General features: G+C 41.3%; 3 protein-coding genes across 5 annotated transcripts; 2 read left to right on the top strand and 1 right to left on the bottom strand.

Moving 5' to 3' along the window:
- Positions 1–14,647: 14,647 nt before the first annotated feature.
- LOC137273652 (sec1 family domain-containing protein 2-like) lies at positions 14,648–31,228 on the top strand. Of its 2 annotated transcripts, none has more exons than XM_067806441.1 (16): positions 14,648–14,786; positions 17,770–17,970; positions 19,297–19,533; positions 20,411–20,563; positions 21,930–22,007; positions 23,299–23,430; positions 23,893–24,065; positions 25,405–25,501; positions 26,134–26,261; positions 27,404–27,619; positions 28,029–28,119; positions 28,746–28,809; positions 28,943–29,045; positions 29,690–29,845; positions 30,395–30,527; positions 31,066–31,228. In XM_067806441.1, exons 2-16 carry the CDS (start codon positions 17,797–17,799, stop codon positions 31,156–31,158), a joined length of 2,028 nt encoding a protein of 675 aa, XP_067662542.1. In that variant the 5' UTR covers positions 14,648–14,786; positions 17,770–17,796; the 3' UTR covers positions 31,159–31,228. The 2 variants fall into 2 exon arrangements, with proteins under 2 accessions (XP_067662542.1, XP_067662541.1); XM_067806440.1 differs by having other exon boundaries at positions 14,649–14,727; positions 31,066–31,221.
- A 1,185-nt stretch (positions 31,229–32,413) lies between these two features.
- On the bottom strand, positions 32,414–42,482 carry LOC137272509 (uncharacterized). 2 transcript variants are annotated; one of them, XM_067804895.1, is made up of 11 exons: positions 42,288–42,482; positions 41,020–41,070; positions 39,262–39,486; positions 38,604–38,807; positions 38,003–38,194; positions 36,960–37,103; positions 35,971–36,465; positions 35,306–35,458; positions 34,014–34,060; positions 33,644–33,683; positions 32,414–32,481 (listed from the first exon to the last, which is right to left on the bottom strand). In XM_067804895.1, exons 1-10 carry the CDS (start codon positions 42,301–42,303, stop codon positions 33,651–33,653), a joined length of 1,560 nt encoding a protein of 519 aa, XP_067660996.1. In that variant the 5' UTR covers positions 42,304–42,482; the 3' UTR covers positions 32,414–32,481; positions 33,644–33,650. The 2 variants fall into 2 exon arrangements, with proteins under 2 accessions (XP_067660996.1, XP_067660997.1); XM_067804896.1 differs by having other exon boundaries at positions 39,262–39,477; positions 42,288–42,463.
- A 1,338-nt stretch (positions 42,483–43,820) lies between these two features.
- Positions 43,821–57,169, top strand: LOC137272508 (putative DBH-like monooxygenase protein 2). The gene is made up of 10 exons (XM_067804894.1): positions 43,821–43,910; positions 45,078–45,273; positions 49,107–49,236; positions 49,739–49,837; positions 50,951–51,130; positions 51,741–51,895; positions 53,173–53,416; positions 54,116–54,212; positions 54,871–55,156; positions 55,552–57,169. Exons 1-10 carry the CDS (start codon positions 43,894–43,896, stop codon positions 55,852–55,854), a joined length of 1,707 nt encoding a protein of 568 aa, XP_067660995.1. The 5' UTR covers positions 43,821–43,893; the 3' UTR covers positions 55,855–57,169.
- Positions 57,170–63,979: the final 6,810 nt, after the last annotated feature.

Raw genomic sequence — 63,979 nt, 5'->3', positions numbered from 1 at the left:
GTCTGCGTGATACTAACTTAAGCGCCAACCCTAACACCCCTGCCACCCCAGCTGTTATTTCAATACCTAGCACTATAGGTGCAGCCACGATGGTAGCTAACAACCCAACACCTGCCGCCCCTAGTCCCATGCTGGTTGCCATAAGGGTAGTGTCAGCCCCGTCCACGATATTGAAAGCTCTATGGTACTTTTTACATAGTGCTTTCCGCGTGTCACGGTCTTGTTCTAGTTGGCGTTTCACATCACATAACTGCCTCAAGCGGAACCCATCTACGGTTTCCAGCGTCTTCGCTACTTCCTCTACGACTGGGTACAGACCCATCCTATAATATATATTATGAAAGATATTTTAATTGGGTTTCAGTTAATAGTCTTTCAATGTATTTGAAGCTTACAAGGTGTAGATTATTATTCATGGTAATAGGTGAGAGGCTAATAGGATTTTTTGTTATAATAGAAACCCCACGGAGGCTTATTAAGTGGTTTATAGAACCCAGGGGGCTTATACCCGTGAGGGTTTTACGGGGGGGATTCCGTTGTATAACAATACGACAATATTTGCGTAAGTGTTCGGTTTGCCAGCGTATTGTCAACCCGGGTAAAATTTGGTGTCCTCTTGAGGTGTTTACCTTGTTGTCTGAATACGCAAAGAAGACTTCTATGATGAGTGTGGAGGGGGAGAATATTCCATTAAAATACCAAGGGGGCCAAATACCATTGTGGACAAATGTTAATTTATTGTCTACTTCAGATATTAAATTATTTTTTGCGATATAAAAACCTGTCTTGGCTGCTAATTTGTTTAGCTCCGGAATGAAATCCCCGACCCAGATACCGTTGTTCCTAATCTTAGAGATCCACGCATCTGCGTCCATTGTGATATAAGGTGAGGCGAGTGTTAAGTTGATCAGCCATTTGGGCTCTTTAAAATCTGATAACGACACCCGTCTGTACACGTTGTCTTTGAAGTGCAGGATATATAAGGTGTCTTCCTCACCAGGCTGATCGAATCCCTCCGTATCTCCTAGGTCGTTAAGCGTAGTGTTGGGACGATGACTGGTCATTGTTATACTATTACGATATAATTTCCAACTGGTTTTCTGATAATAGTTCAGGGGTCAACTTCATACCCATGAAGTGTATGTTGTCAGGCAGGAAGATATTGGTTAGTGATATCTTGTTTTCCACGATCACGTTGACCCCCTGCAGACTGGTGTTGGAGCTGACACCCACCCGCACGTAAACGTTGCAAACTTGATACTGGTGTCGTTTCCCCCTCCCGAGTTTGATCCCCTTCACGATCTCGACATCATTCCCCGATGGTTCCCCTAGGTAGACTTTGATGATCAGTGTTGAGTTTGCCGGTAGACTCTCTAGTATACTGACCACGCCTTCGAATTCAGACACCAACTGCAATTTCACGTTTTGTATGGCCGGTTTACTCGATAGCATGTGGGCTGCCATAGTGTCGAGTGGGCTGACGACTACGCTACGTCTCTGAGTTGGGACGTAAGCCACGAGCAGGGTTCCATTGTTCACGACTTTGTTTAGGTGGTTGTCTTTGTTATCCGTGAACACGTAGGGGGAGCCGAGCCTAATATTGAGAAACCAGTTGTTATCGGGTAACAACACCCACTTGTCATCTTCGGTGAAGACGAGCATATATGGCTTGTTTCGGGCGACGGTAGTGCTCTCAACATCGTCTAAGTCGAACAGTTTACCCCCGAACGATGGGTATATTATCCAGTTATTACCGGTGTTGACAAGGGCGTACTTAGTGTTGACTGTTGCTCTTGTGGTATCTACTATATCACTTAGGGCTCCACCGGAGGTGACTTCAACGCGTTTGTAAATGTTGTTTTTCAGTTGAAAGGGTGTACGATTTACCATCTACTCCGGGAGCGTCGAAACCGCGCGTGTCTCCGAGGTCGGAGATCCCGATATTGACGCATTTTTTCACTCCGGGCCCTTGTGCGCTGGTCATTTTACATGAAGCGTTAAGCTGAGGTATCCTATATTTACAGGATTATGATTTATATCTAACACCGATATTATCAGCTCAGGTATGTTGCCCTGGATTAATCTCTTATACTGCCGTGGTGAAAACGACTCGGTTCTACCGTCGTTGTATTTCTCAGTTTTCACCGGCACTGCTCTCAGTATAGTGGAAGGGTGACCTCCTTGAATGTTGTACGTTGTGCTCACCTGACCGAGATGAATGTACAGCTCTCGGTACGGTACTAGATCGGGTAACTTCGTGCCTGTGACGGTTGTTGTTGGTTTTATCTCGTCAGGAGACATACCGAGTATCCTCGCTAATGGTCGGCCGAGCCTCAAGGGGTTTCTTCCGTTGTTGATTAACACCACTGTACCGTTTGAGTCGTTCATCTTAAGTTCGGCTCCCAGGGGTTTGAAGACCTCGTCGTTTAGAGAGCACACGCTGTAGTAGCCGTCAGTTATCTGGCTGCGAGTTCCACTGACGAACAGCTTATTGTTGCTGGCGTTGATGTTAGTCCATTGCGGTAGGTAGGTGATATCGCAGAGTGCGACTTCTAGTTGGCCTGACGTGTTATCGATCGCGTGCGTCAGCTGAACGGCCTCACCGCTCGTTATTCCTGGAAGTGTTATGTACATATTATAATATATAAATTATATATTATAATATGGACTTAGCACACTTGAAAATCGTGGTGGTAGGTAGTATGGGGTTTAAAGCAACCTTTATTAATATCTTTGAAAACTATATCGTGACCGTTAATAACGCGCAGGCGGTGGTAAACTGGAATCAAAACCCAATGCAGTTTTGGCAGAACCAACTCAACTTTGCTGTGTGGTGTGCGACGACAGGGTCGGGTGTGACACCAGACTACGGTATAGACGAACTGAGTAAGGCAGTCATTTTGTTTCATATTTATTATCAAACGAGACGAATATTGAAGGAAATAAGTGCTCCTCTTCCCCAAGATAAAGCGTGGAGTATGACGAATAACCCCTATGATAAACGCGCTTATGAACGTGTTTGTGGGGAGTTTGAGATTCCAACGAATAAAGACTTTCGCCTTCCTGGTGTTAACCATGGTCTAGGTATAGTTTACGTGTACTTCTACAGGTCCGGAACATATATAGCCGGTTCTGCAGATGGTACATACAACCCAAACCGTCATACATTTACAGGCCCCACAACGAATGAAAAGATCCATGTCATCTACATAAAGCAAACCAATCCTGATGCAGCCACAGCCTGGACTAAAATGATGTCAAAAACATCGAAAGGATTCACTCGTGCTGGTACAATACGCTTGAACGACTCGATTCGAACGTACGTGTGGGCACTGTTGGGTGCGCAGTCGATGACGCGTTCCAACATCCTCGGTAAGGGAACTGCTTACGACGCTCAGAAACAGTTCGTTGCCAACGTTGAGGATGCTATCAATTCTCCAGTTGATCTCCCGCGGGCCATCGACCGCTACCAAAAAGTGTTAGAATACGCCAGATCGAAAGTCAACTACGTGTTCGGCATGGGGTTGTACATGGCTCCGAGTGATATGCAACTGAGAGTAAAAAAAGTGGTGGGTTATAACAACAAAATAGTCATAGCCACAGCGGATCAAAAGTTGGGTATCAACCCCGATATTAACACCCCCTATACCTCACACATCCCACCACGTGAAACGGGTATAGTGGTGCCGCCCCTGGAGTCTAAAGTTCAACCAACACCACAGGAGGTGGCCCCCCATATTCAGGAGCAGCATATTGATAGTAAAACGGCCCTGGTGGTTGGTGGGGTAGCTTTGGGGCTTATTTGGTTAAAAATTTCTTAGCCGCTACGTACACCAGACCCGCCACGGCGACGATGGCTGCCCACAGGTTTTGACTGAGCCACGTGGCAGTTTTAGCCAGAGCGCCCAACAACCACGAGACGATGCTACCCAGGATGCCGGGAAGGGCTTCGGCGGCTTTACCAGCCAGTTTAGCTAGGCCTTCCCCGAGTTTTTTTATCCAGTCTTTAACACCACCGCCGGGGGGGTGTGGGAGTTCCCCCCACAGGGGTACCCCCTGTCAGTGACACCACCAAGGTTGATATGATGAAACCCAATGCAGTCAGAATGCTGGCGATGGTGATCCCTTGCTCCCAGAACAATATCCGAATCCTGTCTGCTAACGTGGTGTCTCGGTAGAGGACTTGATTGATGGTTTCCCGCACACGGTTGGTCTGGGATCGAAGCTTTTCTTTGTAGCCGGACGCTGTCTCCAACCAGACCTGCCTTTCCTCTTCCAAATTACGTATTCGTTCCTCGATGGTGGCTTTCATAGACTCGTCCTCAGTTTCACCAAGTTTGCCCTTTTCATAGTTGATGTGGTCGTCTATCTCACTCACTTTGGCCATGCTTTTCCAGAGCTGACCACGAATGGTTTGCATCAACAGGTCCAACCCCCGCAGTTCCCGAAAGGTAAGTTCGAAACCCGGGAAGGGCTTGTTCTCGTAGTCGGCCAACACCTTTTTAATATCATAAGCTTGCAGATCTAGACGGACCTTCGGGGGAATCTTAGGTCGCGCGCCACCGTAATCTATGAAACCTAGTTCATCGCGGATCAAGTCACTCCCATGTCGACTGCCCAGTGTTGATAAAGCAAGCGGTTCTCTCGTGCGTTTATTCACGAGATCGATCTCCGGGTGAGCCTTCAAACGCAGCGTGCCATTGCTATCGAGGGTAAACCTGGAATAGTCCCTTCCCAACGGCTTGAGTTTGGATTTATTTTCAACTGCGTTGTAATAATCGTCGACGGCGCCCTCCATGAGTGCGTCACCTGAGAATGAGGTGTCCTGCTCGGCCCCTGTATCATCCATAGTATAATCCCACATCTCCCCCATAGGTATGTCTTCAGCCATTATTTAGTATTAAAAATATATTTCATTTATATATAACAATGTACGGCAGAAAATTAGATCCTTTCAGAAGATTGAGAGAGCCATTAGGAGGGAGCCAGAGCCGTGCGCCAGTCGGTGACCATCACCAACAATCCCAGCAAGATAGACCAGAATCAAACTCTGCTGGTTAGATTTCCAAACCTTGGTGAGAATGACCTCATTGTACCAGGCACTGTTCGACTGGCGTTCAATATCACGTTGACCTCCGACAACGACAAACGCGAGCTAGTGCGGAACGTGGGTCGAGCTATCATCAAGAAAACGACCGTCAAGATCAGCGGTAACGAGGTGCTGAGCATCGATGACAGCGACGTGTTTCACTGCTACGGGGATCTCTGGAAAAGCGAGGGAGAACGAGTCAATGATGTGTACCAGGGCATCAGCAAATCAACCCGGTCGCGCATAGGGTATGCCTTCACGCCAGACCAGCTAGACAAGCTATCGGACGGTGAAAAGGCCATCGCTCGAGCATACGGGAATCGATTCTGCGTGCCGCTCGACTTCGAGTTGCTCACGGGACACGCGCCGTTTTACCAGGCCGCGCTGGGTGATAGGCTCGAATACGAGCTCACGTTTAACGTCTATAGCAAAGTAGTGCGTACGCCGAACGGTGATGAGGCCAGTTATGCCATAGACAACATCTCTCTGGAGTTCGACATGGTCACTAGCCCGGAGCTGGCCAGGCAGGTTCGAAGCCAGTACTCTGGGAAGATGGCTATCCTGTACGATCGCGTACTGAGGCATAGATCAGTCGTGCGAGATAAGAGCGACACTGTGTGGAATATCAACCTGAACGTGCCGGCGCGATCGATGAAAGGTATCCTGGTCGTCCCCGTGGAGGATTACGAGCCATTCCGGAGGGACAGCGAGAAGTTTTTCAACCCCGAGATTGAAAAGGTGGAAGTGACCATCGAGGGCATGCCCAACCAGCTGTTCAGTCATGGTATGAGACCACACCAGCAGTGGGATGAGATAAAAAAGCTACCAGTGGGGGATTACATAACAAAGGACCTGGACCTCGGCTCCGTGCAGATCGGTGAATACCTGACCACCAAGTACGCCCTATGGTTGGACATGCGATCCACGGATGATGATAAACTGCACGGTAGCGGGCGCCGTATAGACAACGGCAGCGAAGGGACAACCATCCAGATTACTAAGAAGGCTCAACCCGCTGGTAAGTTGAAATTATATCTGTACGTTATTATGGACGCGCAACTTAATATAGACAATGGGAGATTCGTGCAAGCCATCTACTGACCTCCACCTCCCCACTGACCCACACTGCGCCATAGTGTGCGGGCAGACTGGCTGTGGGAAGACCGTTTTCGTGTTGGATATGTTGGAGGGTTACTACAAGGATGTGTTCGATAACATCGTTATCATGTGCCCTACTCTGAGCATGAATAAAACGTACGCGCGACCTTGGGTGATGACGGACCCGGACGTACACAAAATCGACCCTGGAACACGCCTGCAGGACTGGTTGAAAGCTCTTCACGAGAAATTTAAAGGGGAACCGACGCTGTTCATACTGGACGACTGCAGCGCTAATCGCGAGATAACAAAAAAGAGAGACATGCTATCGTACCTGGCCTTCTCCGGCCGGCATGCAAATCACAGCGTCTGGGTGCTAACGCAGAAGTTCAACTCGGTGTTGAAAGACCTCAGGGAGCAGACGCGATGGGTGGCCTTATTTCACTGCAAGGACAGGGATTCGTTCGAGGAGTGTTTGAGAGAGAACGATGTGATGAGCAAATTAGAACGGGAACGGGTGAAGAAACAGCTCGCTGAAACTAAACACGCTAAGCTCGTGCTCAAGACCGACCAACCAGTAGCTTATAGAGTGTGCTAAAGCTAAGCAAAGCTAAGCTAAAGCTAAGCAAATGCTAAGTATAGCTATGATATTTGAAGTGTTTGACGTGTGCAACTTAACCTTCATTTCTCTGTGTTTTGTCTGCATCGGGTATTATATAGTTAAAACTAAATCTTACTTGTTATATTATAAGATGGAGTGTGAGGAATTACTCGAACAGTTGGTAGTGGATGATGACAAGCGAGAGAAACTGGTGGCGTTGGCTGTTGGCGGCAAAGCCAAACATTACTTTGGAGACTACACTCCGGATAAAATTCACAAAATGTCAGCCGAAGAAATCGATAAGCTGTACGCTAGATACGAGTCCCGGCTCGGAGCAGAAATGACAAAGACAATAGGATCGGCTATGACCCAGATATACACCGGTATTGTGTCATACTTCCTTCCCATTCCACCAGAGCGCCGACTTTACCTGTGGGAGGACCTCGAGAAAGACCCTTTTATCGAACACGCCGTGAGCTCTATCAGCTGCGAGCTGTACCACAAATATGGCATGTTGTTGGCTCCAGTGACGGCGGCAATTATCACGGCAAAGCATTGTCAATTTGAGAGAAAAAATAATAATAATAGTATAGATGGATGCTGCTCCCGAGGTGACGGTGGAGACCCCTCCCGAGGTGACGGTGGAGACCAGGGAACCAGTGGGGGAAGTGACCCCAACAGTAACCAGGCAGAAGAATCCTAAGAGAGTAGCTGCCGGTAAAAAACGGTGGTGTAACCAACATAAATTTATCAACCCCCGACTGTTGTTGGCTGTAGGCGCTGCCGTGGTTATAACATGGTTATACGTGGGGGTACCCTCCCACAGTGAGCCCCCCAACAGTGAGGTGGTACCCCCCACTGTCGACCCGCATATCATGTTATAATTTAAATATTTTTATATCATATACATAATGTCTGAGGGGAAAACGTTCGTCAACGACACATACCACGCCACAGTGGTCGCCAGTCTAGCCGTAGGGTACGCTCGGTTGACTAAAATGGTGCTTAAACAACCAACTATCAAGCTAGATTTCAACCTGCAGGATATGGGTATGCTCATAATGAACCTTGGTATGGTGATGGCCACAAAAGACATCCTAGTAAAACAAGGGATAATACCTGAAAATATAATGAAATAAATATAGGAAGGCCACGATAGCTATGATGGTCGGTGGGGCGTTAGTGAATGCCCTGGCATTTTCCGGGAGTAATTTCCTCTTCTCGAAACTACGAGATGACCACGCGGCTGAAATACAGGAAGAAAGGAAGCGGCACGATCTCGCTACTGAGAAATTACAAAAGGCACAGGCCGAGTACGCTAAAAAACGCCTCCAGAGGATCGATTTTATTAACGAACAACTCCAGCGTGAAAACCATGCCGTTCAAACATTCAACGATGTCGATGAAGCAATGAAAGAATACTACCTACTAACTGGTAAACGATTGGAACCGCTCAATAAACCCACACTAGCTCAGTACTACACACCATCCAAGGGACAAATGAATCGTGAACTGGGCTTCATAGTGTTGGGTATAGCAGCTACTGAGTTGGTTGCGAAGCAATTAAATTAAATACCTATATAAGTAAACATGAGACCCGCTCCATACCGATGCGAATACATACTTATGGGGAAGACCGAGGCCTGTGGTAGGAAATGCAGGACTAGGTTCTGTTGTTTCCATATGGGAAGTCCTAACTACACGTGTTCTGTGTGTGGTATCGGGGTTAAAGGGCACTACTGTCTATGTAAAGCTCACGGAGCGAACGTAGTCAGACATCAACTCATCTACGAGAATAAAAAGGGCTACATAAAAGAACGTAGGCGACTGCTCAAGATAGACTCCAATTAGACATTGGTTATGTTAGGTGTAAACACTATGACTACTGTACGCGAGCTTAAGCGGGTCGCAAAACAGAGAGGTGTGATCGGGTATTCTCGAATGCGGAAGTCAGCATTGTTGAGATTACTAGGTTTAGAAGCCCCTACGGTAAAACAATTAAAAGCTCAAGCAAAACAGCTTGGATACACGGGTTATTCAAAATTGGGGAGAGCCGGGTTAGTCGAATTGTTATCACATCCCCCCGTAGCACGTCCCACTGTAAAACAACTGAAAGCCGAGGCACACGATTTGGGTTTAGGCGGGTATTCCCGTATGAGGAAACCACAACTTTTAGAATTATTATGACAGAATAGAGCTATTGACCTACAGTTCGTGCGCACTGAGCGCGCTGTAGGCAACTATTTGAGAGGTTGGCACATGCACGTTGATAGAAACATAGACATTACAGATATCAAGCCTCTGATAGCTGATAAGGTCAACCAGGAACTAAATAACCTAGGAAGTATCAAGTTTCAGATCACAGTGAAAATGTCGCTCGATAAGCAGGTTGGGGACCTCACTGAGTATGTTCAGCCTTACTTCCGAGGTAAACAAGAGGTCGTCACACATACAGAGACCATTGACACATCAATCGATACCAGTTTTCAGCAGATACGAGAATACCTAGAACGCTACACACACTTGGGGTCCGGGTGGGCTGTAGATAAAATCGATAATGTCTATCTAGACATAGCTAACTACGTGCCGTTCAGAGGCGGGTCATACCTAGCCTTGCCTCCCTACTATAGGAACAAACATGCCATAGTAAACGTTAAGAATAGAGGAAACGATTGCCTGAGGTTAGCTATCAGGTCAGCCTTATTTCCAGCTGACACTCATTCAGATAGGCTTTCTAGCTATCCCCAAGACGATGGGCTCAACTGGGATGGTATAGATGAACCCACCCCCATATCCCAGATCACTAAAGTAGAAAAACAGAATAATCTGGCTATAAATATCTTTGGGCACGAAGGTAACACAACAATAGTACACAGGGTCAGCGGGGTGAAGGATCGCCAAGTTATCAATATATTCATGATCCAACGAGGTGACAAGTATCACTACACATGGATAAAACACTTTAGCAGGCTGTTGTATGACCAATCGGCACACAGAGGAAAGACCCACTTCTGTGAACGATGCCTACATGGCTTCACACGAGCTGATTTATTAGAATCCCACCGGGAGGATTGTCAAGGTGTGGGGCAGACGGCCATACGAGTTGACATGCCTAAGGAAGGTGATAATATCCTAAAATTCGGTAACCACAAGAACCAAATGTCTGTGCCTTATATCATATACGCCGACTTCGAAGCCTTGGTTGTGGGGGAATCCCCCACACCCCCTAGTGGTGAGAGCTTCACCCACAAAACACAAGAGCATAAAGCCTGTGGGTTTGGATACATTGTCGTCCGTTGTGACGGGGAAACGAAAGCTCCGGTAGTGTATAGGGGCCCTGACGCGGCTGAAAGGTTTCTAAAGTGTTTGCAGGAGGAAGAAAAAATTATTAGGAATGCATTGTATAGAATCGCTCCCATGCGTATGACCCGAGTCGACAGGCTAGCTCACGCTAGTAGCACTAACTGTCACGTGTGTGACTCACCACTTAACGGTGATTCGGTGAGAGATCACTGCCACATAACTGGTAAGTATAGAGGCGCCGCTCACAGCGCGTGCAACCTCAAGCTTAAAATCAACCCTAAGACAATAAACATCCCCGTTGTCTTTCACAACTTGAGAGGGTACGACTCACACTTGATCATGCAGGCCATCGCGAAAATCGATGGTAATATAACGTGCATCCCCAACAACATGGAGAGATACATCTCCTTCAGCTTAAAAGGACTTAGGTTCATTGACTCGTTTCAGTTCCTCCTGTTGTCACTCGACAGTCTGGTCAAGGCCAACAATACCTTCCCTATCACCGATCGATACACAGACGCCGAGACTAGACCCCTGCTTATGAGGAAGGGTGTGTACCCCTATGAGTACATGGATAGTTGGGTCAAGTTCACCGAGACCAGACTACCCCCTATTAACTGCTTTTATAGCAAGCTGAATGAGGCGTCCGTCTCACGAGATGATTACTCGCACGCGACTAACGTATGGAATAAACTGGGTTGTAAGAACCTGGGTGATTATCACGACCTGTACTTGAGGACAGATGTACTGCTGTTAGCCGACGTGTTTGAGACGTTTAGGCGGACGTGTTTCAAGCAGTATAAACTCGACCCCGCATGGTATTACACCAGCCCAGGTCTGTCGTGGGACGCCTTGCTTAAAAAGACCGGAGTTAATTTGGAATTGCTCACAGATTACGACATGCACCTATTCATTGAGAAAGGCTTGCGAGGTGGGATTTCCATGGCATCCAAACGATACGCGAAAGCAAATAATCAATACGTGAAAGGTTACGATCCTAACAAGCCAACCAATCACATTCTCTACCTCGACGCAAACAACCTGTACGGCTGGGCCATGAGCCAGTATCTACCTACAGGGGGATTCGAATGTGTACCCCACGTTGATGTTATCGGGGTTGCACCAGATTCGAACAAAGGGTATATCCTCGAGGTTGACTTAGAGTATACCAAGGAATTACACACATCGCACAACAGCTACCCCCTGGCCCCCGAACGTATGAGGGTTAACCCAGACTGGATGTCTGAGTACCAACATAACTTGTTAGGTGGGCGTGTGACAGACGTTGAAAAACTCGTTCCTAACTTAATGAATAAGACCAAGTACATCGTTCACTATCGCAACCTACAGCTGTACCTGTCGTTGGGTATGAGGCTGACCAAAATACACAGGGTGCTCATGTTCGACCAGAGCCCATGGATGGAGCCCTACATCAGAATGAACACAGACCTACGAAAAAAAGCCACCAGTGATTTTGAGAAAAATCTCTACAAGCTCATGAACAACTCGGTGTTTGGTAAGACTATGGAGAACCTGAGGAAACGCGTGACCGTGAAGCTGGTTCCGTCGAGTGAGGAAGACAAGCTCAGGAGATTGATAGTCAGTCCGGCATTCAACCGTAGTAAGATATTCACAGACAACCTGGTTGCCCTACACATGAAGAAAAGCCACATAAAATTCAACCGGCCTGTTTACGTGGGGATGAGCATCCTCGATTTATCCAAACACCTGATGTACGACTTTTACTACAACGAGCTCAAGAAACAGTACGGCGACAGGTGTGAAGTGCTGTACACTGACACGGATTCCCTGCTGTTAGAAATTCGAACCGAGGACGTGTACGAGGACATGAAAAAACACCTCGATTTATACGACACCAGCGACTACCCTAAGACCCATACCATACACAGTACGGTAAATAAAAAGGTCCTAGGTAAGATGAAGGACGAGTGTGCTGGCACGCCCATAGCCGAGTACATAGGTTTGAGACCTAAGATGTACTCCATACTGAAAGCCGACAATAGTGAGATCCGGAAGGCTAAGGGGGTTAAGAAGTATGTGGTGAAACAACACATCAAACATGCCAGATTCAAGGAAGCCCTGTTCAAGACCCGTACCTTTAGGCATAAAATGAACACACTTAGAAGTGATGGACATAAGATATACGGACTGACTATAAACAAGACGTCCCTGTCGCCTATGGACACTAAACGTTGGATAGCTATTGATGGGATAAACACATACGCGTATGGACATGAAAAAATTTGAGGCTATTTACTACAGCCCACGTGGGTACTGGAAAGGAGCTAGCGCAGTAGATAAGCTAGCTAAAATAGCGCGAGTACCCCCGGAGGAAGCCAAAGCGTGGCTTGAAAAACAAGCCCTGTGGCAGATCTATTTGCCGGCACCACGCTACGTGCCTAGAAGGAGGTTCAGTATTAACATACCTAATAGCGTTCACCAGGCAGACCTACTGTTCCTACCCCACGACAAGAGGTACAAGTATGCCTTAACCGTAGTGGACGTAGCCAGTCGTTACAAGGAAGCCGAACCCTTGACCATGAAAGATTCGGCCCAGGTAGCCAGAGGATTCGAACGCATATACAAACGCAGACGTGGCCAACAGAGCTGCAAGTTGACCCCGGACGGGAGTTCATGGGTGCCGTGTCACAACTGCTAGCCAAACACGATACAAAGGTCAGGCGTGGCACGGCCGGAGCCCATCGCAGCCAAGCCATAGTTGAGAGATTTAATAAGACTTTGGCTGAGCGCTTGTTCGGCCATCAGTATGCTAGGGAGATGGCCACCCCTGGAAAACGATCGACTGAATGGGTCACGAGGTTACCCAAGGTGGTGTCGGCAATCAACCATGAAGTCACCCGTCTCACCGGTAAGAAACCGGCAGACGCTATCAAACTAAAATCAATAGTTGCAGAGTCGGCCGCTCCATTGCGTGGGAAGGAGAAACAGATACCAGATAGGGCCCTAGTGAGGTATCTATACCAGCCGGGGGAACACGAGGGTGATAGCCGTAAGCGAGCCACCGATCCTATATGGTCAGTCAAAACTTACAACATAGATAAAGTGGATATGAAAGCCGACGAACCTAACTTATACTACTTGAGGGATGGGCCGGGTAGGGGGTTTGTAAGAGAAGAATTATTGATCGTACCGTACGGCACAGTGTTACCTCCTACCAACACACTGTAGTAGGGGTAATAGTAGCAAGAGCTAAGGGCCCAACCAACGCCTTATTTACTAAATAAGGCGTTGTAGAGACTTTTTTTGAAAGTGGTCCAGAACCCCCATTCCCTATACTACTGGTTTCGCTTTCGTGGGACTGGTCAAGCTACAGTGAACACAGGATTTCGCGTACCGGGACTCTCAATGTCAATGGTTCTAGAAAGAGGCGACTAACCTGATCGTGTGCTCAGGCACGCTGACTTGGTTGACACATGTCATCGTATCCAAATTGCGTAGATCGGTGTTCATCCTTTTGATCCCTGGATTGCCTGGTCCACACTCGATTATTTACTGACCGCCACTATACAGCTGAAATATTGCTAAGTGAGGCGTAAAACTAAACTCCGTTTCCCGAAAGCGTTCAGTGTACATCAAACTAGCGTTAGACCAAAGGATTCATTATTTTCTATAATCTGACATCATGGCTCCTGCATGCATCCATTACGACAGTCTGTCATAATGCTTACCTATATAAACCTTAATCTGCAATAGCCAGCAAAAAGTGTAATTTCTTTCTTATGAAGCAATCATATTTTGTTCAAGTTATAATGTCGCCACGAATATCTTCAGTTTCCGAAACGCAATAAGTATTTTGTTTTTCACAGATTGCGAAATATAACTCAATAGAAAACATTTCCATTGTATCGTTCCTTATTTTTTGCAAGGTCGGTTAATATTACATCATGAAACATGTAGTGCCATTAAATGGTCCGAAAGGGTGACCTTCCGATCTGTTCGAGACAATTTTACACGGGTGTTGTGTGAACTGAGTTTTAGCAACGATCCTTATATCTTACAGAAACCTGTACCAATGTGAGGTTATATAACACAGCACTGAGCAATATTCCAGCTATATGGCGTTGCCTGTAAATAATCGTGTCTGGATCAGACAATCCACTGATCAACAGTATATGAGCATCGATCTGCGCAAATGGAAACAGATGACATGTGCCAACCAAGTCAGCGAGCCTGACCACCCGATCCCGTCAGTCACCACTTACGACAAGTATAGGTTACTGAAACCCATTATACCAACCCGTTTCATGGGTCGATGGCACCAGGGACCATTGTATGGTCTTAGATGGTACGTATACATTTCGGACACTCTTATGGTATTAATCTACAGGTTATCGTAACTCCCATGAATTCGTATAGACGCACGACATTCAAAAAGTATAAATGATCTCAGGAAAATCTGGCATTAGTTTTATCCCCGCGGAGAAATCGTGACGTGAAGGTTTTCGCTCAATATTCGCGCTTAAACAAATAACACGCCGAAAGTTACCGAGAAAACCCGATATTTTCCGAGTGTGCACAGATAGGGGCAGGTAACTCTACTTTCAATACTTACTGTAGATGTGTAAAGTTCGGAGATTCGTCTGTTTTGATCAAGGTATTAACCGTTATAAGCAGACGATGTATTTGTGTTTCCAGATTTGAAGCCCGCCAGTGGTAGGAATGTTTCGCATTGTATTTTTCTGTAGAACACGCATTACTGTGAAACTGCCAGCAAGATGATTCAGTCCGCGTTACTGAACAGGTTCTTCAACTTCTTCAGTTCTTGTCATTTGGATTTAAACATTTGAACTATCTGGTTGGATTTAGACTATTTATGCTATACCATATGTCTGTCTCATTGCATAACATACTATCATTGGATCTGACATCTGTTATAACTTGGGTTGTTCTGATTATGTCAACAGCTGAAATGAATTGCTCTGAAATGCAGAGTCGTTTGTTACAGCGATTGACTATCATTGAGTTTTGCATGAAGAGTACATTGCATGATAACAACATCTTCAACTTTATGAGCTCATGTTATAATGCCAGCATCTGCTCATCTTGATCAATGTCCGAATTTGATATTCAGAACAATAGAACTAACAGTGTTTATCGTTGTTCGTCGTTTGTATGGAGCCAGTAAAGCACATGATGTACTCCCCCAGGCAGCAAAAGATGGAAAGGCTTTCCCCAAACCAATCCTTAACTCTAACTCTAACTCTAAACCTGAAACCCTCAGCTAACCCAGTGTATTAAAGGGGCACTAATGCGGAGCAATTTCCGTGGACTGGTGTAAACTTTTGTTATTGTTTTTCTCCCGTGAGTACCCGGATGATATCCCAGAATTCATGACTGGTTCGTGACCTCTGCTGCTCCGTAGGCGCAACTGATAGTTTAATTATAGACAGATCAACTGTCTTTTTTTACTTCATTACAAATGTATTATGAAAACAAATGAAACACTTTGAAGGTTAATCATCTGCCAGTGGTAGAAATGGTAAAAAACTATTAGGACGGAAAAATAACGAAGCCAATGTACGTCTCTATATTTTGCCTCATAACCCTAATTAGTTTATTGTCATATTTGTATGATTCTGAAAATTAATAAAAGAACACACGATCTGCTTATACTCATAGTAAATTTCTAACATAACAGCAACATTTATACATTGTATAGATTGCCAATGTGGACCCTATTTCACACACATGCGCGATCTAGTGTCTGTTTTCTGTCATACAGATTCTGCTGAATGCTACAACAAATAAATTAAAACAAAATGCAAATAATAAATGTAAAACAGACTAATTTTATAGCAACAATGTCAGGCTACTACCTTGTTCAGGAGTGTATCCATCAACATCCACGTAAAAGAAATCGTATTCCATTCATCTGCAGCTGGTAAATAATCCTGCTCTGTGTCGCGTGTCTTACAACTGTCTCATTTGCGAAAAAGTAACACATCGTTTCACGTCTTTCACATTGGTGAAAACCAGATAAACCTCTCATTGGTCTCCCAAGATAGCACACCTGGCAACTAATTGTATGATGTCCACTATTCTAAGTAATTTAGTTAACCAATAATGAGCAATCAATCAATCAACGCAAGGGTGGTTAATTCTTTGAAGGGGGGATTTTGTTTTTGCACTCACACTTTACGACAGGGTGTTGTCATCTACACACTCTGCCTTTTGACAAATCCACTAGAAGATAAAACTAATTAATCAATCAGTGTGTTATCGGTTAATCCTTTGATTGATGTTTGCTTTTGTAACTCAGCTGATAAAACCTCTTGCATCACTTACATGCACATATTACATAACATACAATACATTTGCCATTACAGACCTTAATTTATAATGTTGACTATTTACTCCAGACAGGAGAAATGCCAAATGGGAACCTTTGTTGAGTAACCGAAGTGGTGTTACTACTAATTATACCTGTTAGAAAATCATTAATTGACCATCCAGAGAATGATGACAAATAACACGTGTATTTACACCATCAAGCGAGAGTTACAGCAAGGAAGATGTAATCTCTGTGTCGCATGCAGCCTGAAAACACTTATGGGCCGAAACTGTTTTGAGGATACCAACGGAATTTCGTTACATAAGGAATACACACTAGCATTTGCTGTGTACTTTGGTAAATAGGTGAAATAAGGGGTTTTTTACGTAAGAAAATTTTCAGATTTCTCTACCAAAGGCAAAGTCATCGTTTTTTGTTTACGAATTCAAATAAATCAACTGTGTGTTTTTATTATCATAAATAAGAAACCATTGTAGCTACCATAGCTACCAAAATTTACGTATGATATTTGCTATCACAGCTCAACCAACACTCAAAACTACCTAAATATAAAGCTTTGCAATCTTCCGTACTGAAACAAATGGCTTGCTGGGTGCCTGTAGACATCATATTTTCATGTAACATGATTAAATATCGAGGTTAAAAACGCAGAAATAGGATCAAATTGGATCAGTAACTATACCATCCAAGCATCCGAAAAGTACTACACTGCTGGGATATTTGGTTACGATCGGACAAGGAATACCATGGATATTTTTAAACAAATGGCATATGATGGGCATCCGGCCTCCTGACTGTTTAGGTGAAAAAATTCTGGTAATATGGACAGGAGCCCAGTTCCTTCGTCCGTCACGGTCGAAGGAGCGGGCGCTGACCAAATTGCGGTTTGGTTTCGTAATTAGACCGTTGGCGAGAAACATTATTCGCTCCGCATCAGTGCCCCTTTAAGGAAAGCATTATTGGTAAACATGATAATATAGTCACAAAATGTGTAGGTAAACATACTCTGTAATCACACCATCTTTTCATTTTCTCATTAATGTGTCTTGCATATTTGCTTGACCAACTCTCCACTAATGTGCTTGGTAACTCTTCTACATGACTAATTTACCTAAGATACTTTGGACACAGGTCAGAAATGGACTAAAACAGCCCATTCTTGTTGGAAGGAGTGAGTGACGAGACTGGGCAAACAGACTTGCTTAGTGTATGTCTTCGGTTTCATCATATCCTAGTTGTGTATATTGATGTTCAGAATTGAAACTAATCACTGGATTGTCTGGTCATAATATAAATAGCCAAACAAACGTACAATTGAACATCATGATTGCATCTGTGTTGTAGGTATGAGTGACTGAACATTTGATAAAGATGAAGTCAACGTGGCAGTGCTCCAAGGCATTATGGGAGGATGTAGTCTTAAAGGTGAACAGGGCAGTGGTGTACGTTGATGACCCATGTGCCGAGCTGCTACACTGGCAGGGGGGAATGGCTCGACTCCTGGAGGCTGGAGCTGTGGATGTGCGAGAGTTCTCTTCCTTTGAGGTAATTCCTGTGTCAAGCTTTGAAGTATTTATGTTGTGCAGTTCAGTTTTAGAAACACTCAACCTTTTTTTTTCTAGCTTAGGGTTTCAGCATTTGATCCAGGTCATAAGACCATGTGGTGTGAACCAATCTTCATATTCATTCTAGACAGTAGATAGTAGATGCTACTATTTAGAGGTTGATGTCATATATGTTTAATGAACAAATTTACTTGAAACATGTACAGCTGAACCCCGGTTATCTTGACGTTTTGGTTTCACTTGAAAAACGTCCAGATAGTGAGATGTTAACTTGGTCAAACAAGCAAAACGTGAAAATTAAGTGAAAGCAAAATATTTTCATGAATGTATATCAATAAATCAACAGTCATTAGTAATAACAGTGAATCATCATAACATACAGGTGTACCGATAATACATGGAAACCGGAACACAGAGAGCAGGGGTCGATTTATAAATGTTATATACACTACAACTACAGTGTAGTTTACCTTAATCCAACTTAACATATCTTTTCGTTACTGATAAGATGTTCTCACACGCACCAAATCCTAATGAACAACCCGAATGGCACGCGTCACTAGTGTTTTGATGGCTAATTAATCAATTCACACCAAATGCCTACCGATGGATTAAGAATGAAATCACATAGTCGTGTGGCAAATGGTATTGACGTTACACATACACATGCACGTTGCACACATCTCTCCGTGCGGATAACTGGTTCATTTTTTAATGGAAATCTATGGGAATGGTTTGAAAATTCACCGTCCAAGTCCGGAAGCGAAGGGTCCGGTTAAGCGAGTACAATTAATGAACGTAAGTTTCGTTTCACATAAAAATCGTCCGGAAGGTGGGATTTTCCAGAATTGTGGGGTATGAGTAAACAAGGTTCGACTGTAAATGAATATATTGCAGAGCTAAATCATAAATGTCTCCACTGTATTGTTGATTCTGAAAAACTTTGTTTACCTGGACATATCCTATTTCACACAATGCCATGAGGCACATCCACAATGAATATGAGCACCAGACAATGGATGTTAGACTGGTAAATAGAATGGAGGCCTTGAGATATTGATCTTGCATTCGGGTATAGGGACTGTCTTTTGTTTTGTTTACTTCTAAAATTGGGTGGCAACAAAAACCACATCTAATATAACAGGTATATTGGAAGGCACATATATTTTTATTTATTTCTTTTTTCAGTGATGATATAGTGGATATCACATAAAGCAGTTAAGCAGAGGTCAAGCAATACATACATCACCTTTTTTTCTTTTGGAAAGCAAATATTTGTTGATGCATTAGTTCCACTGTGTTTCAGAAAGCAGACCCTAATCAGAAGAAGGCAGTGTTCATTGTCAGCTCCATGTTGCGAGACTCTGTGACTCAGGATGTGTTGAAGGATGTTGTTGAGCAGAGCAACTTCCAGTATGTTGTTGTCATCTCCTCTGTCAGCACAAATGTGCATGCTTTCGACCGCACAGGAAGTGCTGAGGTTGATGACAAGCAAGACTTTGATGACATGGAAGATCTTCTGCTTCAGTGGATGGGAAACATGGTGAGTGCTGAGACTTTAGGTATTTACTAAACATTTCAGACAAGGCATTAAGATCTTGACAATGACATCCAGGTTTCCAGAGTTAAGTCCCCTTCCCCTTAGTATTACCCCTTCCAGAGGTTGTGTAGAGTACAGTCCCCTTGTCAGGTGCTGTGTAGAGTAGTGTCCTCATGTGTAGACAGTAGAGTACTAACCTGTTGTAAGGATGCTTTGCAAAGTACTGTCCCCTTGCAAGGTTCTTCATTTGCAAGTAAGACCATTTTAATGACTTTCATTATGAAGCCACTTCACACAAAACTTGTGAAAACTGATATTGAAACAGTGTTTTTATCACTTTGGCTTTTTAAAATTCAACGTTCCATAAAGTCTTACCATTTCCACAACTAGCAACATGCAACTCAGGCGAGTCACTTCAGATGTCTACCCAGGAATTGGTTTGTTGTTGGACAGTGCTCTCAGCAATATTCCAGCAACAATATGTAAATAATTGTGTCTGGACCAGACAATCTGGTGATCAACAACATGCGCATGTTCTGTGCTGTTGGGATATGATGACATGTGTGAGCCAAGTCATCAAGCCTGAGTACCTGATGCCGACAAGCATGAGTTGCTGAAGACCAAATCTAACCCAAATTTTCTTGGCTTCTGTCCTGGAGCACGATACCCATCAGGTCGGTTGTGAGTTGAGATGTTTAGTGCTTGTTACAAATAATTTATCAAAACTGACTGAAGCTTTCAATGTTAACATGGTATATTGGCAACTAAAGCAGATTTGTTTGTTTGTCTGGCTGTCAAGCAAGTGGGACAAAAGTAGGTCATTGCTCTTCCATGTCCCAGTGAGTTTTTTAATGAATGTGATTACATTGTACTTTTGCAGAATTACACTGCAGAAATATTTCACATCCCTCTCTTCACTGCTGACATATGTCCTGGGCTCTTCATCACACCAGCTTTCTCTCAAGTGTTCCCGTTACTTGAGACAGATGTGCAACACATACAGCTACAGTACAACACCACTCACAAGGTCAAGGTTGGTGAAGATGTCAAATCACAAAATTCATTGGGCTTAATGGTATTGTTCATGAAACTGACTTCAAGTCAGTCTAGGTAAACTTAGGCTTTCTGATGACATGTTGCCGCTAGCCAATATATCCGCAAGCCGACTTTCTTGAATATTGACAAAAACGCTATTTTCAGCGACTGTTTACTCACTGTTGATAGTGTTGTTTACTCACTGTTGATAGTGTTGTTTACTCACTGTTGATAGTGTTGTTGTGCTCCATGTGCATCACCCAGAAGCCATCGTGTGGAAAATAACTTTCGGAATCTTTTGAGTACAAACCTTTTGGAGACAAAAGTTCAAAAGGTATGTACAAATGTCCACTTTTGCGAGATGGTAAACTGTGTTCTAATTGGTCAATCTCAAGGTTACCTGACGTGACCTCCTACTAGGGTTTGTTAGACTCAGTAGAGGTGTCTAATGAATAATACTGAGACTAAGTTTACTTAGACAAAGTTAGAGTGACTTCAAGCAGCACAGACATAATCCTTCAGAGAAGCACATTGTCTGTTGCCCTCTGATAATACATTAGTGTAAGTTATTAACACTGATATGGTGGTTGCTTCTTAATACATCAATGCTGAACATTGTCACTGAGAAATCCCCGATAAATTATCAATTCTAGTTGTGATGTATTATTTGTTTTTCTACCCAAACAAACTTGTGTAGTGTCTAAAGTGAACTGTCAAAATCCACCCAGATGACATCCACTTAAACAAGAAATTTGCAGATACTTTAATCATTTATTTGACATCATGTAAAATATATAGAGGATATTATATCATAGTATGTTCACGACACCAGTGCCTAAATGTTAGTATTTCCCATGTGAGAGTTGAGGGATAAACCGATATAACAGCACAAGTGTAGTCAGCATGGTATGTTATGGGCATAAATATAATATTCTGTTTATTACTGAAATCTTTAAATTGAGGAAAATGAACCCAAATGTACTTTCAAACATGGACTGACTACCCGCCGAGGCCGCATGTAGAACACAATGTCACAGAAGAATTGTGATGTCATGGCATTGTTCATGACATGGCATGACAAAGTGATATTGTGCCCTAGGGAATCGTATGAAAAATATGAACCCCGATATGTGCACCCTCGTAGGTTATAAAAAATGGAAAATACGTAAATAGCATATTAAAGAAACTGATCATGATATTCAGAAGATAACAATAAGGAAAGGATTGTGTCCAGTAAAATATGTTGTCATGGTGCGCAGTAAGAAGGTTTGATTCAGGCTTGTATGTTTGTAGAAGTTGTGTAATTGTTATGTTTTAAGATGTATTGCGTACATATTTACATGTTAACAATCTGTGTTTTCTAGGGAGACAAGGCGTCATTTAACTCCTTGTCAGAGATTGAATGTCATCATCTTCCCAAAGCATTACAGATAACTTTCAAGGTAACCTTTTTATGCTTCAAGGTTTCCGGGTATCATATTGAGATCCTGGGTTATCAGAACTTATTATTTTCATCGGATATTTTTTGTGTTGATATTTGATATTCAAAATAATTTGGCCACAGAGGTCAGTATGAGATGTAGCTCAAACACTCCAGTAAGAATTGTTTTTGGATGGACGAAAGCAGACTGAATGTTGAGTGTCTCTTGACATTTTCAAACTGCAAAGATACTGCAGAAATGTTGTACAACATCAAAATATAGTATCCCAGATATCATTGACATACTTGTTTCAGCAGATATCTAATACGTGTACAGTGGAAGCTGTCAAAACCAGCATCTGTCCAATCTGGCATGTTGTCAACACGGGTGTAACATCTCAGTCCCATCTGTGGCTTGTATACTCATCATCAGCTCTACAATCTGGCATATTGCCCAAACCAGATTATTTCTTCAGTTCCAATGAGTGCCGGTTTAGACAGCTTCTACTCTATATAGAAGTTTTACTATGGATAAGGGGTTAAGATGTGGAGTGTACCTGAGCCTTTTAATAACTTGAACATTTTCGTCCAACAATCACTGGTTTGTGCAGCCCACAGTGTGTTTTGGTTGTTAACATGCTAGAAAATCCAGTTATCTTCATATAGTGGTCAGGCTGTTGGAACTATGGGCTGTGTTTGTGGCATCAATAGATAAGTTTCAAAGTATTGTTTGTTCAGATTTTCACACAGTTTGGGAAAAAAACATGCAGAATTGTAATCAGAAAAGAAAACATTGATCCCAGTCTTGATTTGGGTGATCCCTAGACCAGTTAAAGCAATTTCCAGTTTCATCAATGACAAGGGAATTCCATGCTTTTTCACCCAGATAAGTCTTTGTAATTCTTGTGTCAGGGTTTCATTACATACCTGAGGACTGCCTCTATTAATCATCTCACATCTGATATTCTCAACACTTGTCAATTTTTCCCTTCTCACAATCTGACCAAATCACTGGTGATCCATAACTGAACGTCCTTGGCCTCCCTACTTGTGCTCAGTCCCAACTCCTGACTGAATATTCTTGAAAGTTCTGTATACTATGAAAAGTGGATTGTCAAGTCTACCAGCTAACTCTTTTGCATTAGTCACATCCCTTTCAAAATCATCTAGAACCAGTTTCCTCTACTGTTATAGCTGCCATGTGAACATAGGAAGCTGTTTGCTACATGAGGAGAGATAATTCTTGATGTAAGGTTAATTCTTAAGCCAACAAGAGTTACCTCCTATATTGAGTACTGTTACCATGGTTACAGAGGCTTGCTTGCTGCTTCCATGCCTTGCTGAGTGACCTCGGGGTCAGGGAGGACCTGTACAGTGTGGGTCACACAAGTCGACTACTGGCCACTGAGATTGAAAACTACCCACCTGCCAAGATCAGAAGGAAGGTGAGGTCACTTGTCTGTATTGGACTAAAGGAATTCTTATGGACCAGGAATAAGAGAGAAAATATGCATGATATCGAAGAAATGGTACATTATAATATAACCGAGCTTGGATGTGTCAAGTCCCCTTTTGTGGAGATTTTTAACCTTTCATTGACTTGGATTTTTTATATTTAAAATGTAAGATACTGTTTGTAATCTGCAATACTTTCCCCAGTCCCAGTATAGGTGTCATTACCCATGTGTACTGTGTGTGAACCCCAATGTTGGTGTCACTGCTGTGATACTTCAAGAATAGTGCTGAAACTGGCATAAAACCACACTCATTCACTTCTCCATACAATGTGTGTAAGAAGGAGCCAAATTCAACAAGATTCTTCCGGGTACATTTTTGCTTGGTGATGAATGCCAGTGGCACATGACTGTTTTTCTTACAGAACAGAGCTCTTGTTTGCCCTGTTTCAGAATGTCTCCAACAGAGCTTCAGTTGTCCTGATTGACCGCACACTGGACCTTGCATCCCCTGCCGGACACCAGCTGGACACTCTCCTGGACAAGATCACCAGTGTCCTGCCATCGTTACCTCGTCACAACGCCGATGTCATGGTTGACATGACCCCTCTCTGCTCCATCGTAAAGTGAGTGCACAGATTATAAAATGCATCTGATCACAGACGGAGCTTGCTTTTCAGAGGTTGAAGCATATCAGGCTACTCATGCATATGCTTTGTTGTACTTGTTTGGAGTTTATTGTGTGAGCTGGGGCAATGAGGTAGTTAAGTGGTTAAAGTGTTTGATCACGAAAGACATGTGTTCGATTCCCTATATAGGTGCAGAGTGTGAAGCCCATTTCTGGTGTCATGTGTTGTGATATTGCCGGAATATTGCTCAAAGCGGCATGACACTAAACTCACTCACTCACATTGTTAAGTGGGCAAGAAAAGTCCTCTTGAACCAATTATAAATTAACTCAAGATGTTATATCAACATGACTTCAGAAAGGTTGCACTGTGCTATTTATTCAACTTGATAATATTCTTTTTCATTCTTAATCCAAGGGTTTATTTGGTGAATTATGTTGTTCCTTAAGCACATTAATTTGCTCCTGCGTTTTTTCTTTTCTCTATCAAGAAAGCATATTTATCAATGGCTTCAATATAAGATACATAATTTTGTAGCATTCTATGATTATTGCCTTTTGTTTGTCTAACCCTATATTATCAAAATTTAATCTAGTATTTTTTGTTCCCCTCTGGCACATACATCTGTACGTATGAATTGCGATATCCTAAGAACTAGATTCTTTTCATGTCTGGTAACAAGGTTCATCACAGTATGAGGTAGGTCCCAGTTAGATTTGATGACCCTGACCTTCATTTCAAGTTTACATGGGGACTTCAATATTTTAACCAAATCATTGAGATACCTTGAGAACAATTTATCAGATTTTCTTCATGTTTGATACAAAGCTTCACCTGGAGTAGGTGCCAGACCCTATTGATTTTGGTGACCTTCACATATGTGTAAAGCTTGTCAGCAAGATATCTCAGGAACGGTTCACTGGATTTTCTTCACAGACTCTCTTCATTAATATTTTGGCATATTTCATACTCTATGACATTCATGCCAAGGCCAACGTGAGTCATGAAATTAGTGTGTTTGAACAGCTACAGAGCAAGATATCAAGCGAGCTTGACTGGTCATGTATTTGTTGACATTTAACTTCATCTTAAACTACAAAGTTCACTTTCATTACTTTTTGAGTTTTATTTGATAATATATTGTAGGGGATTAAGTCCCCTGAGTGACTATGCTTGTTTTTCATTACTGTGCTAGTTAATCAATGCTAAAAAAAAATATGGTGTCGCCTCATTCCTCTGAAGATTCTGGAGGGAGCTTTACACTTCATTTCCCTTCAATCTGTGCTACAGCCCACATCTCTGACGTATCACTGAATTCTTATGTTGTTTGTTGTAGGGATGCTAAAAATGTCATTGTCCCAGGGAGTCTTGCATCGGGGAGCTTCTCTTCACAACCTACTCATCTACAGAACCTGGTGTTTGGTAAACACAAGGTGACTATTAGCTACACTCAACCAAATGTGGCTTTGTATTCAATAGTACTGTTATTGTGTTTCTTAAATCACAACATGTTCATCAGCCAAGTAAAGTTCATGAAGCCAACTAGGCTTTTAAGCTTATATACAACCACCAGGTTTGGTTAGTTCATCCAGATATATTTCTGAATACAGGAAGAAGTGCACAACAAATCCAGATCAACACAAAATGTCACCTGCTTGAAAATATCTGTGGACACTTTCAGCATGTGCAATGGCCATAGAAACTAAGAATAAATATGGACCCAAAGATTGTTATTTTTATATACTGTGCAGATTTTGATTAAAAACTGAATCATAATGTATCACATTTTTATTCAGTCCTAGCTTCGAGGTGCTTCAGGGTACCAAACATCTGCTCTATGCCTGCTACAGTCTATATAGTTTTGTGGAGTGGAACTTGTAAGGGGAGATCACTCTGAACCCATGTCCTGATGGTCAACTGACTGAGATATTAAGACCTCAGATGGAGCTGTGCAGGTTATCAAAGTACTCTTAATGAAAAGCTATGGTATTCATCGCAACATTCTTTAATATGTCTGTTAAATGGTATAGTTTATTATGCTTCATCCTCTCAATTTGATTATCAGGAATGTTTAATGGCTGTAAATCGACGGCTAGTTGAAGCTGCTACCAGTGAGAAGCTTCCTGTCAACTTGGCAGGCAAACCAGGACGTGTGACTGCAGAACAGCTAGACACCACACTCAATTTATTCAAGTAGGAAAAGATTACTTTTTTTAACACTCTACCTCATATAGTTGGCCAAACATTCAAACCATGAAGATCCTGGTTAGAACTGATCTTCAGTAACCCATGGTTGTCTCAAGAGGTGACAAACAGGATCAGGTGGTCAGGCTTGCTGACTTTGTTGACCTGTCATCTCATCCCAGTTGCTTAGATGGATACTCATGGTGTTGATTACTGGATTTTCTGATCCAGACTTGATTATTTACAGACCACCACCACATGGTTAGAATATTGCTGCGTGTGGCGTAAAACTAAACTCACTCACCTACTCAGTATAATGAGCCTTCTCTATATAAAGAAGCTCTTTTCCATAAAATGTGTCTACTTTGTCATTTAAAATCTTTCTCAAGCAGGCAAAGTGTGCATGAGCATGTACAGTTGTGGATAGTTTGCCATCATCCCCAGAAGAAGAATGTCTTTGGAATTATTGCTTGATGCTGTTTATTGTAGATACCAGATCGTCGTCAAATGAATGCTGATCAAATTTGCTAAATATTAGAGTAGTAACTTTAAGCAAAAATGACTAAAGAATCTCAAAGAAATCAACACGTCACATCAGTAGTGAGTGGTGACATATGTATGCTAGATTTTCCCACAAAATTCCCATCAAGAACATATTTTAGAAGCAGCCCATGAATAAAGATCTAACTTTGTGTATTTTCTGAGTAAATTTGATAATCATTTCATCACAATAGGTCATATACAGTATTTTTGGTTATACAATTTTCATATCGATGATCTTTAGTAATGATTCCCAACAACAATAGTCCCGATTATTGACCTTTTAAACCAGCCCTTCTTGGACTGGCAGTTAGGTTTGAATGATATTTGTTTGATGCATGTCATCATATACCATTTGAGTGGATTGATTCTCATGATGTCAGTCACTGGATTGTCTGGTCCAGACTCAAGCATTTCCAGACTACTGCCATATGCGTTCAGTATTGCTGATAGCTGTGTTCAGCAAACAGGGGGGGTGGTTGCTGTCCACAGCAACATTGCAGGTTTAGATGTACACGTCTTTGCATGAGGATATGTTTACATGAAAAAAATCATTTTGCTCCAACAAAGATGCAAAAGTTGTGACATATTATGATGTTTTTATTTGTCAGAGGCAACTATGCTGCCATTGAGTCTCATCTAGATACTCTCCAGGTTGCCATGGCAACATCACAGGCATTGAAACATCAGGATACCGCTCGCCATGACAACCTATTAAGCACTGAAAAGAATCTTATCCAGCTTGTTGGAGATGACAGCTCTGCTGGCGGTCTGTCCCACATACTGACCTTGCTCAAAGGTCAACTACAGCTTCCAGCCAATCAGAGGTTAGTCCATCTAGCTTTAGATAGGTCACAGTAACAAAATGATGAAATCATGAAAATGTTTTAGAATGTGCCAATATTGTTTGTTTCTGTAAAATAATAATGTTAACAGAATATTTATATAGCGTATATATCCATGTCAGTGGCATGCACTCAGGTCACAAAAAAGAGCTCCAGAGTCACTATATCCAAGAGAGTCAAAGGAGAGAGATTACTGGGAATCATTCGCTCGTAAAAAGCTAATTTGTAGGGGTATGTCCTGAGTTGGCCCCTGAACGAGGAGAGATCAGTACAGAGGCGTAGATGCCCAGGAAGACAGAAGAGAAAAAGAATTTCTGTCTTCAACTGCAAATCAACCGTAAATCAGAACACAACACTTTATCACATCTTTTTTCCATCTGTCTGTGAGTAGGTCCCATAGTCTGGATGATGTTTTGATGGTGCTGACGTTCCTGTACTCTCTGTCAGGAGGAGACTGTGGAGACGAGGAACTGGAAGTGCAGGTTGGTGAAGTTCTTGCTGCTTCAGACTTTCAAAAGTCCTGATTCAGAAACAATTAAAGTGAGTCCTCGGATACCTGGATACATTCGTTTTTGTGTAAATGTTCTGGATATCTGGATGTTTTGTTTTTGTACATCTCAAGGAAAATCTTCATGATCATCAAAAAAAGATGGATTACCCATGACTTGAAATGAATATGGACACATTTCACTTTTATTGCATTGACTACATAAACAACTTATCGGTAACAACTCAGTGGCTCACTCAGTGTCAGATAGGCCTACTAATCACCACCAACACACTGCGAACCAGTCATTAATCCAGTTTAGCAGGTCTTGTCTCATCTCAAGACATGTGAGACTCATTTCACACATTCAGTTTAGATCAAAGCTTTGTGCAGGTAAGTGAGTCAATTTTGTGTTGATTTAGCTGAATGGTTTAAAAATTTACCATCCAGAAATGGATACTGTATAACTGTTACAGGCAGTCACTTTTATATATGCGTCTCTGATATAACTAAATTTGTGGCTGTGTAACAGTTGGTATGTGCCCTTAGTTCATCAAAAACAGTACCAAACCTAATAAAACCCTCTTTTTTCTTGCCTGATTTTATTTGATCTTTGTTCAGGACCAGCTTGTGGAAGCTATCTTAGCTGAGAAGTCCGACTTACCGCCTGTGATACATTCTGTCGGTGAGTTTGCTGAATTTGTAGCTACTTTTATAAAACCTCGCCCTATTTCTGGGTGATCATCCACTTTTGATTACACTTCATGTAAAAAAGGCATACAACTAGTTAGCTGAAAAAAATAATCAAAATGTTGCAGTGGGAGACACTGTGAGTGGCAGTATAGTGAGGGACCTGCTGGAGGATGTGTGGAGCAAGCTGGAGGCTGTAGGGGCAGCTCGGGAAGACCTCAAGAACTTCCAGTAGGTTCCGTCTGTCTGTCTGTCTGTCCCTGCGTACTTTTGAGTATTTTTGTGTCTTCATTTTGCTTCCTACCAATTTGTGAGTCTACCAGTCTGTATGTTTGGCAGTCTACCAAACTTTCTGTGTGTATTTTTACCTGTACACCTCTGTGTTTCTGCTTCAATATATCTACTCTACTTTCAGTTTGTAGTGTCTTGTTTGTCTCTCTGTGTGACTGCTTGTGTCTTGCTGTCTCCTTGTCGTGTATCTGAATGCTGGCCTTTCTTGTCCAGAAGATAGGTCTTCAGCAACCCATGCTTGTCAGAAGAGGCAACTAACAGGATCATGTGGTCAGACTTGCAGACTTGGTTGACACATCATCGTATCCCAGTTGCATAGATAACTGCTAGTGATGTCAGTTCCTGGATTGCCTGGTCCAGACCTGATTATTTATAGTCGACAGCTGAAGTATTGCTGAGTGCAGCATTAAACAACAAACAACCCAAACTGGCCTCTGTGGTTCCATAGGATCATTCCTGCATCTTGTCGTGTGTGACTGTTCACTTACATTACTGCATGTCTGTGTATAAATCTACTATATGGGTCTATTCTTGTCTGTTTATATGTTAGTTCAGAATTTCTACATGTTATCTTGTTTACTCAGATCCATCCTGGAGCCATCTACAGCCATCAGTCCAGCCAGTATGAAGCCTCTGTTGAAGACAGTAGTGGAACAGATCTTCAGCCCTGACAAGCCTGAGCTTACGGATCTAGAATTCAAATCAAGTGGACTCAAAGATTTCTTGAAATCAGGATTTGGGTAACTGGCCGTTAATGTTTCAAGCTTTGAACATATCTTTCTGAGTGAAGCTATGTTCGGTTTCTGCTGGTAGTTGGTTGGCCTAAAACGCTTTTAATCAAGAGTAGGAAACACTTATGAAAGTTAAACCAGATCTTACTCTTAAACATGGTTCTCACACTTGTACATAGTACATTGATTCTATGCAAAATGATCAGTGGTGGCAACACAAGTACTGTCTTTCAATAGTGGGTCTTGGTATGACATGGATTGGTGCGTACTATGTGTGAAGCCCATTTCTGGTACCATGATATTGATGGAATATTGCTTAAACGCAGCATAAAACATGACTCAACTCCACTAACCCGCTCACTCACAATCAGCATAAAACTCAATTCCTTTCACTGGATTGACACAGCTAGAAGTCTAACAACTGACCTTACTCTCTCAGTAACCGACAAACAGTGTCCATTCTGTTTCTGATTGTGCTGAGGTTGATGTCTATTGTTATTGATGTATGATTTACAGGTAAAGTGTGTGCACACAGGTAGTTTTCTGTTACATTTTCAGGTTGTTCATGAATGTGAGCAAACCCCGCCCCAGTGACCACCCACTGCTGCTAGTGTTTGTGGTAGGTGGAGTGACCGCAACAGAGGTGAAGCAGGTCAGAGATGTAGTGGACAAGATGAAGCTTGATAAACAAGTATGTTACCTTATCAGTACTTTCATATGTAGCTTTACATAAATGCTACCAAGGTGTGTTTACAGGTGTGTGGACTGACTTGTATATGAGCTATAACAGAAAGGAGATTCTGAACCCACAGGTATATCATCCGACCAGTTCTTTCAACTCTAATAATAGGGTAAAAGCTTGACTAAAAGCATTGCAATACTTTTACCTGTAACAATAGGGCCGACTCTCAGTTGTATCAGATTTCAGCGAACTCTTTTTGCAAGTGCATTTTGTGTCTGTGGACAAGACAATCTCAGCACAAGGACGATCCTGTTCCCGATGAATTGCACAAAATTATGAGTTGGCGTGTTGATTTCATGTCAGTGGGCAAGATTTGGTAGTGCAATTATTAGACTTTGTGTTAATGACCAATTAATTGGTCTCAAATGAAATCAAACGTACTGTTACATTTGCCCTGGATCAGTTAAAGCTTTGTGATAGTGGACCCTGAAATATGAGACCTAAACAGACCATAGAGCAATTCAGCGTGTTTTCTCTCGATTTACAGGTTGTCATTGGTAGTACAAGACTGTTGCGAGGAACTGATGTTCTCCAATCTATTTTCTGCCAGAACAATGTGGATCCAGATGCTGTTATGTAGTCTTGTTGTTGATCTGTTTTGTATGTATAGAGGGAAATGAGGCAATAAAACTTGTTTTCATGTAAGCATGTTTTATGTGTGTATTTTCATTTCTAACTGACCTACTTATGTGTTTGGATTGCAAGGATAGAGAGGTAGTAGTCAACTCACAGATGTTTGTTATGTGCATCAGGCAGAATATTTTTGGTTTTCCGTTAAAAATGTTCATGCCTGTAAGCTGAGACAACAATTCATTTCAGCATTGTCTGCTGAGACAAAACATACTGAGTGAGTGAGTTTAGTTTTACACCACACACAGCAATATTCCAGCTATATGGTAGCAGTCTGTAAATGATCAAGTCTGCACCAGACAGTCCAGTGCTAAACAGCATGAGCATCGATCTGCGCAAGTGGGAACCGCTAACATGTGTCAACCAAGTCAGCGAGCCAGACCACCTGATCCTGTTGGTCGCCTCTTACGACAATCATAGTCACCTTTACAAACCATTGAAGCAATTTAGGTAGTTTTGAAATAAAAATGAAAGAAGTATGTTGTTGATCAGATATAACGACACATTACAGTGTTGTCTTTTTTGCTAAACAAGAACTAGATTATAGCATATGTAGCACATCATCCTAAAGTGATCTGTTGATGATTCCAGGTTTGAATTGGTCCCATGAAACCGATTCTTTGCTTTGTCTTTTTGAAAATCAGTGTACCCTGACATCTTGGATAGTTCCTGTTATTCCAATATCAATCACTTGATATCTACGTTTTGGTATATTTTTCCTCTCTTGAATGTCCAGTGTGTATTGTTGGTTAACAAAGAAATATTCCACGATTATGTACATAATCATACAGTTGCAGTTGTCTGTAAATCATCAAGCCTGGACCAGACAATCCTGTGATAAGATGATGTGTCAACCAGTGAACCTGAACACCCAATCCTGTTAGATGCCCTAAGACATTAAGACAAGCAAGGGTTATTGCAGACCAATTCAAAGACTGAATGGTAGAACACATTGAATCTGTCAATATTTCCTGTTGGATTTAATATTTACTAATTTAGATACATACTAAAGTTGTTGCCTGAGTCGGGATTGACAGCCAGATTGTGGATTTGCCCATAGAATGTGAATTGTCATTTACCATTTATTGAATGTCAAGGTTGAAACCCTTGGTTTCCTGCTGTCACCTAGCAATTTTTGGCCTACTGCGATGACGGAAACACTGGGTAAGTACTATGGGTAGTGGTGTATGAACACAAAAGCACTGTGATCTACGAAACACATTTTATTGGAACTTGTTTGTAGAATTATCTTCTCTCTGGAGATTACATGCACCTGAAGAATAAAATCAAATCATTCATATATGAGTATGACGTACAACGAATGAACAAAGCTATGAAGTCTGTGAAATTTATCCAGAAATATTTTTGTCAGAGGTTATCTTTCCATTGGCTTATTTTCAAATGATACTGTGACTCCTTTCATACTCATCAGGCGGGTCAAGATGATTGGTGACTACATTTTCTGAAAAGGAGTTCATGTGCTATGCTTGTCGCTTCTCTTTTATGGGCCCTTGCTGAAACGATTTTGATTATAGTCTTAGTACAATGTTTGTCTTTGTTTCATCATCGTCAGTATCTTTGACATAGTTTCATGCACAGAGTGGGAACTGTCTCTGTAATACATACTACAAGTCCTTGGAAAGAATGTTGGATCTGACTGTTGGAACTGACAAAGGTTTTTGATTTTATTGAAGCAAGACCCATTCATTGCCAGTTTCAATCACTCATTAAACTTAGTGAACGTTAACATGTAGATGTAATGAGTGTAAACCTCGTGTACACGATTGTGTGCTAAGACTTTAGAAGCTTTTAAAGGAAGTGGTTGTGAAAAGGGCTGAGCCTGGTTCTATGCCTATTTTCAAACACTTCTGCAGTAGCTTGGATGCTAAAGCATTTGCTGGTACAAACAGAGGCCCAGGTTGGATTCCCCTCATAGGTACAATATGTGAAGCCCATTTCTGACATGCCATGATGTTTCTGGGATATTGCTAAAAGTGGCAAGAAACCATATTCACTCAAACTCATAGAGAAATTACTGGCTTCTGAGATACTGCTAGAAAACGGACACTCTCACTACATTATTAAAAGAAAAGACCAGATTATCCAAAAATGTAAGAAGTCTCTGCTAAAGCCATAGTTCAGAGTCTTTTATTACGACTGTCATGAGCATAATTATATTTTTCTTCCGTGCCATGGCTGACCATTCTTGGACTGATATGACTGGACACTGATGACCAAGGGTCTGAGCCATTGCATTAGGGCTTATGCATATGTTAGGGTAACAAGGATACTGAATTTGAGATCAAATATTTTTTCAATGATTTTCATATTTGATTAATCAGCACCATGGTTGTGAAAAAAATATTCTTCACAAGTAATTGATTCAGCTGTTCTCAGTTCACGAATTGGTTGAAGAAACTGTGTCCGATACTTGCCTTGTGGCTATTTTACATGGTCCTTCACAAAATTGTAAATCTGAAAGAATAACATTCAGTGTAAATACATGGACATTCCACACACATCATCACATGTATTGCCATAATAGATTCAGTGTGATTTGCTTCTGGAACGTTGATATTTGGGCATATTTATTTTGACAGAATTGAGAGCGCTCAGTTTTATAGCTCATTTGTATTTGTTCAGCTCAACTTTGTTTACGACAGAAGCATACACTTTCACCTGTACAACATTTGTAACATTTCATGTTTATGTACGGCTGATTTCTTGGAGATGAGGACTGTGAATCCAACCAGTTTGTGGCCATGACCAGTGCAGCGACAAAGTGGAAGTGGGGAAGGGACTTACCCTACGGAATTCAGCTATAAATTCTCCCTCATCTATGACACCATCAGCTGAAACATGTATTGTGCTAGTGAGGCGAACTGCTTAATTAGTCAGTGGTGTTTGTGGAGACCATATTTGCGGAATCATCGAATTAAAACAGCAGTTAGTCATCCTGAAACTGGTAGCTTTGACACTTTGAAGGGCTAGTAACTCACAAGCAATTATAATAGGTTATATGAAAAAGGGTTAACGCCGTTCATGATTTTGCTTTCATTTAGTGATGATGATTCGTGTTTGTGTGAGTGAGTATGAGTGAGCGAGTGTGCGTGCGTGAGTTCATGTGTGTACTCATCCACGGTTATTCCGATCCGTTCTCTAGCACCCGGTCACTTAGTTGTGATGCCACAATTTAACATGGATGCCCAATCAGATACAGAATGGTGACTTCGAGAAGATCAGTCCTAGTTTTAAAAGATCAGTTTCCTCAGAGCTGGTTGTCTTTGATGAATAAAAGCTCCAATGCTCTTTATTATAGGACTATAAAAGACTCCCTAACATTTGAACGTTACTTTTCCCTTCCAATCAATGTGTATATGCCAATTCTGAAATTCAGGACAACTAACCACAATCTACCCACTGAGACCGGCCGCTGGGAGAGTATAACAAGAGGACGTAGAACATGTAAGCTATGCGACTCCCCAGCAATAGCCGATGAACTTCATTATTTACTGCGATGTAATTACTTTAATGATATTAGACTAAAATATATCCCTCCACGATACCTCAAATGGAAAAACCTGGCTACCTTCAGCCAATTAATATGTACCAAAAAACCGCAGAATTGAAAAAAAACTGACGATATTTATTAATTGTATACCGTCACACTTTAAACATTAACTATGGCCCATCTTGCAAATTTTTTCTATCCAGTCCGATTTTCTGTACTCTTGTACCACCGCTGGGTGGTTGAAGGAGAATAAAGAAGTTTGAAGTTTGAAGTTTGAAGTTTGAAGTTATATCCCTTTAACACTGAACATCTTTAGACTAACCAATAAGGAAATCGACGCTGCATGCTAACTCTCTATGCATTCCGCCACCTAAACAATTAACAAGGAACTTTGGTGAAATAGCTGAAAAATAATCCTCATAAAGGTTTTGTGTGTACTTTCTTTGTACGACATCCCATACGGTGACGGCATAAAAAATGGTGTCGCTGCACTGCAGCTCACCTTCATATGTAATAGACAAAGCAGATGTTCATTCTATAGCCCCAACAAAACGGTTGACAAGGAAATAAATACTCATTTACTCACAGTTTGAATCATATTCCATGAATAGCCGTGGCACCTCTTGTAGTGTGATGGCACCGTTGTGGTCATGATCAATGAACTGGAACAGCTCCGTGGTGATGAACTTGGAGAAATGCGACACAGCTGCGTACTCTGTGATGGTGACCCGCTGATCACCTGAAGATAACCCAGTTAGTTGTGCAGATCAAACAGTTCAAGTCTGTTGCTCCGCTCATTATACGCTGGACTATACTGCTCACGGAGGTGTATAAAGCGGCTTCACACGGAAAACTAAAGTTTGACAACTCGCCACCAATACCAATTTCAGAGTTGTTAAACTGTGTTGTGGAGAAACAGTCTCTATTCTTACCAAGTTTTCCATCAAACTTCGTGTCAAACTCGATTTGTTCAGAAACAACCAATCGCAGTCAACTAAAAAGACACGAAAGTGTGACAATGCGTATTTGACGTGAGTTTGTCAATATTACAACATGTTTTGTCAAACGTTTGCCGTGTGTGAAGGCCGCTTAACAGCCAGGTTGCGTTAGCGTTAACATTTCATTCTACCGGGTACTCATGCTCTGATGAGAGAACACAGATGAATGATGTTAAGAACATACTCATTCGCTATTGTATCTCAGGATACTTATTTGTACCATTTACAATCGTTTTGAATGCTAGTTTCTCACCGTTCACATCTTGTTCACTCCACAGTTTTTCAAAGTCCAGTAGCGTCAAAATTCCATCATGGTCTACGTCATTTCTGTCGAAGCTCATCGCAAAAATTTGATCCAGACTTGGGGTTGTCGTGGACACTGGAACTGCCGTGGCAGCGTGTGTAGACGTCGTTGACGTCGTGGGGTTAATTGACGTTGTCCTGTCAGTGTGTGGAACTGGTGTAGCTTTGGCTGTTGATTTGTCGGAATTAGAATCTGGGCGTGTTGGAGTGTTTGTCTCTGTAGGCTTGGTCGAGGTACCCTCTGTATGCTTTGAGGTGGCTGTCTTTTTAGGTATAATGGAAGTAGAACCCGGATGTGTTGGTGGTGTTGTTTTAAGCTGTGTTTGTCTTGTGGTGGCGTCGCCGTGACTTGCTAAAGTTGGTGTCGGATGTCTGGCTGTAGTATGTGAATGATGCCTTGATGTAGAACTTCCCGGAAGAGTAGACGTCTGATTCGTAGAAGAGCCTGTAGTAAGTATGTACGTGTGCTATTTAGGGACAGGTACATGTAACCTTCATAAGCAGGGCATGTATAATTCATATGAAAGTGCCTGGATGTAAAAACGTTAGTAACGTTAGGTGCCCGAAACGCGATGTTGATTGTGATCTTCAATATCTACTACACAGGAGTACGAATCACTGGTTGGACAATGATTTTTAAAAATACAAATCTAGCTAGACTTTTGCAATCCTAATTTATTTTTAGATGTTATGATTATCACATATCGATTTGGATCGGTGGAAAAATTAAGATTTTAGAACATTCTACTGCTACTCTCATTACATAAAATACACGTTCATTCAATCTGAGCTACAAGTTCATCATAATATATGCAAAAAATAGATGCTTGCAAAATTCTTTGCTTTTAATGATTTTAAATTATTGCTCGAAACAGTGAGTTCATACGTAAGGCGTTTAACATAATAAAGCACTTGGTATATAGATCTACATGTAAATACCATCAGAACACAATCCACAGTATCTAGGACACATTTCCCTCGTGCTCTGACTGTTCCTGAAAGTGGTACATATGTGGGCCGTGTGGTCCAGGTCAGCGCAGTCGACTCCGTCAGCGTCGCGGCATGTTGAGGCCACTGTTGGGTCTAAAAGACATGAACACGTATACGTGTTTGCGTTTTGATGGCGTGTTCTTTCTTTGAAATTGGCCATAAAGTGAGTTGAGCTTTACGCTTTTAGCAATATTTCATCACCGCGGGGGGCACCATGAATGGACTTCACACATTGTACCTATGTATGGAATCGAAGCGTGGTTCTCGGCGTGGCGCTTTAACAACTAGGTTAGCGTACTGCCCCCAAAATAGAAGTTCGTTTGATTTGTGTGTTAGAGAGCTGTTTGATCTGGAAAAAAAAACATATTTGCTGTGTGTTTTACATTGTGTTTTCACAGGAAGCTTTTACAAATGTATGTTAGTCGTTCATCGAAATACTGTATGTTGTCATTCACCTTGATCCATAACGATAATATGACTAATTGGTACATCCTATGTTGTGGAAACACGACGACGTCGTCCTTGTAATTCCCCGCACAAAACATATGAGTAATTGATTGAGGTACATGCGGCGTAAAACAACAAACAGTCATTAATTTGCTGTTCACTGAAGTCGAGATCCTGGCAATGCAAAGACGGATACATGACAAGTGATTATCGAAAAGGGGGACACTCGAGAAAACAAAAGGGACGGTTGTCCCTCTGTACCTAATATATCCCTATAAGTACTGCCCGCGAAGATCCGAGTTAGAATTTATCTTCAGCATCCCATTCTTGTCGGAAGAGGCGACTAATGGGAACGGGTGGTTAGACACATGTCATCGTGTCCCGATTACGTAAATCGATGTTGATCACTGCATGGATTGGCTTGTCCAGGCTGGATTATCTACATACCACCGCCATGTCGCCGGAATATTGGTGTGTGCGGCGTTAAACAACAAACAAACTACTAAGTTCTGCCATCCACCCGCCACCACTCAGATAGACAGTACCAGGAGTACAGAGGTGACAATATCTGGGACAGAGGTCTTTGGTGTTCTGGCTGTCGCGGTAGACGGTGCAGATCTGGGCAGTGCGGTCAAGGTCGGCGCAGTCAGCTCCCATGGCATCCACGCAAGGTCCAGTGAAGGAGGAAGATGTCGACGCAGGGCTGCCGACTGATGTTGTTGGTGGTGTTGCCTGAGCTGTGATATAAATGAAAAGTAGTTACGTCGCCATTGTTACATTCACATCACAAGCCTATGAGAGTTAAGTTCTGGACTGCTGCAATGGTGTTTTGTATGGGCTTCCCCGATCATCTTATGACCCAACTCCAGAAGGTGCTCTGATCTTCTGTCAGCATAATATTATCATAAGAACAAACGTATACACTCCCAGTGCTGCAGGCATTGCATTGTATTAGCGGCGGTAGGGTGGCCTAGTGGTTGAAGCGACCACTCATCACGCTGAAGACCCGAGTTCGATTTCCCACATGGGACAATACGTGAAGCCCATTCTTGGCGTAACCTGCAGTGATATTGCTGGAATGAAACACTGAAACAATGAAAAATCGGAGTAAATCTTAATGTCTATCTCATAAGTGAACTTTATTACCTGTGCCACACAGTCCACAGAACCTCGGACAGTACTTCTTGGTGTCCTCACTGTCGCGGAAGACCGTACATATTTTCGCAGTTCGGTCAATGTCAGCACAGTCGAATTTAGGATCGTCTTTGCATGGACCGTTGTATGGAGCACCCGTAACATGATGCATACTGGATGACGTTGTCATTGCTGAAGACGTCGGAGTTTGGTTCCCTGGTTTGAAAATATGCCGTGTACAATGTCTTTGATCCTATTCCCAAAGCGTTCGTAGTAGCTAACTATTGTACTCTGCAGAACACACGCTTACGAATGTCCTTGACTTTGAACGGGATGCAAGCAAAATATAGTGGTGTCAAGATACTTAATGAGATTATTATTTTTTAAGTCTGATAACGTAATGGCGTCTCTGTGAAGACGTCGGCCTTTGGGTCCTTAATTAGTTTGAAAATTTGTTGTGTATGATGTCCCATGTCCCGATCCACAGATCGTTCGTAATTACGAACGATCGTAACCCTATAGTTACCACAGGGTTACGAATGTGTGGCGCAACGGTCGTGTTGATCGGTCCGAGAATACGATTACAAGATTGACTGATGTCAAGTTAAATGCTCAAATTAATTTATGAAATAAAGTATTGCAATTATGTGATTATAATCATGATGCCAACCGTTTCCACAGAGTCCGCAAAATTTGGGGCAGTACTTCCTGGTCTGGTCACTGTTGGGGAACGCTGTGCATATATGCGCAGTTCGGTTCAAGTCAGCACAGTCCATACCAGGGTCGTCTTCACATGGATCGTTGGGGTCGTTGGGGTCGTTGTATGGAACAGCAGTTGCCTTCACCGCCCATACCGATGTTGCAGCTGACTGGGATGATGCCGTTGCTGGAAATGCTGATGGTGAATGTTTGATAGTTCCTGATTCGTATCATATTACCGGTGTAACCTATAATAACACCGGGATTCACGAATTATGGGTTCAGGGGGCGTGTCCTTGTGTACTACATATACTAAACAGCAAAAGTAACATAACGGGTTTTTTAAATGGAAGACATAAACATGAACGCTTACTTTTTTGAGATTTCATTTTTCCGATACTTGCGTTTCTTTTGCCGTTCAGTATACACTGCAACACTGTAGCGTAGTAGTTACAACTCGGGTTCGATTCCCCATTTAAGGTCGATTTGTTCAGAAAATTGTTGGAGTCTCCAGCAGTGTTGTAACTGTAATATTGTTAACATAGGCGTAAAACCATACTTACTAGCTCACTTGCTGAAGTCTCGGGAGGACTGAAGGTCATCAATACAGGAACATTAAGACACATGAACAGTGAAACATCAGACACGCAGTGAGATACATACAATATCGATACAATAAGCGTAACGACGAGGGGAGGTCAAGTTCAGAGTGACATGGGATTAGCGGGTCTGTGACGTACTTGAGGCAAACGATTATCACCACTGACACACATGGTCTGGCGTATACACTGCTCAGACACACATGAGTCTAGCGAAGATCCACTCAAACACACATGAAGTGAACGGGTAGCCTCGCGAATATATTGCTCAGACACACATGAGCCTGGCGGAGATCCAAATGAGACACACATGAGGTGAGTGGAGATCCAGCTCAGACACACATGAGCATGGCGGAGATCCGACTGAGACACTCATAAGGTGAGTGGCGATCCAGTTCTGACATTCATAACCGAGCAGAGACCCAGCTTGCCACAGAGACTAGAGTAATTCATGCCGACATGACTCGTACCATCAGAGTCCACAATATTTTGGACAGAACGTTTTGGTTGCGTCACTGTTTAGCTGCTTGGAACAGATCTGTCTGGTGCGTTCAAGCACAGCACAGTCTAAGCTTGGGGAGACTTCAAACATAGCTGGAGATGCAATGATTAGCATGAACAGCAACGATAGGGTGACCGCCAGGATGATATAAAACTGTTCCTGGGTTAGGTCGTATAGTTCACAGAGAGCTGAGAATCCGTTAACAGGGGTAATAAAGCTCATCTTTACGTAATGTACGTATCAGGGAAAAGCTCAACATATATGAGAGATTACAGTTATTGATACCGTTAGATGTTGGTGCCGTATCATCATCAATACTGTTTGAAGCACAAGTTATCAGATGATAATCTCTCTACGCGCTACAGTCACAAGGTACAGCACGTTTCAGTAAAACTCTCCCCAATGACACACTAACTCAAAAGCAAATAATCGTAAATAACTACGTGCATTGGAAAACACTCTGCAGAATTTTGTCATAAGTTATGTCTATAACATAAAAAATGTTGTGTAAAAATCATCATTGTTTTCATAGGCAATATCACGATTTGTGAGAAGGATGTAGCGACAGCACAGGTTACAGCCAGGTAAGCGAAAACAGAAAAAAATACAAACAAACAAAAAAACTCACCGGCATCCGTCGCCCTGATGCACAGATGAAGCGACAATAATACGAAGTAACCTAAAACATGAAAATCCTTAAAAGATCCAGGTCCAGAATTTGTCGTGAGCAACCCATGCTTTTCTTTCCAAGTGAAGACCTGGGTTACATTTGGTCTTCTGTAAACCATGTTTGTCGTCAGAGGACTCCAAAGGAACCTGTGGTCAGGCTCGCTGACTTAGTTAATGCTTTCATAGCATCCCAGTGTCGGTGTTCATGACGTTAATCACTGTCCTTCCTTGTCTACACTCAATTACTTACATATTGCCATCGTGTAGCTGGGATATTGCTGATGACAGCGTTAAAACAACAAAGAACAAAAAAAAAAAAAAAACACAAAACAAAACCAAAACCAAAAACACCAAAACAAACAAACTTTCATGAAAATCGTAACACACAGTCGAATGTCTCCACTTGTATTAGCGTCTTTTGTTTGTCAGTGAAGAGCTCATCCATCGCCAATACTCGCTAATTTCGATCCCAATAGAACCAGACCACGGAGAATAGACAATGTACCTCATTCTGCAGTATGTTCTCACGCATGATGCATTAACATAGTGCACACAAACCCGTGAAGTATCGTGACCGTGAAGAACTCCTGAAGAGGCAGTGCACTCAGTATGTATTGGAGGTATCTACATCCACTAACGTTAAACGTTAAATATTTTCCCATGTTCATATTCATATTTGCAAGACCATATTTTGCGTTTCTTTTGCTGTTTAGTATAGATACAACTGTACTTACTGTTCTGCCAATTACAGAAACATTAATTCAGTGGCTCTAATACAATAGTTATTTGTTTAACTTAGAAACAGTTCAATCTAAAATATATTTCCTCTTAGAACGTACATTTTCCAACACATTATTCCCTTACCTGTGGTTTTAGGATAGATAAGGTGTATGGCTTTATCTGGCGACCCAATTCCAAGTATGGCAATGCAATACACTTGTTGTCGGTAAATATATGTTCATATGTTTACATAACAGACCATGTCAGACACATATGCATAACATTTTCCAAGTGTTTTTGATTTCCGACTGTTTTTCATTAATATATTATATTAATTGGCATACCTACAAAGCTTGAAGAGCATAAATTCATGTAACCAATGACAACTATTAACTCAAAAGATAGTCACGACTAATTAACGTGTTACAACACCACAATGGTCATGAATTTATATCTGATGGGTAACCAACAGTATTTTCTGTGATTAAGGCAAAATGCGTGACTTACCTGTGAGGGCACCCATGGCGAGGTGATAAGGTGAAGATTATCACAAAGGTCATAGGTCACACAATGACCAATCGGGTTGTGATTCACACTAAATCAGTAAACATGTGTTGAGATAAATGGACTATCAACACGTATTAACACTATAATGCTCAGTGGTAGGTCATCGTTGTATCCATGACAACATGATGTTGAAATCACGTGGGTAACCCGTGTATCACTCTTGCGCCTTGTTTGATTGTTGCACTCAGCAATATTCCAGCTAATGGCAGTTGTCTGTAACTAATCAGGTCTGGACCAGACAATCCAGTGATCAACACCATAGCATCGATCTACACAACTGGGATACGAGGACACGTGTCAGCAAAGTCAGGAAGACCTGACCACTCGATCCCGTTAGTCGCCCCTAGGTTACTGAAGATCAGTTCTAAATTGGATCTTCACGGGCAGACGCAGAGCAAGTCATTTTTGTTTCGTGTAAGCCCGACGATAGGTTGCGAAGCTATTATACACTGAGAGCTTCGACAGCCTTTTTCAGCCACAGTTATGTGTAAGCCCGGGCTTTTTACATAATGGCAGCCACGCCCTTTACGGGTTCACTCTTGTGTTGCTGAAACGGAAATGAAAAAGTGAATTTAAACAGTCAGAAAACATAAGCATGCATATTGATAATAACGTAAAAATAAAAAAACAACAAAAAAACCCAGTCACTTTATGACTTTTATTACAGTCATACTGTAATCTACAATAAACTGTTTTTTGACAAGTCGATACATGGTGTTCCTACTGCCATGGAATAAGTCTTGCAACACAATCTACAGAACTGCAGACAGTAAATTCTGACCTCAAAACTGTCAGTATATTTTCACAAACCTGAAATATGCTTGTTTCATTGAGTAGGAAGTTGTTCCTCTTTTCTCAGGAATCCCACGTCCTTGTTTTCGCTGTGTTCGCGTTTTAACGTTTATTTCAATTTTCATTTACATAAATAAACAACTTGGTACAAATATACTTCTTCATTTGCCAACAACATTAAAGACCGATAATAACCAGCGTTAATTATCTGAAACCACTACACTGAGAACAAGAGGTGGTAACACTATTTGGAGGGATTATTGGAAATCAACGATGACACCAGGCGTTCGCGAAGAGGTACAGCCACTGGATATCACTGCCACATTCGTGATCATCTGGTGTTATTCCAAGACAAACCGAATGCCAACTCGTACCCCTCTGGAAAGATTTCATTTTGGCGTAGGAACACCACTTAAAGCAGAGCTGGTCCATTCGCCACCACACGCCCATATCCGTAACCTCCAAGAAGACTTGTCCCGGAATAACACGTGTTGGTCACGAATTGAAATAATACAAAATGGCCGCGTTCAAAAAATACAATAAGTCACGGGACAGTCATTGCGGTGATTATCTTGATCATTAGCTTATGTGAAGCCCCACTTGTATCCCAAAGGTCATCCTCCACTGTCAAAATCAACAATAAATGGTCCATATCTAGGTCACCATCATCCTCCAGTCCCGTACCAGACGCGCTGCCCCACTGTGGTCGCTGGTGTACGTTTCACTGTAGCCGTCTTTGGACAGGAATTCTTGCATGATGGCTTATTTAAGGTACTGTTTTTTCATGTTGTTTTCCTCTGAGCATAATGAAAACGTAGGGTGATAAACCAACTTTAAATGGCAAAAGCAAACGATTTATCAGCACTGTATGTTCTAGGAAGTATATTCTAACACTTTCATGGAGAAAACTAAAAGGCATCACATATTGTATCCAGTCTGCGGATTGAATCCGATCCTCGTCTTGATGTGCGAACGCACAAACCACAAGGCTACTCAACCGGCCACGTTACATAAGAGTATAATGACCACTTTTGATCACATTCCTAAATATTACATTAACAGATTTTTTCAGAATTCTTTCCTTTTCCTTTTCAATGTACACCGCTCATTAACTAAAGAACATTCTTTCAGATTCTGAACAGAAAATTAGTTTAATTTATAAAAATAATAACTTGATTAGAAGATCCATTAATCTATTGCATAGCAGAAACTTATAACTGATCATGGTTTCATTACGTTATTTTCAATCTCTTTCAACCTTTAAACGTGTAAATGTGTAAACCTCGAACATCCGGTCTAGAACTGGTCTTCAGCAACCCATGCTTGTCGTAAGAGGCGACTAATGGGATCGGGTGCTCAGACTCGCTGAATTGGTTGACACATGTCAACATAACTGCGTAGAACGATGCTCATGACGTCTATCACTGGATTGTTTTACCAGATATATATCTGGAATATAGTTCAATACAGCGTTATACTAAACAGAAGAAAGAAAGAAAAACGAAATAAGCAACAACATACTCGTCAGGGCCCAAGGACCCGTGAAGGTCTCGGGGTAGAATAGGCCTTCAGCAACCCATGCTTGCCATAAAATGCGACTGTGTTTAAGTCGTAAGGAGCGACTAACGGGATCGGGTGGTCAGGCTCGCTGACTTGGTTGACACATGTCATCGGTTCCCAATTGCGCAGATCGATGCTACAGTTGTTGATCACTGGATTGTTTGGTCCTGACTCGATTATTTACATACCGCCGCCATATAGCTGGAATATTGCTGAGTGCGGCGTAAAACTAAACTCACTCACTCAGGTCCCAGGGGAGGTGGGATAGCCTAGTGGTCAAAGCGTTCGGGTTCGATTCCCCATATGATTAAAATGTGTGTGTAGCGTTTACTGAAACTAAAAGCCTTTTAAAACCCGACTCACTTACTCGCTCTTCAGGCTTCTGATGCTGGTGGTACTGAACTCCAGCGTAACACTGGGCTATCAGATGTTCATGAAGAGGCTGCCAAATGCTGACCAGGTTCCCCATCCGTGTAAACTCCACCACACATGGCCGGGGGTGGGACACAGGAATCCTAAGGGAACAGGGCTAAGAAATCAGTTTGGCTTGGACTTTTTTGCTGCCGGTCAGAGAGTAAGTTGCTGATTCCATTTTCACTCCCTGGAGTAAGACCTTTCTCTTGCTTGCTCTGCATTGTCAATATAGAGAAATACATTTTTACGTTTATGAACAAATGTGTCGCTTTTGTCAGTTTGGATTGGACATTTCGTGCCACTCAAAGAGTAAATTGTTTTTTCCTTTTCATTTTTCACCACATGGAGAAAGACCTTTCACCTGCGTTCGGGACTCCATTGCCATTAACGAAAATGCTATTTTGGCGGTTGTCACGAGTGTATCGTTTTTAAGTCAATGTTTTCCACCACAATAAACTGAGTCCAGCAGCAAATTTGGGAACTTGAAAAAATACTGTGAAGATGCCAAACTGAGTGTAAATATGGACAAACCTATAGTTATTGCTTTTAAAAATGGAGGTAAAGGACAAGGTATGATAGAGGCCCTTATTGGCCCACAACATGTCATGATTATCAAAATTTTACAACACGATAATTTTAGCATAAAAGGAGCTAAATTAATTGTTGAAGTTACCTCCAATAGCATTTTTATGTTTTTAGTGTTGTTAGTTTTCCTCTTTTGAAGACCTCAAAGTTGACATATTTTACAATATCTTCTAGAAACCTACATTTTCTGATTTTCAGAGTGATAGAAAAGTGTGAGCAAAAGCGTGACCCATCCCAATTTTTTCACCACATATGAAGCGAGTAAAACAGAATGTACACCTAAAAAATTGTGGTGGGTCACGCTTTTGCTCACATCAAAATCTTTAAAAACGTACATTTTTTCAGTTTGTGAAATTGCCCCATACAACATCTCAAAAAATAAACATTGACATAAACTAACATCATTAAAAACAATCCATCACATTTACACATTTGTGCCATGATACATTATATTTTGAATGGTTTTGTGCTCTAAAATACACATATCAAACATCGTTATTAAAATTTTCAATATCATAAGGCACTCACAAGGCAGATTTATGAGAGGTAAACATTGGTGTTTGGTTGTAGGTCTCTGCTAGAAAAGTAAGAAGATGTCTGAAGCTTTTCAAAATATGATCAAGCAGTACTGTAAAGGTGAAAATCTTTGTTGTTATGTAAGAATTTGATCATAGTTTTTCTATCATCTGTGTATCTAACACCTTATGTCACCTGTCACTGTCAAAATAACACTGTCATTCAACAGGATTGCCATGTATAAACATATGCATTTTCCAAGAACTTATGTACCTTGATGTTTCCAATGACATATTAGATTTCACTTAACCAAAATGATTACACTTAACTGTATGAGAAGGATGTTTTAGGTAGAATAAGAACATTGTATCAAGGTCTAGCAGGTGATGAACACAAGCAGACGTCAAGTCATACATAGTTGTAAAGTGTAATATATAAGCTTAAATTCACACTGGGAGGCAAAGGAATATGTAGCCTAATGGTTGCAATAGTGGACTGTTGGTTTCTTTTGTTATAGGACATGCAGGTTCAAATCCATGTAACTTTTCTTTCTTTTTTTCAAAGTTTGTTTATCAAGCCTACAATGTTTAACTAAACTGTTTCACGTCAAATCTAAATACTGTAATTTTTTTCTTAAGTTTGGTAATCTATGTTACAACACTGGTGAAACAAGCTTTAATTAACATCATGTAAATCTTTTCTTAAGACACTGACCATTCACCTTTTCAAGTCGGTCTAGTTGCCTTTGTTCCCAATATTTTAAATTCATATTTTATACATTTTGATCTACTTTAGGTTTATACACTTTTGAATACTGCGGTTCTTGAGAGTGAATCAGATACTGAGATTGATAACTGTGTGGATGAAGAGTAATAATGGATGTTTTATATCTTTAAAGTGGATAAGTTGTGAATAATTACTCTGTGAAGTCTTTTGAATACTGACTTTAACATGTCCATGGTGTTAATATGAACCTGCACTGACAATGAAATTTCACCCGAAATGGGCCCCTTTGAGGTCAAGACCTGTGATTTTTAGTGCAACATGGCTATTGTAATAACATATGATGATTGAGATGTTAACTGTATATTTGCTAAAACTTGTAGTAAATGCTGACTTGTACCACTTACTAGTTAGAATGAAGCTGTGCCCAAAATGAAGCTTCACCCGAAACAGGCCCCTGTGATTCTTAGTGCAACATGATTGTTATCATGCTTACATGTTGTACAATGGACCCATGGATTATATTTGCAAAGATTGCTGTGAATAATGACTGAGTTTGGGGGACACAATTGGCAAGTAATTGAATTAACAATGTTTTGCAACCCTAATTGAGCCCCTTGAAGTTATAACATTATGAATGACATTGACATGTTTTTCAGCATGACTACCTGTTGTAAAACTGCTGTAATATGTATATAAATAAAATAACAGTTGTAAATAAGCCATTATGACACACTGATATTTCAGACTTCTTGTTGTTTTTCATGGGAACTGATAAACCCATTTTTGGCCCCTCTGCAGAAAAATTACACCTCAGAACATATAAAATTTAGCGTTTTTATGCAAAGCTAACTTGTCTCTAAGCAAATAACATGTTTTCAGCCAATTCTGTTAGTGGGCCAAAAACCACCCTTATCATACCTTGTCCTTAGCGAAAAATGAAAAGTGACTTAATAACGGATAGAAGTTAGTTGCTACATCTTCCTATAAATATCTAGGCATGTATTCTACGGATCGCTCAACTTGGAACTTATATACCAAGGAGGCGTCAAACCAGGCTAAGAAAATACTGATATGATCCTTCCCTATCTTATAAGTTATTTGACGCAAAAATAAGCCCAACACTACTTTATGGGTCGGAGGTATGGGAAGCCTAAAGCTTATGATGCAATTGTGAAAGTACACTTATTTGCGCGTTAAAAATACATAACAACAATCGATATACTTCAGTCATTTCATTTCATCTGTATGTGGTGGACAGGGGTTTGTGATGGGGTAAGTAAGTTGAAATTGTGATCCACTTTTGTAGATTACGTTAATAAGTGAAATTTCATGAAATGACTGAATTACATTGATTGTTACACAAAATGACGCGAAACGGCTGACCCTTGTGGTCATTTCATGAAATGACTGATTTCACAATCAGTAACTTGTATATGCTTATATAAAAGTCATTAAAGATTGGTTGAGACTTATCCTCATGAACCCTTAGAGATACCCACGAACATGCTATGGAATAATGTTAGTATATGATAAAAATGGTAAAGGAAATTGGACCACACACGTGAAGGAGATACTTTTAAATACAGATTTCAACTACATTTGGTATGATCGACATGTAAACTGTACTACAGATTTCATAATGACTTTTACACTTTTACGAAGATTAAAAGACACATTTCTGCAAGTCTGGCTTCGCGCCCTGAGTTTGCCGAGTAAACGTTTCTATTACAAACAGCTGAAATCCTCTAGTGAAACTGAAACTTACCTTAAGGGTATAAATGTGAATAAACTTAGGATAGCAATTGCAAGGCTAAGATGTCCACCCCTCGAGCTCTTGGTGGAAACATGAACGTACACAAATATAACTTGGGATTACATATATTGTAAACTTTGTAATATGAATGTCATTGAAGACTAGCATCATCTACTTCTTTTATGTCGTTGTTTATTCAACAATAAGAGAAAAATATGTGTCTATTTATTATATTAGACACCCAAACGCTCACAAATGTATTGATCTGCTGAGTTTGCATATTCATCTAATCGTACGAAATGTATCAGAATTTATATTCAATGCTTTATACTAGAGAAAGACAGTAACGTCCTAATTATGTCATGTAACATCCACGTTAATGATTGCTTATATAACTGCCTTCTTACTGACAGTGGACTCGAGCCTTCTGTGAGATGGATTCCGATGATGACGGAAGGACAAACGGCGAGGAACTTGGAGATCCCGACTGTGTGTGGACGGAAGGAGACATACCTGATGTCACTTCCGGGATAACACATCCAGGTTGTCTTCTGCCAGTGGTTTAGTATTTTCCGTGAAACGTGGGAAAAATTATAATTATTAATTGTATGAATCACAGATAAGATATTGACAAATGTAGTCTTCAAACATGTTATTTAGCTTTACAAACTCTTTTGATGTTTTATTGATCAGATGCAGTTGTAACTCTAAAATGATGGAATAACAAACTCGGATTTATCAATCAATTCACAAAGAATAAAGGTGTTTTTGGAGGTAACATTCTATATGTTTTAATTAAACATGTAAAACAACATTAAGAAAGGCACACTTTATTGAGATTTATTGTAAGATGAGACAGTGGCTTAGATGTGTATGTGATTAATCTCCCCTTTGAAAATTCTGTGATGAGAAATGAAAATAAAAAGAGTAAACAATTAAGGTCTTTTATTCACACTCCAGACAAGTAATTTGTTATTCACCCAACCCACTCTCATAACCAGAAATCGCACAGTGACATCATGAACAAAGGTTTGTTTTTACCTAGGAATATGCGATCCTTGGGGTAGCCCAGCTTGCAGTGCAGACAATGGCTGGGTGTCATGTGAGACTGAGGAATTCAACTGCAGTGCAACTTCAGAGCCTGGTGAATTGATTGAAGTAATGCATGTACACACGCACACGCGCACAAGCGCACACACGCACACACGAACGTTCGCTCGCACACTCATACACACGAAAGTAAAAGCACCACCTGACATGTAAACTTGATCTTGTTGATAATCTTTTCCTTATCCATCTAAATTGTTTTTCCCCGGAGACATTGTAATATCGTATTAAAATTAAGGTCGCGTGTACATTACCCTGAAGCAGGGTTTCAAAAGGACATTGAGTGTATTTTACTAGTACGTAAATATGTTAATTCCCGCAATTTAATACAACTCTTGCTCAAACCTTACCTGATCAGGGCTCAGATTTTCGAATCTCTCTTAGCACTAAGATAGTCTTGAGTTAATGTTAAAGTAGATCACTTAGGACTATCTTAGCGCTAAGAGAGCTTCGAAAATCTAGGCCCTGGTTTGTAAGGCGAGTTCGAAGCCAGAAAATTTTAAATTTTCTTTATAATAGCCATATAGATGTAATGATATTTCCAAACTTAACGAATTCTTTTATGGCTTTTTTTGCAATGTGTTCTATTTGGAGATTTGTTCAAGTGGACAGTTGTCTTGTTTTTCCGAGCGTGTGTGACAGACCGTCTATTCACTTTCTAGGCAACACCCGGTGTCACTTGTGTTTGACACCTATTCACACACACATGTGCCCCTGAAGATCCGAGTTAGTAGCCCCTGTTTGTCGCATGAGGCGACTAACGGAATCGGGTGCTCAGACCCGCTGACTTTGTGGACACATCATCATATCCCAGTTGCATAGATCGATGCTCATGCTGTTGATCACTGTATGGTATGGTCCAGTGTCGGTTATTTCCATCGCCATGCAGTTGGAATGCTGCTGAGTGCGGCATAAAACTAAACTCACTCACTCATAAACACTTGTTTAACTTACAGCCAAACCCGTGCAGCGATGATTACATTTACACTTTCCCCGCTGTTTTCATTTGGGAAATGCATTTCCATTATAAACCAAGAGATTTTGAACTTGAATAATAAGATTTTAAGAGAAAATGAAAGAGCTTTTTCCTGTGTATTACCAATTCTGATTAAAGATGATTTTCTGTATTTACAACTTTGATCGATTACAGATGTTCAAATGAGAACATTAAGATTCCCTCGAATGAAGGTTCCCAATACGGAGACAAATTATTTCTGCCAGACCTTTGAGCTCCCGGCAGACCGGGATTATCATCTGATAGCAACTGAGCCTGTTATCGACAACACCCACGTGATGCATCATATCCGACTGATGGGCTGTAGGGATGACGGTAGGTGGCCTAACAGTAAATGTCACATAACCGTTAATCGTTGTGACCTTAACACGTTAGGATATCTCCGGAAGGTATGTCAGTGTGTTGAAAAATTAACCCCGTTTGTGTCTTTATCTATTGTAAAATATACGAAAAAATGTACATGTATACTACGCTTATAATATTTTCAAATGCATCAGAATTTAAGTTCGTTACAACCGTTGTTCGTCGTATGTATGCCGCTAGAAATAAACGCAAAAAGACAGTTCGTTTGATGCGCGTTTATTATACACGTAAATTACTGTATTCATAATTATGCATTCGCAATCGTTTGACCCGAGAAGATCCGGGTAAAAATTGATCTTCTTTGAACCATGCTTGTAATTGGCCTATAACGGGATCGGGTCGTCAGGACTTCCGAATTGGTTGACACATGTTATCGTATCTCAGTTGTGTAGCTCGATACTCATTCTGTTGACCACTGGTCCAGACTCCATCATTTGCAGACCGCCACCATATTGCTGGAATATTGCTGAGTGCGGCGTAAAACTAAACTAATCCAGTTAAGATATTTTAGTAGACATAGTTTGTATTTATGTTTTACAAAACAAGTATTGTTTCTACTCAGTGCCCATGATCCACCATCCTCGCCGATGCTACATGGCTGAGCGGGGCTGTAATGACGTCATTGGTTTGTGGACAGTGGGTCTGGCTGGTCAGTGCTTGTATAGTGAAGCTGGTTTCAGGCTCGGGATTTCCGGCTACAAGAAGGTGCTGCTAGAGGTGAGATAGGTTTAAAACCGCATGTAGCATTAGTCTGGCAATATCACGGAACGGGCTACCAGAAATGGGCTTCACACATTGTACCCATGTGTCGAACTGAACTCGAGTCTTCCGGGTGACGAACGAACGCTTCAACAACACGACTACCCCACCGCCCAAGGTCGATACGAATGCGTATTTAAATATTCATCAATCGAACCTTTATGGTGATAGTCCTAGTATGTTTTTCCAAAGTATCCATGTATGCGACATTTACCCCGGATGTGTCGATATCTAGGATGTTATTTAAACTGAACTCTCCAGGTGTCGCAGGTGCAATGAATATTAATTTTGCCGATACAGTGAAATCCCTCCAAAACGGCATTCGTTGGGGCCGGCAAAAATGCCGGTATAGATGGCGTGCCTGTGTTAAGTGAACCTTTCACTTTTAAACTTGAGAATGATCTTCCGTGTGCTGCAAACACGGTGAGTGACTGACAAACTGTGACCCAATAATACAAGTGACAATCCTACATCCTACATCTCTGTGTGAATTATTTTCACAGTTTTACTACCATCTCCCTGACACTCGTCACCAAAACTGTTCCACAGAATACCGGGAACGCTGTTCAAGTTTCACGTATTTCATGTCAGTCGATTGTTTGTTAGTCGGGATGATGGCGCTTAAAGGAACAATGTCACACCACATTTTCTACAAAATTATAATATATTTCTCTCAATAAAATCCATACATTTATTACAAACAACATTACGTATTCATGTTAAAATGTTTAAAATAAAGTCAGAATGTATCAATGTAACGTTGCAGGTAATCGACTCTGGCGCCCTCTACCGGCCGAACATTATTTCAAGCTAGTCCCATAGACTCATGTCCCTCTTTAAAAACATCTTTACACAACTTGTGACTGAGACCAGTTCAACAGACACCGACAACACTATGTGCGACAGTTTTCTATGTACTGAACAATTGTTTAACTTACACTGCATACATGGCAAGTGTTATCTGTTTGGAAGCTCTCCTCCTTAAAGTTTCAGTTATCGATTTCTGGCTAGTCGTAAGAGATAATAACTCTTTTATTTCATCAACAGAAAGCAGAAATGAGTATATATGCCCCCGATATATAAATTATAGGCCAAAATATTATCGTAACTATGTAACACTGTGCCTTTAAGTGGCTGTGTTGTGTTATTGCACATAATAATGTGATCTATCTAATATCTTGTACATGTACTTCTTATAATGTAACATTATCACCTTGGTGATAAATACGTTTTAGCTACACTGGAACAACCCCGAAATGCGCGACGACTACCACGACGCGTCTGGGTTAAAGATCTTCTACACCCCACGACTACGCCAATACGATGCGGGAATTCTGTGGACGGGCCAGGAACGTCTGATGTTGCCTCCAGGGCAGTCGAAAATAGTTGTACAGTCAACCTGCCCGTCCGAGTGCACCAAACGGCGTTTCTCCAGTCCTATATACATCACCAACTCTCTCAATCACATGCATTACATGGGTATGTATTAATTGCAGATGGCTTAGTGGGTGAAGTGTTAGCTTGTTATGTTGGTTTGAATTCCAACATGGTTACAGAATTTGAAACCCAGTGATATGAAAACGTTCCCTCGTCTAAATCCGCATATTTGTGAAAGCAACTTATTGGTGAAACTCTTGTGAGTTTCTAAGACTTCAGTTCTGTCCCACAACGAATCAAGTATGATACATGTGGTCTCACCTAAGGCAAGTGAGTTTGTTCCAAACTGTTTCAGAACCGAGCAGAAAATGGGTATCCGGTGGGATAGGTTATGAGTTCTGTAAATCACATTTAGTCCACGATTTCTTTTGGGATTCGGTTTATTGAGTAACCCCTCACTCAGCAATAAACCAGACATTTGAAGACACCCCTTAATGGGCAGAAAACCCTGTGACTGACGATTGACGATTTACACATCTGGGGTACGATGACCTCCCAATTTATTTAAGGCACCTACTGTGGTTGATTAATTGACTGAGATTAGTTTTTAACCTCTTTTAGTAATATTCCAGCAATATCACGTCAGGGGCACCAGAAATCGGCTTCACACATGTTATCCATGTGGGGATTCGAACGTGACGAGCAGGTCTTCTGCGTGACGAGCGAACGCTTTAACCACTTGGCTACCCAGCTCCCCCTTTAGAACGTATGCACCGATGCATATGTTGTTTCCAATTTCAGGAATCTCTGAGAGTGTTGAACACCTGCGGGAGGGGAAACGATTACAGTACCTGACTAATGAAGCTTTTTACACATACGATAACCCCGTCATCAACACGTGAGTCGTTAATCAAGAATAAACATTGATAAATACTGCTATTTTTCTAAAAGAAAAACTTGCACTAAATGACAATTTTAGGCAGGAGTTTACCATACGAGACGATGTGCCGACCTTTTGCATTCACCCTACAGCTTCAACGCTGACAAAGTATCTTGGTTTGTTGACAATACAAAACATCGTTAGATTGTCGTCAAATACTCCCAGCTGCAGGAGTCAAATGATGGTGTCACCATGCACAGATTTCCGCGGGACCCCCACCACCAATATGCTAAATATGCTTTTTGTGTGTGCGAAGCGAGCGTTGTAGAAGTATGTACTAAATTAAATTAGGTGGTTGGACACCTGCCTCACTTCCAAGATAGAAGAGTCTGTACCATCTAGTGGTCAACAACATGGGTCTCGATCTATGTAGTTGGGATACGATGACATGTGTCAGTCGCTTCCTCTGACAAACATGGGTCACTGGAGACCTTGTCCCGGAGTAACACGAGTTGGTCACGAATGAGATGGCTACAGATCCGAGAGCACTCACTCTACCAACATGTCGAAATATTTTCCTGTATGCAATAGGTGAAAGTAGACAAACAGTATTGGATGGACAGAATACTATGGTTTCTAAGTAAATAACGGTTTGATCATTTTGTATCTGTTGTAGTTTTGATCCTCCTCTGGAGGTTCGACCTGGGGACTCCTTCAAGACCACCTGCGTGTATCGCACCCTCTCCCGTCGGGTCACGACGGTTTGGGGCGAGGGGACGAATGACGAAATGTGTTACTCTCTGCTCATGTTCTACCCCAAATCAGCCGTCTCCAACATCTACTGCGACGGCTGGGGCGACTACAATTCCTGCATGGTGGACGACGAGGGATTTTACCGCGGCTGTCATGTTAGAAGTTTCAAGAATCTATCACACCCAGCAACACACAAGATTTTCCACAAGGTCATTCATGCTTATTAACCCTTTATTGTACAAACATTTTATTTAGTTTAAACATATTTTTGTGTATTTCGTCCACCAATCGAAACCGGGCTTTTCGCATTCCCTCAGAGACAAGTGGCGTAGTGATACAGCAATGTCTGCTATCCCTTGAAGACCCGTGATAACCCGTTAGAATGATCTTCAGTACCCCATACTTGTCGTTAGAGGCGACTGCGTCGGATGGTCAGGCTTGTTTGACACATTCCATCGTATCCCAATTGCGTAGATCGATGTTCAGGACGTTGATCACTGAATGTTGATCAAGACGCCTTTCAGGAACATTTGAAATAAGGTAAATACATATTCATAAGCATAAGGTGCTTGCCTATTCACTCACTATCTGGTTTTGTCCACAGGTACTAAAACACTGTGATTTCAAGCATGGTGAATGTCTACCAGAGTGCCCGGATGTTGTCACGGAAGTAAGGAAGCACCCATGTTTGCAAGGAGACCTAGGTGACAAAATGTTGCAGGAATTTCACGAAGACGGTGGTTTTAAAGGCATGAATTTTGTGACTGCGCTCCGTTCCTGTGATTGTCCCCGACTCTCCGAACGCCACGTGGGCATGCAGGATATGACGTCATCTGATGGCCTTCGGCCCACAAAATCACACATTACTCTCGTTTTGTTAGTTTGGAACTGTTTTGCATTGCACTGAACACCTGCTTTGCTGACATTTATTTTTTACAACAATCAACTTTGAAACAACGAACTTTTAAGAAACTCTCACGCAGTTCGTGATATGCGAAGTTCGAAATTCATTCATATAAAAGCTCTGTCCCTAGGTCATTCGTGACTTACTCGTGGTATTCCGAGACAAGCCAAATAGCGATTCGTCTTGCTGCGTTCCTAGGTCATTCGTTACTTACTTGTGTTATTCCGGGACAAACATCGTCTTGGAGCGTTCGTCCCCACTCGTCCCTTTCCGTAAATGCAAAGAATATCGCTATTCGGCTTGTCCCGGAATAACACAAGTTGGTCAAGCAAAGGGGCGAGTGGTGACGAATGATCTGCTACCCAAGGGCAGGTGACTCTTCCCTGTTCTCCCTAGTCTAAGTGTCAGTTTTTTTTCGTTACAGTCCACTACTGAGTCTCAGAAAAGTACTAAGATTAAGTCTACTTAGACTGCTGTTCTCCCCAACCGAAAGTACAAACTGCAGATGACGCATGATGCCTGCCTTTGATGGGTGTGTGCATCTGTCGGTTGGTATGGTATAACAAGGCCTTCTGGACGTTTCAAGTGCTTCAGAATAACAACTCTTACTTATTCTGACTGCGAAAGGGTCATTTTACCCTAAGCGATACTCTTTTAACGTTTCGCCATTCTGGCCTGTGTAGGTGAATTATGCAAATGATATCTTAAAAAGTGAGGAAAAAAAAACAAAACAGTCCCGTGGTTACAGTCCCGTGGGTACGAGTACGCATATTTTAATGTTTCTAAAGATTAACAGAGACATGCTAAGATCAATTTCTCCCATGGCATCGACAATATTTTTTCCATATTGTCCTTCATATGTAGGGCATTTACAATTAAACATGCATTGATAGTATGAATGGGAATATCCATCCCTCTGGCTATTAATCACAGAAAATTCCTCGTTTCATCATCCAGATTTAGATCCTCTTAACGTGATCTTATGATCGAGAAGGGCAGATATTATAATATTTTAAGATATATTATGCATATTTTGTACATGTACTTTAAATGTAATTCTAAATGAGTTCCACTTCTTCCTGGTGTGTCCTTACTTCACTATGTTAAGGACAATATATCTACCACAGCATTACCACGTTTAAATCTGGTTTGTTAATGACCTCCAATATTGCAGTTTATATGGATACCGTGCTTTTGCACATAGAATACGGTTTTAAATACTGTGATTGTATGTCATTATTATTATCATACTTTGTACTACAGACCTGGAGCCTCTTCAGTAGTGGAATAAAGAGAAAGAGATCTGAAACATTTGAAATACATGTACACTGTTCCTTTATCACCATCATCCGTGTGTTCATGAATTTAACAGCGAAAGAAACTGTCTCTGTTGATGTTGTATTAACACTACAGTGTGTTACCAGATGAAGCAGTTGGACTAATATGTTACCAAATTTAGCATTCGGACTAAACTGTGTTACCAAATGTAGCATTTGGACTAAACCGTGTCACTAAATGTAGCATTTCGACTAAACGATATAAAAGATGTAGCACTGAAGCTAAAATGTGTCGGACATGTAGTAACTGGGCTAAACCGTGTCACTAAATGTAGCACTTCCGACAACACGTTTTAAAGGATCTAGCATTGAATCTGAACAGTGTTACCAAATGTAGCATTTAGATTAAATGTTTTATAAGGTGTAGCTTTGAATTAAGCTGTCTCCAAATGTAGCATTTGGACTAAAAATCTTAAAAGATGAATCATTACCCATAAAATGCCTCACCAAATGTAGCATTTGAACTAAACTTTATTACATGATGTAGCATTAAATCTAAGCTGTCTCACCAAATGCAGAAACATGGGAAATACGTGTTACCAGCCTTGGCATTACAAGAATATGTAACTGTTCCGCATAATGTAACATTAAGCCTAAAGTGTGTAACCGGGTGTAGAAATAAGACTAAAATGTGTGCCTAGATTTAGGCATCAAGACAAAATTGTCCCACCATATTACATATCTATTAAGACAATATATTCACGACCAATATCATGTCAGTTCCAACACTTCACATTTCATGGGGGCGGTTGAGTTGCTTAAAGGTTAAGCGTCTCGTCGTCACGTAGACGACCCAGATTCGATCCCTACATAGGTACAATTTGGTGTCCCCAGCAGTGATTGCTGGATTAGTGCTAAAAGCAGCGTAAAATTCACTCACTCACATTCCATGCCCACATATAGAGAAAGCTGCACATGCAAAATTGTCATGGTGCCAGTCTTGTCTACCTACTTAGCCTACTTAAGGGTCAACCGACCAGTTACAGGGTTTTATATTTTAATTAGTATCAGACATAAACCATGAGTGGTCTTATTCCTGCCTAGTAAGGCGATTGATGATATCACGGTGTGCCGGGAAGTTCCGTATCAAGTCAGACGCTCGACCCAGTTCCCAATCCCTGAAGTCAAACCCTGAAATAATAATATCACATGGTGATTAATAATAAAAATAATAATTATTATTACTATTATTGATTTCTTAAGTGTCTATTATCCACCGACAGGTGCCCAATGGCGCTATGACAAAGGTAAAACCAAACCCATGTATTTTATTTACACATTCCCGAAAATCTACAGGAATATTATTGGCGTGTGAGATGGGTTTTAAGGAGAGACTTCAGCGTTTTTTAGTCCAAATGGCAGAGATTCCCATAACTGGAGACTGCAAAATGAGATACCACGGTAAGACATCGGTAAGTAGACAAAAGTTGATTATGTAAAGCCCAACGGGAAGGTATAGAAGAATATGGGGAGATCATGTCCTTAAGGTATGAAGGATAGCTACCATTGCTGAGGCAGACATAATGACAATACAGATAATTAAAGAGGAGATGGGAAGCCAGTGCAAGGTTTCGAGGGAATGTGTGCTGTATTTATTTCACGGAATCTTAGCGATGCATCTAGCTGTGGAGCTCTGAGTTCTCTGTAACGTGGCTATGGCTTTATTTGTAAGATTTTCATCAAAAACATTGCATTAATCAAGCCTGGAAGACAAGGCACTGCAAGGGAATGACAGGATGATACTGATACTGAAATGTTATACTCAACCAACAAGTAACCATAAGGATTCTGGGTAGCCACTTGAAGCTCGCCCATGAAGTATTTATAATTTCCTGGATACATCTGTCTCGCCAAAGTCATGACGGGCTGAAGCAGATAGTGACAGTCCCTTCGTTGTGTAGGATCCCTGCTTTAATACACGTTTTTGGTTCAAGGCAATCACTAAGAGATTACGATGATGACCTCCTTCCATAAACAGACCTGTAATGCATGTACCTTTGCTGACTGTTGAATTTAAGTTGTTGGGGATAACCACATGCACCATGGGGGTCCTGCATGCATGCATGCACCATGCATCCTTTTCCAGGTCGGAAGGAATGCTTTGATGAAATTCAACGGAGGGATAATACATTGGTTTGAATGGCGTCACACAAGGGCTGCCATCGTTTGTAGAGCCATATAATACGTTCGGGATAAGGTTTAACGTTCATCCGTTCTAGAAGCTGCTTCACTAAGTAGGTTTTACCCACAGGAGGTCGGCCCTGAGACGATCATAGTAAGTGGGTGTAAGAGTCTAAATTCATCAGCGACGTGTTCCTGCACTGGTCTGAGAGGGAGGAGGAGGAGAGAGTTGTTGATGTTTCTGTCTTATATCTCTCAACATCTGTCTGTCGTGGAGAAAGTCGCATAGCAGCACACGGGACACATTGTTGACTGCATGGTGGTCCTCTTGTCTCTATTTAAACATCTGTTTTCATTCGCTTTGGTGACACTGCTTCTGTGGTGTTTTCCGTAAGGACGGCACTTTCTCTCTCTTCAACTTGGCTTTAGCCTCTTGAATGACTTGTTACGTGGGAGACTTCAGAGCAAACGTGTCTGTAGAAGGGGGTAGGTCCATCTTGACTCATTGCTTCTCATAATAGATCACATAATCATCCACGTTAGTAATGGGATTGGGACAGTCCTTGGCCTGCAAATAGTATTATTTGGCCCATGTCTGTGGCGTGTGTGGGGTGTCAGCCAATTGAGTTACCACCATGGTGTTCTGTAAGGTCATTGCCGTCTGTGAAACGAGGTCACACAGGTATTCAAAGATGTCATGCCGGGTCATTAACCTCCCAGTCGGCTTGAGTCACACTGGTGATAGTTACTCCACGCTGACTGATCCAAAATAATGGCGTGACGTCATAAAATGAGGTCACACCGGTGTTCGATGACGCCATTTTAGGACTATTTGAGCCCCTATACAACAAGTCTACAAGAAATCTGAGCTGAAGGAAGGGTCAAATATGTAGTTGTGATTGTATCACGAGTATGTATTTGTTTCAGCAGTATTGCAACTGTATGATGGTGTTTGTAAACAAATCAAGTCTGGACCAGACAATCCGGTTTTTGTCGCCATGCGATATGACGAGTAAGCTCGTCTTTATGAATCAGTAGAACATAGCGACGATACCAGGTGTTCGCGAATAGGTGAGCACATCCTGCCCCACCGGTGACATCCGTCATATGGCACTAGTATTATATTGCTTTTTCTGTGTCCGTGAAGATTTAGGTTAGACTTGATCTTCAGTAACCCACGCTTGTCGTGAGAGGAGACTAATAACAGAATCGAATAGAAAGACTCGTTGACTTGGTTGACACATCATGAAATCACAATTCGCAGGTTGATCTGCAGGGTATATTACTGGACTGTCTGGTCCACAATCGAACATTTTCAAACTACTGGCTTATACCTTTAATGCTACGGAATGCAACGACATGCAACGAAAAAAACCGGTTTACCTGGAAAAGCAGCATCTCCGATAAGCACAAATACGGACCCTTGTACTGGCTCGATAGCCATCCATGTTGAGTCTGGCATTATTGCTTCATATACACAGTCAGAATCTTGAAGGACATTACATAGGATGACCGTGGTGAGAGTACCGCTATTGTCGATGGTGTGGACCTGCCACAGTCATAGTTCAGCTACCAATAGCTATAGACTTGAACATGCAGGATTGGAACACCAAAGATGAAATATTTATCATTTTTGAACTGTAGTATTTAGTTTCCCGTTATTGTCTGTATTAAGAGAATGCGAGAGAAAAGCAAATTCTAACATATACGCTGATTCTATTACAACACAATGATTTTATTCATTTATTTATTTATTTTTTTGCTTGTTTGTTTCTTTGTTTCATAAGATTAAAAAAATTAAAAAAAGCATTTTATGGTCATGTTCACCTTAGCTTTCCCTCCTGCATGCCAATAGAAGATCTCTTCTTCTTTCAGCCTATGCCAGGCACTGAAGTCACCCTCCTCCAGGAGATAGTATATATTAGTCCCCGCTGACCGGACCACGCTAAAACTGGAGAAAGAAAACAAGGTGAAGCCATTTTGCACGAGTTATAATTAGAAGAAATATTGATGATGACCATGATAATGCTGAGTGCACAATATCTTGCTTCACCAGCTATTCAGTCATGATCACCTCGTGTTTTTCCGGGTTAGCTGGTGGTGGTGGTCGAGGAGCCAGACTCCAAAAATGGTGAAAATGTGGTGTAGTTCAGGCGACCTAATGGTTTGTAATTTTTCACAATCAGGACAGATCTAGCTTTGGTTAATAGCCGGTTGTCATCAGCTACCGTGTGTGACTACACTGCAGGGACCCTTTGAAGGTGCAATATATCCTTTCAGTAATGGTACTAAGTTAACCGATAATTGGATGGTTTAGTTGAATAACTCAGCTATATACTGACCTTTTTCCATCCAAACAGTACTTATAGAATGTTCAGGTCCTGTTTTTGGTTATTCATATTCATTTCAGCAAAATTCAGCTCATTTTGTATATTTTGTCTGCATATTCATGAAAACAATTGCCACTTATAAATATTAAACCCTATTTAGAAAATTAATTTGAAAGATAAGGTCAACAGCTGGTAATAATTACGGTAGCATGTGTCTTTAAGAAATATGTTTTTCTCCTTTCAGTTGTATCAAAGAGATATAATTCTTTCAAACGTATGTAAAAATAAGAACAGCAAATACAATGCAGGAGTGCTTCGGCGTTACTAGGAAACGTTCGAATCAAACAGGAATAGAATTATCGTTCTTGTTTAAAGTAGTTCTGGTGTTCATGTGTCAATATGAAATCCTTCCAGAGGGGCATGAGTCGTTATTCTGCTTGTTTCGGAATATAACGACGTAGTGCACGCTCTGGCACAGCGATGACTTCGCGTTACTCTGCTGACTGGACAGATAAAACTCTGAGTACCTGGGTCTTCCGAAAGCAAGCCCTCTCGTTTAGAAGCCCATGGGCTTCGATTTAATTCCAAAGTGTGTAAAGTGAGAGTAGTCTAATATTTTCTTCATAATGAAATGATTTTAATTTTGTTATACATTTTGATCAATTTTTTTTTGTTCTTTGGTGAAGGGAAAACGCTGGTTTCCCATTTTCTAAAACTTCGTAACTTTCGGTGTAAATAATCAGAAACAAAAACAATCTCAATATTACATCACCAGTGGGACCGAAAGGAACGATCATGGGCACCGGCGGTAAACAAACGCCTCCCAATGTATCCTGATACCGAAACAATTGTGCCATTTTTTTATAGATCCAGCTATTTTCTCAGGAATCAGTTACATGGTCTCACTAGGTAAATGTTATTGTCTTCGTAAAAAATTATCATATCTAGCGAGTTTAATTTTATTTTGTTAGATAAACCACGTGACAGTGACAGTGTTGACAACCTTAGGTGACGCGTAAGGGCGTGGCCAAACTTACGTTTCTTCTAGGTGATAAGACGAAGGATCTTTGAAAATACGTGTTCGTAAGCAGGATCCCAACTTATATACTTTGAGAGAAAACGACTCCATACCTAAATAATGAGGGTAATGGAAAAATATCATAATATTTCTAATTGTATCCACCCTTGATGAAACCGGAAGCACGTTATACGGCATGGCACACATGGAGTTAGAAAACGACCATTGATAAATTTTCTAAATTGATTCAAACTCTAGTAAAATCCAAACGAGATGCCAGTCACCTTCATTTGTCAACTGTTTGTTGTTTTCAATAGCAGTTGTCATTTTTGGCTTGTGTTGTATTTTTGCCCCTCAGTTTAGCCGCTGGTGCGTGGATCTTTACCTTTACAAATCCAAAGTCAATGACTTTTACGGTCGATAGTTTTCAAAGAATGTTCTGACACGGGAAGATACTTCATCTGGGAAATAGACTGCTGACCCAGACTGGTTTGGAGCTGTGATTATACTGGCAGTGATTGAAAGAGTGACTCATACATTTCATATCATGAACTTTTATGGAGAAATATAAAATTATCATACCAGACGCAAAGTAATTTTGTTGTAGTGATGTTGTGAATATGAAATCTCAAAACCACAAATAATAGTTTAGATAACTATATATTGATCAGGAGGTGCAACCTGTCTTTGTCTGAGGCATCAAGGTAATCATGTAAGGTGGCACAGATTTCTTTTCCCAAAATGGAGCTCTGCATCAAGTACTAGTGATCTTTGAATCAAGATATTTCAATTTGGAACTTTTTATTGCCAGACTTATATCAAATACCGCCAGACCCTAATAGTCCAGTAAAATTAGTGGAAAATCACTGAACCTCAAAACATTTGGCTTTGTGTATATATCATTTACAATAGTTAACTATGAAAAATGGTATTTCCACATCTATTTTTGGTGTATGGTGTATAATATTGAAAATACCGACAACTGATGTGTATAAAACAGTAATATAGTGAAACTCAGAATTGAAAAAAGAATGAAGTGACGTTCGAGCTTGGATTTTTGTCACACGCAGCAAAAAAGAAAATGAGATGTCTCTTGCTTACAATAGATTGAAGTAGCGGAATGGGAAGAAAAGTTTCAATTTTTAATTATACTCTAACTAGAAGAGGCTATATTTACCTTGATAGATAAAGGATCAAATAGACGGCTAAATGCTACAATTCACACAGTACTGATTCACAAAAGCTGGACATATAGCATATAGTTTTAATGAAAAACATACCAATCCTTTTCTTAAAATTGAAAAAAATCATTAAATTGTACG

The sequence above is a fragment of the Haliotis asinina genome, chromosome 2 (assembly GCF_037392515.1).
Source record: "Haliotis asinina isolate JCU_RB_2024 chromosome 2, JCU_Hal_asi_v2, whole genome shotgun sequence".
NCBI lineage: Eukaryota > Metazoa > Mollusca > Gastropoda > Lepetellida > Haliotidae > Haliotis > Haliotis asinina.
This window is presented reverse-complemented; position numbering and strand designations above follow the sequence as displayed.

Excerpts from the sequence above, each read along its gene's own strand:
- LOC137272509 (XM_067804895.1), bottom strand. Across the intron at positions 36,466-36,959 it reads CTGTGGATTGTGTTCTGATG|GCTCTTCTACGAATCAGACG; the intron begins GTATTTACATGT and ends TACTTACTACAG. Across the intron at positions 34,061-35,305 it reads CATGGAATATGATTCAAACT|CTGATGGTGTCATAGATGAG; the intron begins GTGAGTAAATGA and ends TACATGTTTCAG.
- LOC137272508 (XM_067804894.1), top strand. Across the intron at positions 51,896-53,172 it reads ACAAGAAGGTGCTGCTAGAG|CTACACTGGAACAACCCCGA; the intron begins GTGAGATAGGTT and ends AATACGTTTTAG. Across the intron at positions 53,417-54,115 it reads CAATCACATGCATTACATGG|GAATCTCTGAGAGTGTTGAA; the intron begins GTATGTATTAAT and ends TTCCAATTTCAG.
- LOC137273652 (XM_067806441.1), top strand. The coding sequence starts at position 17,797 with ATGAAGTCAACGTGGCAGTGCTCCAAGGCATTATGGGAGGATGTAGTC. Across the intron at positions 23,431-23,892 it reads CTGCCAAGATCAGAAGGAAG|AATGTCTCCAACAGAGCTTC; the intron begins GTGAGGTCACTT and ends GCCCTGTTTCAG. Across the intron at positions 27,620-28,028 it reads CAGCTTCCAGCCAATCAGAG|GTCCCATAGTCTGGATGATG; the intron begins GTTAGTCCATCT and ends GTCTGTGAGTAG.